General features: G+C 38.6%; 1 protein-coding gene across 1 annotated transcript; it reads right to left on the reverse strand.

Annotated features, from left to right (window-relative positions):
• Window positions 1–4,317: 4,317 nt before the first annotated feature.
• On the reverse strand, window positions 4,318–26,046 carry LOC148118761 (uncharacterized). Its single transcript, XM_087899419.1, has 4 exons — window positions 25,943–26,046; window positions 10,420–10,546; window positions 10,164–10,224; window positions 4,318–9,031 (listed from the first exon to the last, which is right to left on the reverse strand). The coding sequence occupies exons 1-4, from the start codon at window positions 25,943–25,945 to the stop codon at window positions 7,969–7,971; spliced, it is 1,254 nt and encodes a 417-aa protein (XP_087755545.1). The 5' UTR covers window positions 25,946–26,046; the 3' UTR covers window positions 4,318–7,968.
• Between the last annotated feature and the right edge of the window lie 46,043 nt (window positions 26,047–72,089).

Below are 72,089 nucleotides of genomic sequence, written 5' to 3' on the forward strand. Positions count from 1 at the left end.
CCGGCCTGGCTCTAATAAGGCATTCGCCTCGGAGTATCTTTCAGCATAAATGTGGCTGAATTCAATGTATGACTAGTGAAGCAATGACAGGTTTATTGCATGGGGGGGGGCAGTCTCGCCTAAGACAAGGGGTGCTTTTGGACCTGAACACATTCCCGTAGATGGGTTTAGAGATCTCACCCAACGACCGACATGCCTAAGACAGCTGCTAGTCATCATATTTTATATATATTTAAAGGGAGACTTGTAGGTACACAGGTCTTTTTCCCTTGGCGATATGCAGGGCTATTTGACCTCTGGTTCCTTGGCTTCTCTCCTCTGCACCGGCCTAAGGGTGTAGCATACAGAGAACTCTCCCTCTTCTGTTATGGTAATTCCACCTGCAAGCAAGGTTCTCGCAACAGGCAAGGTTCCCAGGTCAGCTTCTCTCTGACCCTGAGCATGCCCACCTGGCTTCATCTTTTCTCTGTTCAGCTGCTCTCCAACCTTGGGTGCAGCCCCCTGATTTTTCTCTTTCTTTGTTCCTGATGGGGGGCCGGTGCCCTTTTGCCCCACAGTATATATACCCGACTTTTGCTTAATAAAGCTGCCATTTGCCACTTGCTCTTTGGTAAATGAGCCTAGTCTCTTGTGTGTGTGTCTGTTTCGAGGTTCGGGTGTTCACAGAAAAGTGAGGGGGCTACACCTACTCAATGTTGCACAAGAGGAACATTGGGTAAATCAAGAACATTATAAACAAAGTCCACAGTGGTGTTGGAACTTGTAACCAGTTTTCACCCTTCTGTGTAAAGTCTTGGGTTCTGAGAATCTGAAACAACCCTTTTCCAAAGGCCCTGGCCCCACATCTTTACCAGCTCTCCCAAGCATATTCCTGAGATTAAAGACAGAGCTCTGTTGTTGCTTTATACATCTGGGCCTTAGAGAAACCTCCCAAAGCCTAGGCAGGTTGACAAAGTCAGAGAGGCCTAATTTCCAGTATTTTCTAAAAGTTCTGCACTTAGGATTTGACATTTAGGTGAAAGGTCCATTTGGAGTTAATTTGTGAAAGTTGAAAATGGGGTCTCACGTACTGTGTAATAAATACACTATTAAGTCGCAATGTAGAAAAGTAGAATTGGTGATATAAAGGATTGACCAATGCTTAGAAGAGAGTAAGCCACACAAAATAGAATTTAGCTGAGGGAGGGCTTCCTTTGAAATACCCCCAAAGACAAGTACTATGTTAATTAGGACTGTTAGAAATTTGGATGCTAAAATGTAAATGTTTATTTACCTTTTGTGTATATATGGGTTTAATGAAAAGAGAAATTGAGATGCTCACCCATAGAAAGAACAGAGAGTCTCCCTGTGTACCACTCTAGAGTAAGCTGGAGCATGATAGTTTTAAGAGGGGTTTCTGAGTTGTGTTGGACTGTATGCTGGAAGCATCATTTCCATGAAATTTTGTTATGTATTTGCTGTTTCTTGGTATCAACTACATACTCACATTAAAATACAAAACCATGGTTAAAGTAGCGATGCCATGCATCATATGAATAATGTCTTGTTTTTTATCTAAGGTTTAGTGAACAGTTTGTACCTAAAAATACTAATTTATTACATTATCATATACATTTTCTTTTCAGCTTTCTTTTATTTGTTGTTGCTCAGCACTATCTTAGGACAAGCAATTGGTACCTTCCTATGATCAACTGTTCCTGCTTACAAAGAATGACCTCCACCAGGTTTGCTGACTGTTAGTATTCCATCATGAAAGAAAGTATCCCCTCCATCTGAGTACACAGCCTCTTTTCCAGGCAACTATATGCAATTCATCCCTCATGATATGTGACCTTGTAGTTTTAGGAATGAATTAGAGAACATAGCCTGGGAAAGACTTGGGAAGGTGTACATTCTGTGTATGCACCTATGAGAAAGCCATCTTTAAAAGTGGGAATTTACCTTGAGTGCTATTAGGCTTACTTCCTACGTTCACTGAGAAATGTATTGTAATGGAGAGTATATGGGCAGGGGAAGTGTAGAGAGAAGGTAAGCTCCACATATGCAGCTATGGGAGAGCCATTGTACATACTGGATGGAGACAAGCCTGTGTGTCTGATTTTGGGTATCTTAGAGCTCCTTTTGCTGTGAAGAGACACCATGACCACAGTAACACTTACAAAGGAAAACATTTGATTGAGGCTGACTTACACTTTCAGAGGATTTAGACCATTATCGTCATGGCAGAAAGCATAATGGATGCAAGCAGAAATGGTGCTGGAGAAAGAGCTGAGAGTTCTACATCCAGATCAGCAGGCAGCAGAAAGTGACTATGACATACATCAGCAAGGCCACACCTCCTAATAATGCCACTCTCCATGGGACTTTGGGGGCCATTTTCATTCAAACAACCACAGAATCAAAACCCTTGTAAATACCTTTTCAACCATCCTCAATAAGTAAGCTCAATAAACTCACTGGTTCCAGGATGGACTTTGGTGAAATTGTACTTTGTATCTTCAGTGGAACTTATGGTTATAGGATAGAAATTGCTTCCTCCCCCTTCACAGGAAAGAAAATTCTTACAACAGATCATAAACATATTTATTAATGATCCTAATTCTCATGGTATTAGAAAAAGGAAGCAGTACATACATAAGGATGAGATTTAGGGATTATATATTTATTAAAATTTGCAAGGTCAGATTCCAACTATTTCAAGGATTGCCTAAAAGGTATGGCAAACAAACTTTACTGTTGTATCTGACTATTGAAGTATTATAAAGTAGGAAAAGTACAATACTAGTATAAAACTGATCTTCTAGGAGCTTAATAATCATTCTTAGAGGCTATTCTAGTGTCGTTAGAGGGACCAAAAGGCAGAATATTTCTCTCATTTCTATACAAGGTCAGTGAGGTCCCTAGGAACAAAGGTTATTTATTGATCATTTATTGTGCTGTTCATGGAGGCCATGGATAACCCAATCAATGCATTGGAATCATTATCAAGTCTACAAAAGGAGGCACAATGAGGGAAAGATTTCTTCAAGGCTTCAAAGGAAGCTATAGAACATAAAGCAAAGCTTTTGACTTATCCTCACATTGATGGACAACTGATAATAGAGAGGCTTGAAGAATCTGAGATTCCTTCCAAGTATAAGTGACTCTAAAGACTAGATACTCAACTGGCCTTGACAACACAAAAAGAAAGATTAATTCTGGCAACCTACATTGTTCAGAACTCAAGAAGAAATTTTAATCAAAGGATAATAGGATTTGTAACAACACAAGGGTTCACACTCTATAGGCATTAGATGTAAGTCTACATGAGATGTTATTTAGATAACAAATTTCACTAATATTTCTTCTTGATAAAAAGATTCTGTACAGATGTGAGATAACAGACCTTGGAACACCTTCCCACAGCAAAGAAGGATAGGCCATTTATTATTTTAACATTCAAATTAAATGATGCTAAATACCTTATATCTCTCTATTCAGAAGCTACATGGGATCGGCATCATGCTGACTTTTGCCTGATAAAACAGCTATAAAATGGTATGAATGTTGGTTGTGGGTTCATCATTCTGAAGACCAACCGTAGAATTAAAGAGAAACATCTAATAGATGGGGACTATTTTGAGCTAATCAAGAATGCATTATGGACTTTTAATATTTTAGTTCTTCTCAGACAACAGTAAAGGAATTGCTTTTCTGTTTACATCTGAGAATTTTGTCTTTATAATAATCCCTCTGTAAGGGTATCACAATACTGCCACCTGATAACCCAAATTCAGGTAGGAAAACCAGATCAGTCACTGCTCCAATCCCACAGTGGTAGTTAGTGTTACCTGTTCAGAGAAAGGTGGGATAAGTACTGGAGGTAGAAATAAACTAGACAATTTAGGATAAAAAAATTAAAAACCCTCATGACTCCCTATTGGCTCCATCATGGCTCACAATCTACTTCCCACTGGTGTTCCTGATTGCTAGACTTGCCCAGAGTCCCTCAATAACTAGTATTACCCAGATGAGCTGCAAGACTGTAGCAGCTCCCCTACAGGACTAAGCCAGCACAGCCCTTCCCAGCTTTGCCATTCCACCCTAGGGGAAGACAGGGCCCAAGGCTGGTAAATTTGTGCTTTAGTAGAAAGTCTTCCAGTCTCTCAGAATACTTCCTGTTCCTCTTCCAAGATACAGGGTCCCTTGTTTATGTATGCCATTAGAGATTCACTGACCAGTGCAACCAACCAGTTCACTCAGAGCTGAGAATTCCTGAAACCAAGCAAAGGTCACATTAAAACAATAACTCTTGTTAAGTCAAAATGAGGCCATGAATTAAAAAACAATGAAGTGTTTATGGAAGGGCTTAGAGGCAAGAAAGAGATGATGGAAATAATGTAACTACAATTCACAAATTTATTCTAGAAAAATTATAGATAAACAGGCTTTATGATCACGTGCTGTAGAGACGGGATTGGTATTAGAGGCGACAAAATATTAGTCACACATTTTATCTCAGGCTGTGCATCTTAAATATGTAAAATAACAGTTCTTTTAGGCAGGGCCACACCATTTTATTCAATTCTATTTTGGTCAAACTAGTTTAACTATTCTAAATTGGTTTCATGATAAGTTATGTTCTTTATCTAGATTCTTGATTCCTTGCTCTCTGGATTCAAGAAATGGCCAGTCAGAACATTTAATAATAATCTAAAATGGATTGCCTCACTACTTATTTCTAATGTAAGCTATGGTCTAAGGGGAGAAACTTGCATGCTCCTTCGTGGACATCCCTTTCTGTGCTGGGACAACACCTGCTTTACAGTTTGTCAATCGGAAGACACTCATTTACTCATCTATTTTCCTTCTCACTGAACAGTTAAGGCCCAGTGTTAAAGCAGTTGCAGGAATTGCTTTCTGGGCAGCAGAAGCAGGATTAGGTGTTCAAAGCAATTTTCAACTCTATAGTGTGAGATAAGCCTAAGCTACTGAAGACAGAAATGATCAACAGCATTTGAGAAAAAGGGAAAGAAATTCTTCATGACAGGAAACAATAGGGAATAGAAACAGATTAGAGCAGTGATGCATATAAAGTAAATAAAACTTAAAAAGTAAAAACAGGAATTATCTTTTTTAAAAAATCATAAAAATAATTTTTAAAAACACACAGTTATACTGACTTTGAAAAAGAGAAAAACATTCCCTACTAGAGAGACTGACATTAAAAAGATATTACTTCACGATGCCCCTATGTGCAATGTCAGCTGCTGAGACCTGTGACCTGAAACACACAGCTACAGTTAATGGATATGACAGGCAGGATTGAACATATAAGCATAGGAGAGTTCCCTTGTTAGAAATTCAATATTTATTGATTCAAGCTAACCTTCCCGAATTGTACACCTAAAATCTATCCTGCCTTCATTCATATGACATAGATTAACATATGCTGGGAAATTACAAAATAACTGATCCTGTCACATTTAGATGCTATTTCATAATGGTGACACCAGCAGCTGTTTGCTTACTGACAGTGTATGCAGTAAACTATTCCTCTTCTTTTGGTCTGAAGGTGGAAGCCATGCTCCACATACAAATTCTTTTCCTATTAATAAAATGGACAGTTGACTACATGATTCGAATTTTTAATTTTAGAGCTCAGTGGTGGTTGAGTTCTTTAATCTAATAATTTAGTTTAATCACAAGGGTAATAAGGTCATTGCTCTGGGGAGCAATGGTGTGGGATCAAGGCTACCTTATCCAACATACAAAAGTTTGTCTCAGAAACATTTTTCCACAATGCTGGAGGTACTGCTATTCTAGAATTAATATACCTTCCCAGGAATAAATCATTCACACACTTAAAGTTTAATAGACATGAATTCCTTTAACAACAGTATGCATTCAATGGTGGTTAATGCTAAAAGAAGAGACAACCTGGCCCAGATTTTGCATTCCATATATGCTGTCATCCTAAAGTCTTTTTTTTTTTAAGGTTCAGGCCTGAGGTTAAACATTGAACAGTTTAAATAGGGACAGGAGGATGCAAGTCTATCTACTTAGTCAGATGGAGATTTACAGATCAAAACTAACTTTTATCTTGTGCATTAGAATTGAAATAAAAAATATATCAGTACCTTATTGGAAATAAACTCATTCTTGTGGCCATAGTTAAATAGTCAACCATCTTTAGAAGACTTTTATTCTCAGTTCTCTCCTGATCATTCATTATACTTTCCCCTCATTTTGTGGAGATTTTGGCTTGGAAAATTCTTTAAGCCCCAAGTCTAAGTTAGTTTCTGATGCTATCAATCTTCTGAGTCATCAAGACTGAGGTAAAGATGAACTTAGAACAACCAATCACACCTTACTGCTATTAATGACATTTTCATGAGGCTATGATAAAAAATAAATAATAAATGAAATATTTTTTTCTTGAAGCTAAAGACAATTATGATGTCTAAAGTCTTTACAAAATCATTTTCAGATATAGAGTTTTCATCTGTGTGAGTTTATCCCTAGTTCCTGACTTTGAATTGAAACACATAGGCTTTAAAATATTTAGAGCACTAGAAACATGGCTGGACAGTTAAGAAATGTACAATCCCAGGACCAAGGTCTAATTTTTGACAACTTCCTGTAGCTTCTGGAGAAAATACTAGGGTCTAACATCAGAAACTAGTATGCACATTCACATACCCACAGAAAAACACACTGATATCACATAATCACAATTAAAACAACTCTTTAAACATATTTTCACTCATGAATGTTTTTCTCTTGTAAGAATTCATTCCTATAATACAGCTGTTAAGGTACCCAATGGCTTACAGAGTTTTTCATGAAGAAATCATGTTTTTCCATGAAGAAATCAGGTAGGGTTGAAGTCTGAGAAATCAACCCTTCTAAGTTGATGGAATGAATCATTTGGGAAGACTTATGATATGAGTCTGGTTTCAGGGTCAGGTCTTTCTCTCATTGACTCTGGATTCAGGAACAAAGTGTGTTTCTTTGTCTCAGTTTTAGAGCCAGAATGTATTACTTTGGTTCCAGTTTCACGGTCAAAATCATATATTTCACTGTCCCTGGTTTCAGGGTCTGGATGTGTTTTTTTGAGTGGCCCATTTACCCTACACATAGAGCTTCAAAAATTCACAAATTCATTTTACCATGAGTTTCTAAGTACAAACAGAATAAAAAGGACATAATGCTTGAAAAGTTTAACACTGTCAAATTTATTTCTACAGAAGAAATAGTCTTGTGTTGTAGGCAGAGGATTCTTGTTCATTCCTAGCTACCCAGACAAGAAATAATCACAAAGAAACTATATTAATTAATTAAAACACTGCTTGGCCTAGTATGATTTTTTCCTCATGATTTAGATTATTCATACATGCAAATGCTTTACCACACTGATTACAGTCATAGAGTTTATCTCCAGTGTGTGATTTTTATGCATTTGAAGAGTACTGTGAGGTGCAAAGCCTTTACCACACTTATTACATTCATAGGGCTTCTCTCCAGCATGTGTTAGCTCATCTTTGAACATGCCTATGATAAACAAAGACTACTACACTAATTACATGCATAACGTTTCTCTCCAATATGGGTTCTTTCATGCCTTTGTAGATGACTGTGATGTGCAAAGGCTTTACCACACTGATTAAATTCGTAGAGTTTCTCTCCAGTATGGGTTCTTTTATGTTTTTGAAGACTACTGTGACATGCAAAAGCTTTACTACACTCACTACACTCATAGGGTTTCTCTCCAGTATGGGTTCTTCTATGTGTTTAGAGAGTGCCCTGAAGTGCAAAGGCCTTACCACACTGATTACATTCATAGGGTTTCTCTCCAGTATGGGTTCTTTCATAACTTTGAAGATGACTGTGCTGTGTGAAGGCTTTACCACGTTGATTACATTCATAGGGTTTCTCTCCAGTATGGGTTCTTTCATGCCTTTGTAGATAACTGCGACATGCAAAGGCTTAACCACACTGATTACATTCATAGGGTTTCTCTCCAGTATGGATTCTTTCATGATTTTGTAGATTCCTGTGACATGCAAAGGCTTTACCACACTGATTACATTCATAGGGTTTCTCTCCAGTATGGGTTCTTTTATGTCTTCGAAGACTACTGGGACATGCAAAGGCTTTACCACACTGATTACATTCATAGGGTTTTTCTCCAGTATGGGTTCTTTTATGTGTTTGGAGAGTGAACTGAAGTGCAAATGCTTTACCACACTGATTACATCCATAGGGTTTCTCTCCAGTATGGATTCTTTTATGTATTCGAAGACTACTGTGACATGCAAAGGCTTTAGCACACTGATTACATTCATACGGTTTCTCTCCAGTATGGGTTCTTTCATGATTTTGAAGATTACTGTGACGTGCAAAGGCTTTACCACAGTGATTACATTTATAGCGTTTCTCTCCAGTATGGGTTCTTTCATGACTTTGTAGACTACTGTGACATGCAAAGGCTTTACCACACTGATTACATTCATAGGGTTTCTCTCCAGTATGCGTTCTTTCATGTTTTTGAAGATTACTGTGCTGTGCGAAGGCTTTACCACAGTGATTACATTCATAGGGTTTCTCTCCAGTATGGGTTCTTTCATGCCTTTGAAGATGACTGTGATATGCAAAAGCTTTACCACACTGATTACATTCATTGGGTTTCTCTCCAGTATGCGTTCTTTTATGTTTGCGAAGACTACTGTGACATGCAAAGGCTTTACCACATTGATTGCATTCATAAGGTTTCTGTCCATTATGGATTCTTTCATGCCTTTTAAGATCACTGCCATGTGCAAAGATTTTACCCCATTGATTACATTCATAGGATTTCTCTTCAGTGCATGTTCGTTTATGCATTTGAAGATGACTATGATGTGAAAAGGCATTACCAAACTCATTTCTTTCATAGGGTTTTAATGTAGTATGTGTTTTTCCATGACTGTGAAAATGACTGTCACGTGCAAAGGTTTTAACACATTGAGTATATGCAGAACATTTCTTTCTAGTTTGACTTTTTTCATGCCTACAAATATAATGGTACATGTGAAAGCATTACTACATTTAATACATTATTGAATATTTTTATCTGAATAAATTAATTTTACAATTAGTCCTATTTTAAAGAGGAATTATATGTTAAGGTTTTATCACCATGTTTACAATCTTGTTTTTCCCCTTCATTAAGGCTTGCTTTTCATCATTGAAGATAACTGAAAACAGCCTTTAAAACATGGTTCACATTTACAGAATCTTTTTTTTTGTATGAGAATTTTCATGTATTTGAAGAGAACTGAAAATCTCAGATCTTTACCACTCTTATTGTATTCATAACGTTTCCTATACTGAGCGTGATGCTACATTTGCTAAGTGAACTAGGACAAACAGAAGTATTTACACAGTCCTAGTACTCATGGTGCTTTTCTGAAATGTGAATTTGTTGATATATTAACAATGGGACTAGAAAACCAATTACTTGTATACGGAATATCAAATTCAACAAGTATACTCAACATGGGGAGTGCTACATATTTTCTATTTGTTCTGAGAGAGAGGTATGTTCTATCTTTTCACATCCCTATGCTCATGTGGCTTGTATCCAGAGTAATATATAATGTACCTAGTAAAGGAAGAATAACAAATATAAGGTTTCCACATTGAGTTCACCCAGTTTGACTTTCTGTCCTCATAGACTTGTGGTATATGGATTAAGGCCACACCAAAACAGCTGCCCCTTGATTCATAACCCTAAATGCCCCCTCACTAAACTTAACACAGCCACAAGTATATGGGTTAAACTACCTTTTCTATGGACTATTAGTGTAATAGATAGTTTTAGAGATCTACTTATCACCTATTCAACATGTATATCTTTCATAATATGAATAATATGAGATAAATGGATTGACAACTTTACAGTATAGCTCTCCTTGTATTATGATTCAAATGGCAATATAGGTTAAGACATTGTTTTCCTTCTTTAAAAAAAGGCTTGCTAATGTAGTTCACCTATCTGAAATTAATGTATATGATTTTGTGAGAATTTAATAAAAATCATTGCACTTTAATATGTACATTGTTGCTTTTGTTTAAAACAGATAGAATTAATTACAAATTCTTCAGAGGTACACTTGTACCAACTTATATGTGAAAATTACCTTTCATGTCTTCTAGAATTTTGACAATGTTCTTCAATATTATGGTCTTCCCAACTGTATCCTAAAATATAATGCCAGAAATTGAATGTTTTATATTAAAAATTGTAAAAAATTTAGTTATCATTTGAAGCAAACCTTACAACAATGCCTGATTTATTTACCCTATTTTTCTATCTCAATCATATTACAAAAGAGCATCATTAACCAATGAATAGGTGTTCCCTTATATGAAAGATGAAAGATAATACAGTCTTACCTATATTAGTGAGGTTTCTGTAGGTTTCTACCATTACATCTTTGTAGAGATTCTTCTGAGAAGGACTCAGCAAAGTCCATTCTTCCCAAGTGAAGTCGACATGTACGTCATCATAGGTCACTGAATTCTAAAATATCCCATAGAGGTGTACAACAGAAAGTATGATTTTGACAACACTGTAAATGTATACTTCTTTGACAGTATATTCATATAATTCTGGTGCTCCCCATACTTATTCCATGACAAAGACCTCATAATTTAATTACCAAGTCACTTCAGAAGCAAACTGAATAGGAGGTTCACCCCTGTCATTTCTGAACCCTTTGAATGGGATATCACCTTGCAAGAGAAATGCCTACTAACCAACAATGAAAGATACATAAACAGGTCACCAGTATAGAGTATAGATAAGAAAAATTGTATGAATGATTAATTCCTAACTACAAAAATAAAATAAAATGAAAAAGATGGATGCATTGAATCATGCCTCTAATCTTTGCACTCAGAAGGCAGAGGCATGTATATCTATCTGACTCTGAGTTGAATATCACCCTAGTCCATGCAATCACTTCTAGCGCAATGAGAAATACATGTTAAATACCTGTTTCACATGGAAAAAAATCAATCAAACAAACATAAAAGCTAGAAATAACTCATAGGTTTTGGCTAAGTTTCTACAAAGAGTTACACATTCACTTCAACTCTTTATTCATCTACCAGAAACCTGAAGTTGCCCAATTTAAACTGCAACAAAAATGAGATTTTACTAAAAGGCACTGTGTGTTTAAAAAATTACAAATGGACAAATGAAAACAATAGAAATTAATATGCTGATTATAAATAACACAGAGCAGGAAAGATGGCTCAACAGCAAAGAGTCCTCCTAGTCTTGCATACAGTTGGGCTCAAGGACTTACATGGGGAAATCATAATTATCCATTATTCCAAGTTCAAGGTTTCTAAGACCATCTCTTCATCAATGTAAGGACCATGTACTCACATGGTGCATACATATCAATGCATTCAGGTATAATACTCTTTTTAAAATAAAAATTCAAAACAAACAAAACAGGCAGGAAGAAGGTTATGCACCTACAATCCAATAACACTGAAGGCACAGGCAGTATTAATTTCATGAGTACATGCCATCCTGGGAAACATAATGATACCCTCTGTCAAATTTTAAAATTCAAGATATGCGTGAAGCTCAGCACAACAGCATATGCTTGATAGGAACAAAACCACCATACAACAATATAATAACAAAACAGCCCACCATTGGCACCGCCAGGATGGGGCGGTGAGTGCAAACGGGCAGGAGGGAGTGCCTTTGTTTTAATAGCCCGCCTGCAGCAAGGTAAGACTGCAGGCAGGGAGATTACTGACCAGCAACTGGCACTGATACTGTAGCAGGAGATACAAGGGAGGGGCAAGTGTGCTCCTGACCCGCCACACAAGCCTGGTAAGGGAACACACAATTTTCCCGCCATCCTTATCTCCCTGGGTATTCCGAAGGGACAGCTTCCCCCAGCTAAAATCTCTCCCCATGCCCACTTTCAGCCAGGAACCCCTTCCCTTCCTCTCTCCCTTTTTCAGGGCATAAAATCTTCGAACTCAGCCTGTGTGGGCACTGCTGGGATGGTACAGTGAGTGCAAACAGGCAGGAGGGAGTTCCTTTGTTTTAATAGCCTGCCTGCAGCTAGGTAGGACTGCAGGCAAAGTGATTCCTGGCCATCAAGGGCCACTTATCCTGTAGCAGAAGACCCAGCTGAGGGAAGAGTCATTGGAGAGCATGTGAAGGAAGAGATGGGCAGGTGCCAAGGCAAGTATTCCTCCAACTATCTGAAAAAAAACATGAAAACACCAGATCCCAGCGATCTTACGACAAAAGGACTTGAACACCCTATTCTGGAATAAGTGGAAAACAGTGTCATTATGAAAGCAATAGGGTCTCTTAAACAGGGTATGAATAACTCACTTAAAGAAATAGAAGAGAAATATAACAAAAAGATTGAAGAAATGAGTAAAGCAATGGAAGAGAAATATAACAAAATGTTTGAAGAAATGAGTAAATTTGTAAATGATACCCTGGGAAACCAAGAAAAAAACAATCAAACAGGTTATGGAATCAGTTCAAGAAATGAAAACTGAAATGGAGTCAACGAAGAAAACACAAACAGAGGGTCGGCTGGATATGGAAAATCTAGGTAAACAAACAGAGACTTCAGGAACAAGCATATCAAATAGAATACAAAAGACAGAAGAATGAATCTCAGATTATGAAGACACCATAGAGAAAATAAATGCTCTGATCAAAGAAAACAGCAAATCCAACAAATTCTCATCACAAAACATTCAGGAAATCTGGGACATAATAAAAAACCAAATCTAATAATAATAGGGGAAGTAGAAAGAGAAGAATGGCAGATCAAAGGTCCAGAAAATGTATTCAACAAAATTATAGAAGAAAACTTTCCCAACCTAAAGAACGATATTCTTATGAAGGTTCAAAAAGCATACAGAACACCGAATAGACAGGATCAGAAAAAAACTTCCCCTCACCATATAATAATCAAAACACAAAGCATTCAGATTAAAAAAGGATATTAAGAGCTGCAAAAGAAAAAGGTCAAGTAACTTATAAAGGTAAACCTATCAGACTTACAACAGACTTCTCTATGGAAACCATGAAAGCCAGAAGGTCCTGGATAGAGGTACTACAGAAACTAAGAGACCATGGATGCAAGCCCAGACTACTACACCCAAGCAAGCTATCGTTCACTATCAATGGAGAAAACAATATTCCAGGATAAAAACAAATTTAAACAATACGTAGCTACAATCCAGCCCTACAGAAAATATTAGAAGGAAAATCACAATCCAAGGAATCCATCATTCCCAACACTGCCTACAATAACTGAGACATCTAGCGACCCTTCACAAGCACAACTCAAAGAAGGAAAGCACATACACTCTACTACCCAAAAAAAAAAAAAAGAAAAATGACCAGAGTCAACAACCACTGGTCATTAATATCACTTAATATCAATGGACTCAATACACCTATAAAAAGGCACAGACTTAGAGATTGGATACAAAACCAGGATCCAACATTCTGCTGTTTACAAGAAACACACCTCAACCAGAAAGACAGACACCTGCTCAGAGTAAAGGGTTGGGAAAAGGTTTTCCAAGCAAATGGACCTAAGAAACAAGCGGGTATGTCCATTCTAATATCGAACAAAATCGACTTCAAACTAAAATCAATTAGAAGAGATGGAGATGGACATTTCATACTCTTAAAAGGAACAATTCATCACGAAGAAGTCTCAATCCTGAATATCTATGCCCCTAATATAAAGGGACCCACATATGCAAAAGAAACACGTCTAGAACTCAAGGCAGTCATCAAACCACACACACTAATAGGAGACTTCAACACACCTCTCTCACCAATGGACAGATTAATCAGACAAAAACCTAACAGAGAAATAAGAGAATTAATAGAGGTAATGAATCAAGTGGACTTAACAAATATCTATAGAACATTCCACCCATATAGGAAAGAATATACCTTCTTCTCTGCAGCTCATGGAACCTTCTTGAAAATTGACCACATACTCGGTAACAAAGCAAACTTCCACAGATACAAAAAAAATATTAGTAACCACCTGTGTCTTGTCGGATCACATGGATTAAAGTTAGAATTCAACAACAATGCTACCCCCAGGAAGCCAACAAACTCATGGATGTTGAACAGTCAACTACTGAATCACCCCTGGGTCAAGGAAGAAATAAAGAAAAATTTTAAAGTCTTCCTTGAATTTAATGAAAATAAAGACACAACATACTCAAACCTATGGGACACTATGAAAGCAGTGCTAAGAGGAAAGTTCATAGCACTACGTGCCCAATTAAAGAAAGCAGAGAAAGCACACATTGAAGACTTAAGAGCACACATGAAAGCTCTAGAAAAAAAGAAGTAGATTCACCCAGGAGGAGTAGAAGACTGGAAATAATCAAACTGAGGGCTGAAATCAACAAAAGAGAAACACAGAAAACAGTCCAAAGAATCAATGAAACTAAAAGCTGGTTCTTGGAGAAAATCAACAACATCGACCAACCCCTATCCAAACTAATCAAATGGCAGAGAGAGAACATGCAAATTAATAAGATCAGAAATGAAAAGGGGGACATAACCACAGACACAGAGGAAATTCAGAGAATCATTAGATCTTACTACAAAAGCCTGTATGCCACAAAACTAGAAAATGTAAAAGAAATGGACATTTTTTTAGATAAGTACCATATACCAAAGTTGAACCAAGACCAGGTGAATAATCTAAATAGACCTGTTAGGTGTGAAGAATTAGAAGCTGTTATCAAAAATCTCCCTACCAAAAGAAAGCCTAGGACCAGATGGTTTCAATGCAGAATTCTACCAGAACTTTTAGGAAGAGCTAATACCTATACTCCTTAATGTATTCCACAATATAGAAACAGAAGAGTCATTGCCAAACTCCTTTTATGAAGCTACAGTTACCCTGATACCAAAACCACACAAAGACACAACCAAGAAAGAGAATTACAGGCCAATCTCACTCATGAACATCGCCACGAAAATTCTCAATAAAATACTGGCAAACCAAATCCAAGAACACATTAGAAAAATTATCCATCATGATCAAGTAGGCTTCATCCCAGAAATGCAGGGCTAGTTCAGCATACGCAAATCTTTCAATGTAACCCATCATATAAATAAACTTAAAGAAAAAAAACCATCTGGTCATTTCATTGGATGCTGAAAAAGCATTTCAAAAAATTCAACACCCCTTTATGATAAAGGTATTGGAGAGACTGGGGATACAAGGATCATACCTAAATATAATAAAAGCAATATACAGCAAGCCGACAGCTCACATCAAATTGAATGGAGAGAAACTCCAAGCCTTTCCACTAAAATCAGGAAAACGACAAGGCTGTCCACTCTCTTCATACCTCTTCAATATAGTGCTTGAAGTTCTAGCAATAGCATTAAGACAACATAATAGGATCAAGGGGATTCGAATTGGAAAGTATGAAGTTAAACTTTCGTTATTTGCAGATGATATAATAGTGTACATAAGCGACCCCGAGAAACCCCAAAACTCTACCAAAGAACTTCTACAGCTGATAAACACCTGTAGTAATGTGGCAGGATACAAGATCAACTGCAAAAACATCGGTTGACCTCCTATACACAAAAAATAAGGAAGCAGAGAGGGAAATCAAAGAAACATCACCTTTCACGATAGCCACAAATAACATAAAATATCATGGGTTAATTCTAGCCATAGAAGTGAAAGACCTATTTGACAAGAACTTTAAGTCTTTGAAGAAAGAAATTGAGGAGGATACCAGAAAATGGAAAGACTTCCCCTGCTCTTGGATTGGGAGAATCAACATAGTAAAAATAGCAGTTCTACCAAAAGCAATCTATAGATTCAATGCAATCCCCATCAAAATCCCATCAAAATTCTTCACAGACCTTGAGAAAACAATAATCAAATTTATATGGAAAAACAAAAAACCCAGGATAGCCAAAACAATCTTATACAATAAAGGAATTTCTGGAGGCATAACCATCCCTGACTTCAAACTCTATTACAGAGCTACAGTATTGAAAACAGCTTGGTATTGGCATAAGAACAGAGAAGTCAACCTATGGAATCGAATAGAAGACCCGGATATTAACCCACAAACCTATGAACACCTAATTTTCGACAAGGGAGCTAAAGGTATACAATGGAAGAAGGAAAGCATCTTTAATAAATGGTGCTGGCATAACTGGATGTCAACCTGTAGAAGAATGAAAGTAGATCCATATCTATCACCATGCACAAAACTCAGCCCAAATGGAAAAAAGATATCAACATTAATCTGTCCACTTTGAACCAAAAGAAGACAAAGTGAGAAATAGTCCACAAGATATAGGCACAAGAGACCACTTCCTAAGTAGAACACCAGTAGCACAGACATTAAGAGAATCAATGAATAAATGGGACCTACTGATACTGATAAGCTTCTGTAAAGCAAAGGACACTGTCTGTAAGACAAAAAGGCTACCTTCTGACTGGGAGAAGATCTTCAGCAACCCCTCATCAGACAAAGGTCTGATCTCCAAAATATACAAAGAACTAAGAAACTAGACACCAAAACTCTAATTAACCCAATTAAAAAATGGGGTACTGAACTGAACAGAGAATGCACAACAAATGAACTTCAAATGGCAAAAAGACACTTAAGGTCATGCTCAACCTCCTTAGCGATCAGGGAAATGCAAATCAAAACAACTTTGAGATACCATCTTACACCTGTCAGAATACCTAAACTCAAAAACACCAATGATAGCCTATGCTGGAGAGGATGTGGAGTGAGGGGAACACTCATCCATTGTTGGTGGGAATGCAAACTTGTGCAGCCACTGTGGAAATCAGTGTGGCGGTTTCTCAGGAAACTGGAAGTCAACCTCCCTCAGGACCCAGCAATTCCACTCTTGGGAATATACCCAAGAGATGCCCTAATATACTACAAAAGTATTTGTTCAACTATGTTCATAGCAGCACTATTTTTAATAGCCAGAACATGGAAACAACCTAGGTGCCCCTCAACAGAAGAATGATTAAAAAAGGTGTGGAACATATACACATTACAGTTTTACTCAGCAGTAAAAGACAATGACACCTTGACTATTGCATGCAAATAGAAAATGCTTTACTGAGTGAGGTAAACCAGACCCAAAAAGAGGAATATGGTATGTACTCACTCATAAGTGGATTCTAGCCATAGTTAAAGGTCTTTGAGTCTATAATTCGTGATCCTAGAGAAGCAAAATAAGAAGGTGAACCTGAAGAAAATCATATGGTTATCCTCCTGGATATTAGAAGTAGACAAGATTGCCAGGCAAATTTTGGTGCACGGGGGTTAGGGTGGTGGAAGGAAGGGGAGGTTAGGGAGAGGGGAGAGGTAGAGGATTGTGGATGGCTTGGCAGAATGGGAGGGGGGAGGGAGGAAGGATGGTTGTGGGAGCAGGGAAGTTTATATCTCAACTAAGGGAGCCATTTTAGGGTTTGCAAGAGACTTGATTCTGGAGGGGTTCCCAAGCCCAAGGAGAGGTCCCCAAATTGTTCCATGGGCAGCAGAGGAGAGGGTGCCTGAACTGGCCTTGGCCCATAACCATACTGATGAATATTTTGCATATCACCACAGAGCCTTTTTCTGGCGAAGGATGGAGATAGAGACAGAGACACATATTGGAACACTGGACTTAACTCCCTAGGTCCAAATGAGAATCAGAGGGAGGGAGAAGGTGAGCAAGGAAGGCAGAACCAGAGGGAACCTTCATCCGATGATGGATGGAGATAGAGACGGAGACCCACATTGGAGCACTGGACTGAGCCCCCAAGGTCCAAATGAAGAGTAGAATGAGGGAGAACATGAAAAAGGAAGTCAGGCCCTCGAAGGGTGCGTTCACCCACTGATACAAGGGGACTGATCGAATGAGAGCTCACCAAGGCCAGCTGGACTGGGACTAAAAGAGCATGTGATCAAACCAGATTCTCTGAATGAGGCTGACATGGGGGCTGACTGAGAAGCCATTGGCAATGGCACTGGGTCTTATTTCGTCTGCATGGACTGGTTTTTTGGGATCCTGGTCTGTTTGGATGCTCACCTTCCTGGATCTGGAGGAAGGGGGGAGGAACTTGAACTTCCCACGGGACAGGAAATCCTGACTGCTCTTGGGAAGGGTGAGGGAGGAGGAGAGGGAGTCGGGGGAGCGAGAGGGTAGAAACAAAAATTAAAAAAAAATAGCATTACAGGACTAGGTGGATAAACAGTGATTTTCTGACATTGCCGAAGGTTGGGTAGCCCTAATTAGTTGTGAAAAAAATGTTAAACTCAAGCATCAGGTTGAACAATCATACCAAATGTGATAGCCGCTCTTGCTTTGGCTAATAAAGAACTTTGTTTTATTTTTAAAAAAGCCCACCTTTAACCCCAGCACTTGGGAGTCAGAGTCAGAAGTTCTCTGAGTTTGAAGCCAGCCTGATATATAGAGCTACTTTTAGGACAGCTAGGGCTACACAGGCAAACCTTGTCTTCAAAATATCACAAACAAAAATGAAAACAGTAGGCTACCAAATCACCTTAGCACTAAATAGCAGTTAATTATATTTAATCTTGTGTGATTGAGTCATAGCGTTTATGATGGTGGAAAGTTATGACAGAAAAAGAAGAAAGCTGACTGATTAGTTTCAACCACAACACAGCAGGCACAAAGAACAGGAAATGCGTTGAGGCTATAGAAACTCAAATTGTGGAATTCCTTTCTGTATGCTGTGATTGTCATTAGTTAATAAAGATACTGCTTTGGGCCTATAACAGAGCTATATGACAGAACTTAGGTAGGTGGGGAAAACTAAACTGAATGGTAGAAGGAAGAAAGTGGAGTTGGAGAGAAGTCATGTAGACACCAACAGAGACAGATGCTGAGCAATTTATCTGGTAAGCCACAGCCACATGGCAATACACAGATTAATAGAAATTGATTAAATTAATATGTAAGAGTTACCCTCTGTATGCTGTGAATATGTTTTATTCCCATTGGTTAATAAGGAAACTGCTTTGGACCTATGGCAGCACAGAATAGAACAAGATAAGAATGCCAAATGGAGATAGAGGAGAAAAGAAGGCAGAGTCAGGGAGATGCCATGTAGCCACTGAAGGAGACAGATGCTGGATGGAACCTTACCAGTAGGTCACAGCCATGTGGTGATACACAGATTAATTAAAAAATGGGTTAATTTAAGATGTAAAAGTTACTTAATAAGAAGCCTAAGCTATTGGGTATGCAGTCTTATAATTAATAAAATTTCTGTATAATTATTATGAGTCTGGGCAGTGGGGAAATGACCAAGCACCTTATGTCTATAAAAGGATATAATGAAGTTTGCAAGCTATACAGCACACACGAGATTAATATCTAAGTTCAATTGTCCTGTTAAGCATTCATGATTCCTTGACTACTAAGGGATCATACAAAGAAGCCCAAATCAGCCTCAATGCCTCACTGCCTGAGGGAACGCAACAGTCTGTCAGGAACTGGGAGGTATATAGTGACCCAGGAACCATGGACTTTAACCTGGTCTCTCAAGGGAGTAAGGCTGAGCCAGCTCCATGATTCCCTGAAGAGCCTACTGCCCAGTAAAATCCTATGACCTTGACCTCCACTCTCTGCCATTACTCACAACATTCCCATCTTCTAGGTCCTACAAGAACAGATGATTAAGCTCTTTGTCCAGTTTTCTAATATCTTAAGCATTCTTATAAGAGTCAACATTCCCAGGTCCTTTGCAGCAACAAAATCCTCTTTGAGTCCCATTTTTGTTCCAACTTTCTTCTCTGTTGCTGTTATTAAATTATGCAATCAAAAGCAACTCAGGTAATGAACATGTTTATTTGGTTGTTAACCCTATTTCACAATTCCTCCTTATGACAGTGTAGGATAGATTCTCAAGCTAATAACTAAAGGCAAAGCATGTGAACCATTGTTTTCTGGCATTCCCTCTTGCTTTGTCACTGTCTTGTGCTCAACTAGCTCTCCTATCTATCCCAGGGCTGCTTGCTCAGAGATATTGTCAACTCAGCAGAAGAGCCTTCCTATATCAATAAAAATCAACAAATCTCTCTCAGATACCTTAATATGGTATTCTGATCTAGGCATATTCTCAATTGGTATTTTCTCAGATCAGTAAAAGCTATGTCATGCTGATAGCTAAGGCTATCTAGAAAGAGACAATAATATACAAGAAGGTTTTAAAGATCTAAAGGTAATGTATTAATCATATCAATCACTTAAGCAGCAAAAACACAAAGAAAGTTAGATATGCCAGGAAATGGAAAGAGGCAAACATCTAAGACAAAGAAGAGAAAATTAAAACTGTCTCTCCACAGAAATTTCCCAAACCAACAAAAACTCAAGGAACTCATAACATGAGAAATCTTCTGAATACAAAATTGGTGAGACCATTATTTTCCAGAAAATAAACAATATACTTAGATAATAATGAATAAAATCAATAATATAGATGGGTAGCACTGACAAAGACATATTATGCTCCTTTAAATAAAAACAAGGTTCTAACCAAAATAAAACTCTAAGAAATTACTAACCAGCACTCATCTTATACACTTCAGTTCTTTATCCTTTACCAATAATAGAAAATGGCTTGGGTGCAGAAGGCTCTTTTACCAGAATTGGAGAGATTCACTTGAAACCTTTTTGTGCCTTAACTTCATAGAAGAAAATTTTGACTACATAAAAAATTTCATTATCTTATAGTAAAGAAAAGTATGTCTGTTAGGATCACTTAGACACCATTTTGCTCCCCCTGATTCATGATTGCCTGTAAGTCTGCAATCACAGTGAGGAAAAGAAAACATTTTAAAACAAAATGCAAGATAACAGATTTTTAAAGAATCAGTGGACACCTAAAGCAACTTGTTTTACTCTATTGCTTTATAAGTCACAAGCACTTTTGCAAAAAAGATTATTGCCATTTTGTGCATGTGTTTGTGCAAGAGTGAGACTTTCTTCCACATGTATACAAGTAACAAAGAAAAGAGGGATTCAGATGCCCTCAATCTGAAATGGTAGATTTATGAGCCTCACAACTTGATGGTAGGTATCTGAACTTAGGTCACCTCCAAAACTAATATGTGCTGAGCCACCTGCCAACATTCATAATACCTTTTATCAAATAAACCAAAAGTCTCTCACAGATTAACAAGAGCAACAAAACCTAAATAAATAAATGAGTAAATAAATGATCCTTGGAAACGGGATGCATCAAAATTAAGATGATGTGTATGTTAAATTTGCACCTAAAGGACTACAGTAAAATGATAATTCCCAACAATTTATAACAGGAAAGCTGATTACAAAGCTACATTCGTATTGGAAGCACACAGAGTAATCAACGGGATTATGAAAAATAGTACACAGACTGACATAATATGACTTCTTTCTGGGTGGTGGTGGTACACACCTTTAATCCCAACATTCAGGAGGCAGAGACAGGAGGATCTCTGTGAGTTTGAAGCCAGCCTGGTCTACAGAGAGAGTTCCAGAACAGGCTCCAAAGCCACAGAGAACCCCTTTCTTGGGGGGGAAAAATTACCACAAAGCTGATCAATCAAGAATGTGTATGATATTTGGGAAAGAATAAAGAGAATGGTGAGAAAAACTCAAGACCAAAGGTAGAAAAATATAGTCAGCTATTAATCAAAAGACCAAAGTAAACTTAGTCAGGAAATGTGTGATCTTGACCAATGTTATCCAGATACCTATGATTCTATGTGTATAGAAATTGAATAAAGACTTCACAATTTTCACAAAATTAACTCAAAGTGACCCTTAAACTGTTGTTTACTGATGCTCCAGCTACTGGTATTTCTTCCTGAAAGGCCCCATGTTCTAGAGCCTTTTCTTCAAAAAGAGATGATCTACTGCTACGGTCCTGCAAGTCCTTATACCTCCTTCTGTTTTCAGGTAAGCCCAACCATACTGATGCCCAATCACAAAACAATATAGAATAATTTATGCTTCCTGTCATATGGATTATAGCACAAGATATAAATTCTGTTCTATCTACCTGCCCAACACCATCCACACCTAAGAAACCTCTGCAGCTCTGAAACTCCCTTTGTGCCCTGGAACTAAACATCACTGAATCACACTATTGCAGCTGGTAGTAGCAGAAAGTTAGAAACATTTTAATCTTGCATTGCTAAACCAACATCATTAAAGTTCTACCAGCTTTTAAACTATTTGAAACATTTATAAGACAAACTTGAAAGTAGGCTTCAATATTCAGAACTTCTAGAAACCAGATTATCAGTTCTCAAATCTGTCTTCCCACTGCATACCAAAAGCATGACTCTGTTTCTACACTGGACAGTGATATTTCAAGCATAATATGTTACCATGCCAGGGCTGCAGAGTCTCCCTCTCCCCAGGAAATCCATACACAGGGAGGCTCAGAGGACAAGGACCACTGCCCAGGTCATTACATAGAGCAATAGAACCACAGCCTGGCTCATGGTTCGTCCAAATTCCAGCAGAAATGACAGCTTAACAGACCTTCTCTGAACAGCCTACACTCACTCTGGCACAGCTTGTGGTCTTCCTTACAACTCATTACAACAGAAGCAAAGATGAATCCTAGAAAGAACCACCTGTAAGCTACCTCCCACTATTATTCCTGCTTGCGAAGCCTTCCCAGAGTCTGTCAGTGGCTAATGCCACCCAGCAGGGCCTCAGAATATTATCAGCTCCCCTACTGGGTGTGATTAGAGATCAAATTACTCAGATATCACAGAACTTTCTGCTTGGCCCTTCCAGTCCAGTAGACAAGGCCCTAGTTCAAAAAGTTTGTATTTTAGTAGACATTCATCCAATTTCCTAGAGCATACAGTTTTCCTCATTCAAATCACAGGGTTCTTTGTTTGTACATTTCATTATATACTCAATGAGCAGTGCAGGAAACCTATTGCCTCATACCGGGGAAATCCTGCAGCCAAATACAAGTCACAATTACAATTGTTGTTAAAAAAAATGGACCATGAATTAGAAGATAATAAAGGGTCATGGTAAGGCTTGGGGACAGGAAAGAGAATGTGGATACAATATAGTTATAATCTCAAAAAATTATTTTGAAAAGTAGAAAGAGGATTTATGGCCATGGCTCATGGTTCATCCCTGTCCATGAAGCTCTGACAGCTCAGCCAACATGTTCTTCCTGGACTGAGGACAGTTGCTTCTACATTCACCAAGGCATGGCTTGTGGTCCTCCTTACAGCTCTGTACAGTAGAATAAGAGAATCCTGGAAAGAACCTGTAAACTATCTCTTGTGCTCCTAATTGCCAACCAGAGTCCCACTAGGACCACCCAGCTGGGCTTCAAGACATTAGCAGTTACCCTACTGCATGAGCAGAGATCAAATATCTCAGAAAGCAAACATCCTCCAGTTTTGTCCTTACACGCTATAGTCAGACAAAACCCTAATCTGGGAAATTTATAGTTTAATAAAATCTCCCATTCTCCCAGAGCACGTCCTGTTCCTCCTCCAAGACACTAGGTCTTCTGTGTGGTCTGTGGACCCATGAAGTGGCCAGATGGGACATTTATGGAACATCTAAAATTGATCACCTCACTACTCACAGCTAATGTCAACTACAGTCACAGCAGGAAAGATTTTACCCTCCTTCTTGTCCATCCTTTGTCTGTGGTGACTACACTGGCTTTACAGTTGGTCAGTGAACTCATTTCTTACACAGGTCCCATTTCACTCTTAAATTCACAATAAAATCTACAGAAATTGGAAGATGCTCACTCACTGATCTTTCTCCATGACACAGACCAGCCAAGGTCTAGCCTGGTAGGATTTGCAGGACTGTCTTTCCAGCACTAGGTAGCAGAGGCAGGATTAGGTGTGCACAGCAATTCTCAGTTACATAGTATGATACAAGCCTGAGCTACAGGAGACATTCATCTAAACCAGTTGTTCTCAATCTTCCTAGTGCTATGACCCTTTAATACAGTTACTCATGATGTAGTGACACCCCACCTATAAAATTATTTATACTACTACTTCATAACTATGTTTTTGCTATTGTTATAAATTATAAATATCTCTACTTTCTGATGGTCTTAAGGCAATGGTATGATAGGTTCATTTAATCCCCCAAAAGGAATCATGGTCCACAAGGTTGAGAATTATTGCTCTAAACTGATATAAATAAATAGAGAAATAAACAGCACTTTAAAAATGGAATGAAATGCAAAAACTGGGAAACATTGGAAAATAGAAACAAAGAGATTATAGCACTTATGCCATTGGAGAAAATGAAATCTAAAAAACGATAACCAATAATTGACTTCTTAAAATTATAAAAAATAAGACAACACTCAGTTATACTGACTTTGAAACAGAGTAGGCACTTCCCTGGTAGGGAGAATGCCATTAATAATTTGTCCTATGTAAAATGTTAGCTGCTGAGTGCTGTAAGCTGACACATGGAGTTACAGTCAATGGCCTATGTCTCAAACGTCTGAGCTGACTTCACTGTGTCAACCAGGATTGAACATATCTGCATGGGAGAGTTCACTAATTGGAAACTAAATACTTAGGAGTTCAAGCTCTCCTCCCTAAACCGTACACCCACCAGTGTCTGTCTTCATTCACAAGGAAGGAATTAATGTATGATGGGAAATTACACAGAAATTCAATCACTGTACCCCATTAGGTCCTTCTTTGTAATGGAGACCCCTGCAACCTGTGGCCTTAAACTTCAGACTAAGATCTAGCTATTCTCCAGTGTGTTTACCCCCTCCAATGTACACAGTACACGGTTCCTACTTCTCAGGTCTTACGGGAGAAGCCATGTTCCACATGCAAATCCTTTTATTGTTACTGCAATGAACAGTCCCACTGTGTGACTCAAACTGATACTTTTAGAGCTCGGTGGGGCAGGATACATGTAATCCAAGAATTTATGGTGTTCAGCCAGGAGAATAGTTAAGGGCAATGCCCTGTGTGGCTACAGACAGGATTCAAGTCCACCTCAATCAGCACAGGGGACACTGAGTCACATCTCCTTTCCTAAGAGCTGAAAAAACCAGCTGTTCTAGAATTATTATACTCTCCTGGCACACAAGGTTGTGACACCTTAACGAGCCCTGAGCAGCAGGTCAGAGGCCTTTGATGGGGAAGTGGGTCTTCTGGCTGCTTGTAAATCATGGTTGTCTCATTAGGAATGTACCTTAATGGCTGATTAATCCTGTTGAACAAACATTTGCATCTCATCATACTAATTTCTAACAGGCATGGTGTGCATGCTACTCATCTTTGGATATTTGGGATGCAGCCCTCCCTCACTTTAATTCTACTTTGTGTGACCTAATGTCTCCTAAGCACCGGTAAATCCTTATACCATTAATTCTATGATCACTATAATCTTCTACATCACAGTTTAGTAGCGGAGCACTACTCTACACAGTAGAAACCATATACAAGCCACACGAAATTAACTACAGACGGATCCCAAAGCTAAATGTTAAAAGTGCAGAACTTCTGAAGACCCAGGAGAGACCAAGAGTCTCCGCGTTTGGCGAATGTGCTGATATCTCTCCACACGCAACGATATATGCACGACAGACACCACCATCTGCGGCTCCCCATGCTCTGCTCTGTGCATACGCAGCCCAGGCAGTCAAGGGATTCAGCGGCTGCCAACAGAGAGATGCAAGTTTAGGACTACTCAAGCAGAAAACGCTAAACTCTGTGTCTGTCCGCTGGCTCCCACCCGGCCACCACATGGGCTGCGAGTCTCAGCGCCTCTCCACATACTTTGGGGACAGCAGCCCCTCGCTCGCCAAGCCCGGCCACTCCTCCCATCTGTGTAGAGCAATCCCTTACTCACCATGGTGCAGCTGCCAAGCTCACACTGCTATGTGCCCCCACAAGAGAACCGAAGCCCGGGAAATGGATCGGAAGTCTGGCTACCGTTAGGACCCTCCCATCTGAGTGGCAGGTCTGCTGGAGGTTCTGATTGGCTGGTGCGGTCTGAGTGACGGGGCGGGTGAGCAGAAGAAACTCAGCACCGTGGTCCAAAACTGGCTTCTAATCTAAAGACAGACCTGTGAGATTGGCTGGAAATTTATGCCAAAATCAACAGCAAGTCTCTTGCTAATGTACATCAATGGGTTCGGTTTTAAAAGGAAGCATACAATTTCAGAATATTAACTAAAATTAAACTAAATAACCTGGCATTAAAAAAAAAAAGAAATGAACTGGTGGAGGCACAGGGATATAACCCCAAAACTCCACAAAGAAGGTAGGCAGGTCTCTGCGTGTTCATGGCCAGACAGCTAGGAATGCTACACAAAGAAACACTGTCTCGAGAAAAAAAAAATCAAAAAAAATTTTAGAAAGTGCTTTCAAGCTTCTGCTGGTGAGTATTTATGTATCTGACATATGTGGCTGGTGGGGAAGGGATTTCTAAAAGAAATGATCTGTGTCCTGAAGGGGCTGCAGTATCTGAGAATGAATTCCAATGGCTGCCAGCAGAAGTGAACCTGGGTGTGTCTTCAGGTCCCTGGAGGAGGAGTGTAGCTAGCATTGACCTTGCCAATAGGCCCCAGTCAGATGTTAATGTCAGAGCCTGAGGTTCCTCAAAAGGGACTGAATGGAGACCCTTTCTTATCTAAATGCCTGACTTTGTGAAAAGGACTTGTGGGAAGAGGGCAGCACTTGAAACTAGGGTTTTTTTTTTCTTAGTCTTGCTGTCAGGATCTGTTCTCCTCAGAATGCTCCCTCCCAAAAGGGAAGGTCATGACATCTTACTCTCTTCCCAGGATACCTTTGTACCTTCCATCTTGATGGATCGTTATGTACTGGTGATTCATAACCCTAGCTGAACTCTTCCATTGTAAATAAATAAAGTAAGCAAATATGTCAACAGATGAATGAACGAATGGACGAACAAACCAACAAACAAACAAAGAAAGAAAAAGTTCACAGTTGTTTATTGACTTTTGTTTTTATAATGAAAACTTTTGACATGTGACTGAAAGACCCTCGATTTGGGGAGACTCTCACTCGAGCCTCGGGAAGACGCGAACCCCCCAGTAACTCACGAGAAACCGTCCTTGCTGCAATCACACGAGGTTTAATGACAAGACGACAAGACAGGGACCAGTGAACTGGGGCCGAGACTCATAACCCATGCAGGGGAAGAGTTCGACCCCTAGTGACCCGGAGAAGTAGTTTTTATAGGAAGAAACCACATAGCCCAGTAATCCGAAAGGGGGGGCAGGGAGGATCTCACAAAAGATTCTGAAAATTCCAGTGATGATTACAAGGGGGCAATTCGCTGCCTCTCAAGATCATTCTCAAAGGTCATAATCAGCTAGTTCCTATTCCGGTGATAATTATTAGGGGGTGACAATTACTAGGGGGAATCTCTTTGTCTCTCAAGATTGCTCTCAAGATTACAATCTACCTTTATCTTCAGCTTGTTCCTGGAACCCTAGAACTGGTTAACCTTAGATTTCTAATTCTTCTCTTCCTGCTAAATTTTTGGCTCTATTTTCCTGTTAGGGGGATCTGGATTTATCCAGGTCTTTCATGACCTAGAAAGTGTCTGGAGAATAACTTTATACTCAACACCCTCTCTACTTACTCTCTCTGTCTCTGTCTATCTCTCTCTGTGTCCCTCTGTCTCAGTCTCTCTCTCCCTCCCTCTCTCTCTCTCCCTCCCTCCCTCTCTCTCTCTCTCTCTCTCTCTCTCTCTCACACACACACACACACACACACACACACACACATATGTTGGTCCCAGTGGGGTTACGCAAAGATGAGAACACCACCAAGTCTAATAAACCAGAAGCAAACTTTATTCCAGAAACCAGATAGTAGGAAAACTAGAAGCAAACTTAAAAATAAAAAAAATAAAAATAAAACACTGTGAGGCACAGAAGTTTATCAGCTAGCTGAGACCACAGGCAGAGATGGTGTTTGTTAGGCTGTGGCAAAAGGCCGGTTTCTGAACCCACTTTTTATAGTAGGAACACCAAGCATTAACTCTGAACAAGAGAATTTTTACAACTTTGACCTGACCCTTGGTTTGGTCAGCAGAGAGCCTAAAGAGGGGAGTGAGTGTTAATGTCAATGGGTAACTAGGCAGCCATCATGAAATACATTTTAGAGGAGATTACAGCAAAGGTCACTTATTGCGAGAAAAGAGATGTCTTTAATAATTAGTCAGAAAGGGACTGCTAGTAATACTAGAAGTTTAATAAATTAGGATTAACTGATTCTTCGGCTGAGAATTTAGGAGATAGCAGAAAGCTTTTCACACTATCTCAAGGTAAAACTAAGATACTGACTGCCATACTTTACAACCTCCATTATCAGAGCTCATTAAATAAACCATTGTATTAGTTCACTATCTCCTGGTACCTGTGGAGGGCTGCAACCACATTCTCCATTGCTTCAAGGGACAAAGGTAGAGATTGACCTCTGTGACCTCAAGGTGTGGTGGTACACGCCTTTAGTCCTGATGCCTGGGAGGCAGAGGCAGATTGACCTCTGTGACCTCAAGGTGTGGTAGTACATGCCTTTGGTCCCAATGCCTGGGAGGCAGAGACAGGCAGATCTCTGTGAGTTCAAGATGTTGTAGTACACGCCTTTAATCCCAGCGCATGTTCTTGGTAACTTACTACTCCTGAGTCCCTGCCTACTTCCGAGGCATCATCTGGGATAATGGGCAGTGGACCAATCCAAGAGTGACACGTCAGAAGCGAGGACTGTTTCCTTTATAAGGGCTGGGTTCCCCTCATTCCAGGTCTCCGCTTTGGAAGCTGATGCTCTCCCTCTCAAGACGCATTAAAGCTTTACTGCAGAAGAATCCTAAGTGCCCCGCGTCGTTCTTGCGGACGAGAAGGTAGTGCGGGACAGGTACCTCTAGGTGTAAACTGGAGTCTTTTGTCTCTCCTCTGGTGGCACCAGTTTTCCACAATGCAGACAGTGTCTAACCCAGAGGTCACATATCTCTGTCTCCTAAAGGTTATCTCAGTTTATCAGGGATGGCCAGGACACTACTCTCAGTTTGTAGGGTGAAACTCTGGCCTTGTAAATAAAACAGCCAATTGTAAAATGACCTAGGCTTCCCAAGCAACTGAGAAAATAGCTCACTGTGAATGAATGATCCTTGATCTGCTGAGAAAGCTGACGATAGTCTGTTCTCATTCTCCTAGACTTATATCTGTTATTCCTTTGGAACACTTTAAGAACTAACCACGCCCACCCCAGCCACTTTTGACCTCCCCCTCATCGCCATCTTCTCTCTCTCTCTCTCTCTCTCTCTCTCTCTCTCTCTCTCTCGTGTGTGTTTGTCTCATGTCATGTGTACGTGTGTCTTTGTTCTCTCTATGTTTTTTCTATGTCTCTCTGCTTTCCTCTTCTTTAAGCAATAAATGTCTCCCTCTTTAAAAAATACTATGTTCTGTGAGCCTTTTATCTGCCCTAACAACCCGCCTGACTCCCCCGGCCGCATGGCGCTACCATCCTGGAGATCTTGCAGGGACCCACAGCCACAAGCAGCTGCTCTGCGAGCCGCTCGGGACATCCCATCATCATATTATTTTTAAAAAGAACAATAATATCTTTATATTTCTTTATTTCTACATTCTTATTTGTGGAACCTACATTTTTATTTTCTTATTCCTGAACTCTTCAACACACAGAGAAACACTTGAATAAAATTTAAAATTAAACTAAGTGTACAATAAATAGAAGCAAAACACCTTTAATATCATCCCATCACTCAGGAGGCAGAGTGAACTCTGTGAACTCTGAAAGTTATGTTTTCAGGGCTATGTAAAGAGATGCCCCCACGTCAATATATGAACAAAGAAATATGGAAAGACAGTGCTGGCTAGTGGGGGGAGGTGTACATGACTTTACAGGAGGGGTTTTATGGGATTAAAATAGACAATCTTGTCCTTCACAGGCTGCAGAGGAAACCTTCTTTGGTCTTACCAAGGTTCAGAGAGCCATCAGGCACTGTGAGGTAGAAAATTAGGCTCCTCCTAGAGATTCTCAATGGAGGTCTAGCCCCATGTTCTAAAGCAGAGACAGGGAGGGAGGGCCTAAGTGGTAGGCACAGAGGAGCTAGGATGCCCACAGTGGTATTTGTGCATTTGTTCCTGTCTTGGGTAGTGCCATCACTACCATCAGTCAAACTGATGTCCACCTGCAGAGAAGAGGAGAGATCCAGCTGGGTGGTGTAGTGGTGGCACTTGGGAGTTCCAGAACTGGTTCCAAGGCTACAGCTTAGAGTCTGGTTTCCTGTGCTCACTGCCCAGCAGAGATTTGGGGTTGTGTTCTCCTGAGACCTACCCCAATTTAATAGTGCCATTGCCCTTTCATAAAGGATAATAGGGCATGTACATGCATGCTCTATATCACACACATACACTGGCTGTATGTCTGCCTGCCTGCCAGCCTCTGTGAACCCTGTGAGTGTGCCTGGTACCTTCAGAAGACAGAAGATGGGGGGGTGGTTTCTGCTGAAATTAGAGTTCTGGATGGCTGCCAGCTGTTTCTTGACTGCTGTGAGGAGGGTGGGACAGGAACTCACCAAAGGCAAAGACAGGCTAGACAGGAGTTTTCGGTAGAAAACCAAACTGAGTAGAAACTGTTTTAGTGTTTTCAGAGTTATGTCTGAGGAACCTTCTACTTAAATGAAACAAAACCAAATCCTTTATAACATCCAGCTGTCCTCTTTGGGGAATGAATGGATGATGGAAAAGAGAAAAAGATAAGAGGCTTCTAGTTGTTCCAAAATCCTCAAGGGCAAAATTTCCCCTCATATGGTGTACTGGAGAATAGCAAGAGTTCACTGGGCATCTGTGTGTCCGTCTCCTGCTGTATTGTTTCAAGTTTTTCTCTTGAGGTTGATTGGTGTCAACCATAAGATTTTCATCTTTTGACTCTTAGGACAGAGAGGGCTGGAGCAAACAAGCTCTACTGGGAGCAGAAGCCAAGAGCAAATCCAGCCCTGGGAGCCAACCCAGTCCTGGGACACTGGCAGACCAGGATTGAGCCAATAACCTAACTCAGAGTCTGCAATCTCCACCAGAACCAGAGTGGGACTGAATGAGTTACCTAAGACACAGAGAGAACAAGCTCCACCAGGAGCAGAAGCCAGGAGTAACCCCAGTCCCAGGACATAGACGGATTATGACTGATTCATCTACCAGAACCAGAGTCAGTGATCACCACCACAACAGGTCCAACTCCAACCCAGGGACTTTTGCAGGAGGAGATCCAGACCAAGATTTACAGAAACACATCAAAGCCAGCAGCCTAGGCCAAAGTAGGCCAGAGACAGCAAACTCCAAGAGAGCAGACCAAAGCACAAGAGCACTGAGGTACCTCCTGGGACAGGAATAACCAATGAGGTAACTAGAACAGTGACACTAACTGTACCATGAGGAAACCATCTTAGCTTTGAATTCACTGGCACCTAGATTAATCAAGAGAATCTCAGACAGCTCCAACCACACCTATTATAGGAAAAGATGAGTAAAAAAGGTAAGGTCATGTGCAACACCACAAAGAGCAACACAATACCAGTAAAACCTAAAGACCCTACAAAAGCAAGACCTGAACAACCAAATATGGATGAACCAGATGAAAATGAACAAAAAAATAACCTGAAGAGAATGTTTGAAATTCTTAAAAATGAAATGAGAAATCACCATAAAAGAAAGGAGAAAAAAACAAATAAAAAATTGGGAGATATCAGCAAATACCTTAAAGAAAACAACAACAACAACAAAAAAAACTCAAACATATAACAGAAATTATTCAGAACTTTAAAACTGAGATAGGAAAAATAAAGAAAACACAAGCTGAAGGAATTATAGAAACAGAAATCATGAAGAAAAGAACAGGAACCACAACTTCAAGTATGAACAATAGAATACAGGAAATAGAAGAGAAAATCTCAAGGGCTGAAGATAAAATAGAGGAAAAAGACTCGTCAGTTAAAGAAAACATTAAATCTAATAAAATGTTAACCCAAAATATCCATGAAATATTGGACAACATTAAAGGCCAAATATTAGAATGATAGGTATAGAAGAACAAGAAGTTCAACTCAAAGGTACAGAAAACTTATTTAACAAAACCATAGAAGAAAACTTTCCCTACCTAAAGAAAGATATGACTATCATGATACAAGAAGTTTACAGAACAACAAATAGACTTGAGGCTTGTATTGTTACCGAGTATGTGGTCAGTTTTTGAGAAGGTTCCATGAGATGCTGAGAAGAAGGCATATTCTTTTCTGTTTGTATGGAATATTCTCAAGATGTCTTTTAAGTCCATTTGAGTCATAACATCTGTTAGTTCTGTTATTTCTCTTTTCATTTTCTGTCAGATTAACCTGTCCAGTGGTGAGAGGGTAGTGTTGAAGTCTCCTACTATTAGTGTGTGGGGCTTAATATATGATTTAAGCTTTAGAAGTTTTTCTTTGACATAGGAAGGTACCCTTTTATTTAGGACATAGATGCTCAGTATTAAAATTTCCTCTTGAAGTATTTTCCTGTGACTAATAGGAAATGTCCTTCTTTGTCCCTTTTGATTGATTTTAGCTTGAAGTGTATTTTGTTAGATATTAGGATTGCTACACCTTCTTGTTCCTTAGGTCCATTTGATTGATATATTTTTTCCAACCTTTTATGATGTAGAAGAGTCTTCTCTCAATCTGTTGCTTTCAATGGTTAATTAATAAAGAAAACTGCCTGGCCTGATAGGTCAGAACATAGGTAGGTGGGGAAGACAGAATAGAATTGTGGGAGAAAGTTGAGGCAGGCAGTCTCCATGACTCTCCTCTCCAAGACAGATGCAGGTTAGCATCCTTCCCGGTAAGCCACCATCTCATGGTGCTACACAGATTACTAAATATAGGTTAAAGCAAGATGTGAGAATTAGCCAATAAGAAGCTGAAACTAATGAGCCAGGCAGTGTTTAAAAGAATACAGTTTCTGTGTAATTATTTCGGGTAAAGCTAGCTGGGCGGGCAGCTGGAAGCAGCCTGCTGTTCCTTTACTACAGAGTGGTGCCCAACATGGTAACTAAATCCACTTAAAAACCTGACAGAGCTTAAAAATAAGGGAAAGAGAGATTAACACAGCTTTTTGCTGTTTGGTAGGGCATGCTGTAGAGAGATTTCCTGATTCAGCCATAGTGGCAGAAAAAAAAAGCCGTGCCAGCCATTTTAAAACGTGGCTTCCTGGGCCCTGGAAACTCCGGCTATAGAGCATTTCTGAGCCCACTCAGGGTCAGGAACAAAGTAGCTGAGACCATGCCTGTGGCTTAGCTCTTTTGCCGGAGTAGGCAGCAGGATCAGGTCTACTAGAAATTGGCAGTTTTGAAATACCAGTTTCTTGCCTGTGCCGCCATTGCAATCTCTGTCTGGCTCCTGCGGGAGACAGAATTATATGTTAAGGTTTTATTACCATGTTTACAATCTTGTATTTCCCTTTCATTAAGGCATGTTTTTCATCTTTGAGGATAACTGAAAACAACCTTTATTACATGGTTCACATTTACAGAATCCTTTTTTTTCTCTTTGAGAATTTTCATATATTTGAAGAGAACTGAAAAAACTCAGAGCTTTACCACTCTTATTGCATTCATAACGTTTCCTACACTGTGAGTGATGCTACATTTGTTAAGTGAACTAGGACAAACAGAAGTTTTTACACAGTCCTAGTACTCATGGTGCTTTTCTGAAATGTGAACTTGTTGATATATTAACAATGAGACTAGAAAACCCATTATTTGTATACTTTTACATCAAATTAAACAAGTATATTCATTATGGGAACTGCTATATATCTTCTACTTGTTCTGAGAGGGAAGTATGTTATATTTCTTCACATTCCTATGCTTGTGTGGCTTGTCTCCAGGTGAACATATGATATAGTTAGTAAAGGAAAAATAACAAATATAAAGCTTCCACACTGAGTTCACAGTTTGACACTCTGTCCTTGTAGATTTGTGGTATGGATTAAGGCCTCTCCACAACAGCTGCCCCTTGATTTGTGACTCTAACTGCCCCCTCACTGAACTTAACACAGTCACAAGTATATGGGTTAAACTACCTTTTCCATGGAATATTAATGTAATGGAGATTTTCAGAGACATACTTATCACCTTTTAAAAATGTATATCTTTTATAATATGAATAATGTCAAATAAATGCATTGACAATTTTACAGTATAGCTCTCATTGTATTATGATTCAAATGGAAATATAGGTTAAGGCATTGTTTCCTTGACTTCTTTCTTAAAAGAATGACTTTCAAATGTAATTCATCTATCTGAAATGTAGGTATATAATTTTGTGAAAATTTAATAAGTGCAAATGCACTTTATCATGTACATTGTTGTTTTGCTTTCAAACATATAGAATGCATTACAAATTCTTCTGGGGTACAACTGTATCAGCTAATACATGAAAATTACCTTTTATGTCTTCTAGAATTTTGACAATGTTTTTCAATATTATGATCTTCCCAATTATATCCTAAAAAACAGTGCCAGAAAAAAAATGTATGTTATATATTAAAAATTGTAAAAACTTTAGTTACCATTTGAAGAAAAACTTAAAACCATGTCTAATTTCTTTACCCATTCTTCTTTCTCAATCATATTACAAAAGAGCATCATTAACAATGAACAGTTGTCCCCTTATTTGAAACATAAAAGATAATTCAGTCTTACCTATAGCAGTGAGGTTTCTGTAGGTCTCCACCATCACATCTTTGTAGAGACTGTTCTGGGAAGGATTCAGCAAAGTCCATTCGTCCCAAGTGAAGTCGACATGCATGTCATCATAGGTCACTGCATTCTAAAATCCCATACATGTGTACAACAGAAAGCATGATTTTGACAATACTGTAAAAGTGTACTTCTTTGACAGTATAGTCATATAATTCTGGTGCTCCCCATACTTATTTCATGACATAGACGTCATAATTTAATACCAAGTCACTTTAGAAACAAACTGAAAACTGAATAGGAGGTTCACTTCTGTCATTTCTGAACCACTTGAATGGGATATCACCTTGCAAGAGAAATGCCTACTAACCAACAATGAAAAATACGTAAACAGATCAACAGTACAGAGTACAGACAAGAGAAATTGTATGAATAATTAATTTCTGACTACAAAAAAGAATAAGATGAAAAAGCTGGATGAATCATGCTTAGAATCATGATTAGAATCATGCCTCTAATCCTTGTACTCAGAAGGCAGAGGCATGTATATCTATCTGCCTCTGAGTTGAATACCAGCCTAGTCCATACAATCACTTCTAGGGCAGTCAGAAGGACATGTTAATTACATGTTTCATACGGAAAAAATCAATGCATGTATATCTATCAGCCTCTGAGTTAAATATCAGCCTAGTCCATACAACTAGGCCAGCCACTTCTAGGGCAGCCAGATATATATGTTAATTACCTGTTTCATATGAAAAAAAATCAATCAAAAATGAAAGATAGAAATAACTCATAGATTTTTGCTGAAATTTTCCACAAACAGTTATGCATTCACTTCACCTTTTTATTCATCTACCTAAAACCTGACATGCCATAATTTAAACTGCAACATAAATAGGATTTTATTAAAAGTCACTGGGTATTTAAAGTTACAAATGGACAAATGAAAACAATAGCAATTAATGTGCTGATTGCAAATAATGAACACAGAGCAGGATAGATGGTTCAACAGTAAAGACTCTTTCTGGTGTTGCATACAGGTTGGCTCAAGGACTTACATGGAGGATCATAGCTATGCATTACTCAAAGGTCAAGATTCATAGTACCATCTTTTGATCAATGTAAGGACCAGGTATTCACATAGTGCATATTCATGCATACAGGTAAGATACGCTTTTTAAAATAAAAATTCAAAACAAACCAAACAGGCAGGAAGAAGGTTATGTACCTGCAATCCAATGACTCAGAAGGCACAGGCAGGATTAATGTCATGAATACATGCCATCCTGGGAAACATAATGATTGATACCCTCTGTCAAATTTTAAAATTCAAGAAATGGATGAAGCTCAGTACAACAGCATATGCTTGATAGGAATGAAACCATCATACAATATAAAAACAAAAAAGCCAGGAATGCTGGCCCACCTGTAATCCCAGCACTTGGGAATCAGAGTCAGAGGTTCTCTGAGTTTGAAGCCAACCTGGTATATAGCACTACTTTCAGGACAGCTAGGGCTACACTGAAAAACTTTGTCTTCAAAAATAAACAAATAAAAATATAAACAGTAGGCGACCAAACCACCTTAGCACCAAATAGCAGCTAACTCTACTGAATCTTCTGTAATTTAGTGATATAGTTTATGATGGTGGGGAAGTTATAACAGCAAAAGAAGAAAGCTGACTGATTAGTTTCAACCACAACACAGTAGGCACAAAGAAGAGGAAATGAGTTGAGGCTATAGAAACTCATATTGTGGGATTCCCTTCTGGATGCTGTTTTATCATTGTTTAATAAAGAAACCGCTTTGGGCCTATTACAGAGCTTTAGGACAACTCTAAGGTGGGTTGGGAAAACTAACCTAAATGCTGGGAGGATGAAGGTGGAGTCAGAGAGAAGTCATGTACCCCCGTGGGAGACAGATGCTGAGAACTTTACCTCATAAGCCACAGTCACATGGCAATAAATAAATTAACAGAAATTGATTAAATTAATATGTAAGTGTTAACAAATAAGAAGCTAGAGCTAATGGGCTAAGCAGTGATTTATTAATACAGTTTCTGTGTGGTTATTTTCAGGATAAGAAGCTGGGAACTAATGAGTGGCTTCCCATAACAAACTGGTGCCCACGTGGCCAATTAAAATCCACTTAAAATCTTAGAGAGCTTGGAAAGTAATTCTAGACAGTAAAAAATGAAGTTTAGCCACATTTACTTTCCCAAATGGGCTTTGCTTATTGGTGACATGCTGCAGCACCATTATGAGAGGTTTTTCTGATTTATAGGTAGCATAAAAAAAGCTCCACCATTTTGAAATGCTGGTTTTCTAAGCTGTGCTTTCAGTGCCAACTCCGACTCTTTCTGGAGGACTGGCTATGGGATCTGTGAGAAGATTGCTAATGGCAACTTAGACCCCGTGCATGCCTGAAAATGGGGTAATATACATGGCTCTCAAAGGCAGCAAATGTGTCTCTGCCATGTTGGACTGTGTTGAGCAAGCAGGCACAGCTGAAGTTCATAAGAAGGGCTTAGCATTTTAAGAAGCGCTCCAGAACAGGAAAGAAATACAGATACACAATAGTACAGATTCATACATAAAAGACCTCTAAATGAGGCACAGTCTGTTTAAAAAATGTACATAGGCCTAGGAGAAAAAAGAAAAATAATACAGAGAGTTATAGAAAGAAATAAAGTTTATAAAAAATCAAATGAAGACTTTAAAAAGACAGAGTACAGACAGTCATAAATTAAAGGAGTAAAGATAATAAAATAAAGAGTAAAAAGAAATAAAATAAAAGCAAATAAGCCACGTAAAGATGAACTATATACAGAGTATTTGGATTATGTATTTTGTTGTGTTTTCTTTGAAGTTTTTGACAGTAAAGGAGCTAAATAACCAACACATATACTTTAAAGGTATCATGTCTTCAGAATTTGGGTCTAAGGATTTGTTGTTTAGTGGATTTGTGGATTTGTTTCCACAGAAGATGAGAACTTGTGAAATTCTTCTACACTAATGTGGCTTGATGAATCAAGACCACACAAAAGGTTGCAGTAAATGCCCCCAAAAATTTCTTCACAAAATAAAAAGCAGGAAGCAGTTGGGAGAGAACTATACCCATATTCCCAAATACAATTCATAAATGTTTCTTTACATTTAAAGGGGGATATGCTATAGAAATTTTGCAATGGTATGGATCTTGGTTTATTGATAGAAATTTAAGGTCAATTGTATTATATGTATTTCTGCTCTTGATTAAGGTATTGTATTTGTGCAGCTCATTTAAACATTTAATATATAATTAAAATAGAGTAGAGAGTCATCTATGATAGTAATACTTGAGTTTGTACTAGTGTTAGGTTTTCTAGATGTACAGACATGTATTTCAAATAGGGATTCTTCAAATCTTTCAGAGACTTTCAGAATATGACATCTGGAATATTTTAAGACATTAAGACTTTTCATGACAATGAAACACATCTGCTCCTCGTGGCACCAGTCTATTTGAGAGGATGATGGACTTCAAAGAGGCTCCTTATGGAGTTTGTGAGACATTTGAGCAAGAAACTGCTCTTGCCTGGAAGGCTTGATGAACTGGACATGCATGACCCACAGAGAAATGACTGATGAGCTTTCCTAAAGGTGACATGATTCTTCGGGGTTCCTGCTTCATGAAAGAGTCTGCCAGACATTCTACAGGACACAGAAGACAGCAACTGATGGACTTTTCCACTGCAAGGCAGAACAAGTCTTCAAATTTCTAGCTTCATGAAAAAGTCTGCCAGATATTATGGGTCTGTGGGCTGAAGACTGGATGCCCCAACAACACAGAAGAACTTTGGGTGATGGTCTGGGCAGTGAGATGTCTCTGTCATTTCTAGAGTTTTGGAAGGTGCTTACAATAAACTTCCTGTTTACTTAGGTCATATTATATCCTTCTGGGATCTTTGATGAATTTGAAGAATTTATACTTATAGTTTTTTTTAGTTATGATAAAAGATAAAGAAGATATAAATATTGTAACTGTAATTTTTACATGATACCTGTTTTGTAATTTGTAATTTTACTATGTTAAAACTAAAACCTTCCTTTCTATTTAAACAGAAAAGGGAAAGTGATGTGGGATTCCCCTCTGTATGCTGTGATTATCATTGTTTAATAAAAAAAAACTGCTTTGGGCCAATAGCAGAGGTATAGGGCGGAACTTAGGTAGGTGGGGAAAAAACTAAACTGAATGCTGGGAGGAAGAAGGTGGAGTCAGAGAGAAGTTACGTAGACCCACCAGAAACAGATGCTGGGAACTTTCCCCAGTAAGCCACAGCCACATAGTGATACGCAGATTAATAGAATCAGGTTAAGTTAAAATGTAGAATTAGCCTATAAGAAGCTAGACCTAATGGGACAAGCTGTAATTTAATTAATACAGTTTCTGTGTGATTATTTTGGGGCTGAGCAACTTGGAACAAACAAGCATCCCTATTTACTACATCATTTCACATCCCAATGAGAAATTTCATCCAGGAAGGCTCTTCCTACTAATGGTTTCAGAAGCAATCTAACGAAAGTTACCGAGAAGACGCACATGTTAAAATACAGCTTCCTATCTGGGAGGTTTTTTTATTTAATCAATTACATTCTAACCTGGCTCACTATAGGCTCATAGCTTTCTTCATCCATGAAGAAAATTAATTTACTCACTTCAATGATACTCATAGTCTGCAATAGGCCCTAGGCTGTTCAAATGTTCAAGGTCTCTTTTGATGCTCAAGACTATCACTTGACAGTGATTCGCTGACAGAGTTTTCGGTCCTGCCTGGTCCCATAGTCATTTGGTCCCAAAAAAATACACAGAGGTCTACATTAATTATAAACTGGTTGGCCTGTTAACTCGGGCTTCTTATTAAGTAGTTCTTACATCTTAGATTAGTACATAATTCTTGTCTGTGTTATCCACATGGCTTGGGACTTTTATCAGTGAGATATTCTCCTCTTGTTTCCTCTGTGTCTAGGTAACAACTGTAGACTGAACCTTTCTTCTTCCCAGAATTTTCCTGTTCTGGTCACCCCACCTATCCTTCCTGCCTGGTTACTAGTCAATGAGCATTTTATTAATCCAATACAAGTGACAAATTCTTACAAGGTACAAGACCATTGTCCCACAACAAGTAACATCTTCTAAATATCAGAAAACAAGTTATTTCTTTCCAACATACAATGGTACAAAATACCATTCACACTCCAAAATAGATAAATGGAGACATAGCGAGGGAAGATTGAACCAAGGCAAGACTGAAGCATAACAAGACAAACATCAAATCCTGTAGCTCTGTTTCAGATGCATAGGGCTTCAGTTTCAAAGGACATAGATGGCCCTATCCCTGCATCTTCTCATACATCTCTCTCTTTGGTTACTTCCATTTTCTATATTCAGTGAGTTTTCCATAGCAGATGTCTTATAATTTAGGGATCTCAATATCTTGTGGTATCAAAATGCAACTTTGGCTGTATCAAAATAGAACCCTTGCTGTTGTGGAATTTCATTGTAAAATGTGTTATATTTATTTATGTTGTGAAACAATTGCTTTAATGATGCAAATATGTGGTGCATTGTTTTATGTTGCATTTGTTTAATTCTGAGAAACTGTGATGCTGGGTTGGTCTAAAATACCTGTTTGGCCTAATGAAAAATCAATAGCTTGGTAGGAAAGAATAAGATGGGCTGGCAGGTAGAGAGAATAAATGGGAGGAGAAATCTTAGAGGGAAAAAGGAAGGATGATCAAGAAAAGGAGAGAAAGGCTTGGGCCAGCCACTCAGCTACACAGCATGCCATAGAAGAAGAAGTTAAAAAAGGTATACAGAATAGATAAAAGCCCAGAGGCAAAAGTTAGACAGGACAATTAGTTAAGAAAGGCTGGCTAGAAACAAGACAAACTCAGACAAGGAATTTATAAGAAATAATAAGCCTCAGTGTATGTCACTTTTTTAGGAGTTAGGTGGAGGTAAAAACAATAACAGGTTTCATCCTCACAGCTTCATGAAGTGAACTCTCATAGTCTCTTCACTGGGTTTCTGCCTCTGCCAAACATGGATGCCAGTAACAATGCTGAACTGTAACCACAAACTAAGAATCCATTACCTTAAATTGTGATTCTTTCTTGTTTCCAGGACCAGCACATGGTGAGTAGTCCTAAAAAGTTTAAATTCTTAATTGATAGACAGTAACACACTTGGACCACAGGTGTAGCAGGTTTTGTAAGAAGTTGCTTGCTAGGACTAGGAATCACTTTGCTTACTTCTTACATAAATTGAAGGTTTATGTGGATTGAGTCTTACTCTTGGAGCATCTTGCTAGACTTCTATTCCATTGCAAGGGCCTTCTATATAATAGAAAGAAACTCCTTAAAAATTCCTGCTTGTTTCAGTAATTGGCTGCCACCTGAAACTATCTTTTCATTTTAATTCCAAATGTTTCTTTTTACTGTAGACCTAAATGAATCATCAGGAATTACCTTCCAACTGATCCAATATTTCATTTAAGGAATTAGCCCATTATTTTTTAATTGTGCTTTACTAAATTTCAAGGTCATAGGAAGAAAAAGAAATATTTTGGAGTCAAAAGTATCATACAAATGACATCTAAGTTAATCTGTTATGGTGTCTATTATTTCCAATGGAAATCCTATAATCTCAATCTCTACTTTTTGGCATTCCTCTGAACATTACCATCTTTCCAGTTCTACAAGAACAGCAAATTTACTTCTATGTACTACTTTCTATATTTCTTGCCACCTAAAGTCTAGATAATACTCTTTCAAGAGACATCATTCCAGGTTCTGCCTAGCAACAATGTTACTTTTGGTTTTCCAATTTTTGTTCTAAGTTATATTTATATTGCTCTGATAAAATCCTCTAACCAAAGGCAGCTCAGACAATGGAGTAGGATAATTTGATGTCATCATTTTCAGAGTTTATGAGAGAAAAATCAATGTAATAGTTGAAGGCAAAAATCAACTGACAAAGATGGTTTCCTGGCTTTCTCTCATGCCTAGTCACTGTCTCATTCATGCTAAGATAGCTCCCTTTTGTAGCCCAAGTCCACTTTCTTAGGGATATTTCTACCCTCAGTGTAGGAGCCTTTCCATAGCAATCATCAATCAACACAATCTCTCCCAGATACAGCAGTCTATGGTTCTTATGAACAAAGCCACTCTAAATACAGATAAGCAAATGTCCTTGTCATAGGGTCTTTTGGGTGTGTTTCTTAGGGATATTGCCACCCTCAGTGGGGGAGCCTTCCCACATCAATCATCAATCAACACGATTTCTTCCAGATACAGCAGTCTATGACTTTTATGAACAAACCCACTATGAATAGAGTTGAACAAATATCCTTGTGGTAGGATCTTTTGAATATATGTCCAACAGTGGTATAGCTGGGTCTTGAGGTAGATTGACTCCCAATTTCCTGAGGACTGGAAATTGATTTCCACATTGGCTGGGCAAGTTTGCATTTGTAACAGCAATGGATCCCCTTGCTGCATGTCCTTGCTAGCATCAGCTGTCACTTGTATTATGAATCTAAACAATTCAAACTGGTGTAAGATGAATTTTTAATATTAATTTCCCTGATGGCTAAAGATGTTGAACATGTCTTCATGTGTTTCTCAGTCACTTTAGATTCTTTTATTGAGAATTCTGTTTAGAGGCGTTCCCCATTAATTGGATTATCTGGTTTACTTTTCTCTAGTTTCTTGAATTCTTTAATATCCTAGGTGAGGAAACCCAGAATCACACAGAAAAATATGGTATTTACTCAGTAATAGGGAGATATTAGCAGTTAAGTAAAGTATAATCACAGTTAATCACAGTACAATCCAGAGACACAGAGGCTAAGTAACAAGAACAGCTCTAGGGGAGATGCATGGATCTCCCTGGTAAGCAGAAATAGATTTTGTGGGTGTACTGGAGGCAGAGGGGGATAAGAAGAAGGATTAGGTGAACAAGGAAGGGACAGATGCAGAGAAGACAGGAAGAAATGACTGGAATCGGGGAGCTTTTAACAGGGATGTGGAAACAGTGTAGTGAAAACTTTCTGGAACCTATAAAGGTGACCCTAGTGAGTACTCCTAGTAATCAAGAGTATGGAGGCTGAACTAGCCATCTTCTGTAACCACATAAAGCTCCTAGTGGGACTGGGACACCAAGCCAACTGCAAAACATTCAACCCACACTTGTACTACCTGCAAGATATGCTGGGGCACTGGTGACTCAGAGTTTTCTTAGTGGCCAATAAATGACTGGTTTATCTTGAAGCCCATGCTGTGAGAGGAAGCCCAAAACTGACACTGCCTAGATGGTAAGGAACTAGAACTCAAATTGTTCAGAGAAGAAGGGTAGAACCAAATACAGCTGACCAGAAAAAATATCAATAAAATGATTCTTAACTATTTCCTGCTATAATCATAGGTTGGTACTTGGCCTACTTGTTATTAAAGAGGCTTCTTCCAGGGACTGATGGAAGCCCATGCAGAGATTCCCTAACCAAACATTGGCTTGAGCTCTAAGAATTTTGTTGAAGGAGGGTGTGAGAATTGTAGCATTCAGTGGTTGAGGAAATAAGGAGAGCATAGCCCACACAATCAAGTAGGACACATAGTGGCTCAAAGAAGCTGATGTAGCAATTACAGAGTCTGCATGACTGCAAACATGCTACAGTTGTTTACTTTGGGATGATAACAAATCTCCTAACTGTAGGAGTCATGGTGTCTCTGACTTTTTTGTCTGTTCTTAGGACCCTTTTACTTCTATTGCATTATGTTGTCTAGCCATGAAAGAAGAGTTTGTGCCTAGTCCTATTGCACCTTGGTATGATTTATTTAGTTGATATCCCTGGGAGGTCTGCACTTCTGCATTTTTTTCAAGGGAAAAGGAAGCAGTGGAACTGGAAGAACAGGGATTTGGTGGGGGAAGAACTGGAATGAATAGAGGAAAAGGAGAATTCAATCAGGTTATATAGTATGAAGGAAGAATAAATACAAACAAAATAAAACTGCATTTAGTCTAAGTTCCTTATAATCTGTGGCAGCCCAAACAACACAAATGTCCAAAGTCTCTTCTGACACTTAAGACAATCTCTTGACTGTCACATGTTGTAAATAAAAAATAAATAAATATTTACAACATATAATGGCACAGGACATATTCCCATTCATAAAAACAGGAATATGACTGTGTTACTCCTCCCAACTTAGGCAGACTCATGTGTATGTCACACCAGTCAGAAGAACATATAGGCAGACCGCAAGCCCATGAAAGTTCCATACTCCCTGCATTCCCACAGACACAATCCTCCAGCAACCCTACAGCTGTACCCCAAACCATGTACACACACCTACATCAGATGCATAGCCTCTGTTCAAGTGCATGCCTCATCAGCCAAAAAACAGGTTGGAAAACTGAGGTAAAGACTCTGCTGGATCAGAACCTATGCCAGTTACCAGAAATTCACTGAGGTTTGTCTGTGTACCTCCTCCATTCTTTTAATAATCCCAACACTATCCCCAATCCCACTTCCCTCCTCTTCTCTGTGCTGTAACCTTCAACCTGGGTGGAGACCCACACACTATCTGCAAGAAGTCTATTTGGCCACCTTCCAACTGACCTTTCTCATTCTGTCAGTCCCCCTCAACACTATCTCCAATTTGCCTACCCTCTCCTCCCCTTTCAGGCCCAAACATGGGCAAACACTCCCTGCTGCAGCAAAGGCCACACCATCTTTCAGATTTACAGCCATAACTTGGGATGAGAGCCCCTGTTCAACCATAGGCCACATAAAGCAGAAAACTAGAGAGTAAATAGAAACCAAGGAGCAAAATACCCATGCAACAAAGACAAACTGAGAAATTGGTACCTAGACCCACAAATACTTCAAACCCTGATACATGGACACCAGCATAAACACACAATCAACAACAGCCAAAGCAATAAGTCACTACCAGATTCCAGCTATCCTATTATTGCAAGCCCTGAATATTCCAACCAGTTGAAGCACAATTAAGACCAACTTTATAAAGATAACAGAAGTCCTTAAAGACGAAATAAAAGAATTCCTTAAAGAAAGCAGAGAAAAGATCAATGAAGTATTGAAGAAAATTAATAAACCCCTTAAAGAAAGCCAAAACATAAACAAAGAAAAAGTTGACAGAAATGAATGAATCTGATCAAGACCTAAAATAGAAATAGGAGCTATTAAAATATATGAACTGAAGAAATTGTGAAAACGAAAACCTAAGTAATCAAATAAGACCTACAGAGGCATGTTTCACCAAAAGAAAATAAGACATTCAACAGAGAATTTCAGACTTTAAAAGCATGATCAAAGAAATACATATACTTGTCAAAGAAAATGTTAAACCTAAAATTTCCTGAAAGATAACATTCAGGAAATCTGAAACACTAGGAAAAGACCAATACTAAGAATAATAGGAAATGGAGGAGAAGAATCTTACCCCAAAGGCACAGAAAAAATTTCAAACAATTTCATAGTCAAAATCTTTCCTAACTAAAATGACACAGGAGAACGCAGGCCACAGAATCAACTAAGTAGGGCTCATAGGAGCTCATAGAGCCTGAAATAGCAATCATGAAGCCCATGGGAGTTTGCACAGGTCCTCTGCATATGTGATCATTGTGTAGCTTGGTGTTTTTGTGCAACTCCTAACAGTGGGAGTGGGGGATATCTCTCATTCTTCTGCCTGCTCTTGGAACCCTTTTCCTTCTACTGGGTTGACTCATCCAGTCTTTGATATGTGCCTATCATATCAATTTGCTATGTATGGATTTATTGATATCTCTGGGATATCTACTCTATTCTGAAGGGAAATGAAGATTGAGTGGATCTAGAGAAGAAGGGTGTAGTGGAGAGGACTGAAAGGAATGGAGGGAGGGGAAACTGCAGTTGGGATAGATTATAAGAAAAGTGATGCGTGATATCCTTCTGTATAAGTGTTACTTTTATTGGTTAATGAATAAAGCTGCTTTGGCCTATGGCAAGGCAAAATATAGCTAGGCTGGAAGAGATATAGAGAGACAGTGGGCAGAGTCTAAGAAATGCCATGTAGCTGCCTAAGCAGAAAGACAACCCAGAAGCTTATCAGTAGGCTACAGTCTCATGGTGATACAGAGATTAATAGACATGGATTAAGATGAAAGAGCTAGTTAATAAGAAGCCTGAGCTAATAGGTCTAACAGTGCTGTAATTAATGTAATCATTGTGATTATTCAGGTCTGTGTGCCCGGGAAAAGAATAAGCAGTCTCTGTTGACAAGAAGAATAAATTTTGAAGAGAGAGAACTGTGAACACAGTGAGGGAAGATTGGTTCACAGTAACAATAAAACTCAATAGGGCAACCAGCAAACACTTTAGCTCTGCCTCAGACAGGTGGGCATTCATTTTCAAAGAGCTTAGACAGCACTATCCATGAAAAATTATATATATATATTGTAGGTATGGCCCGACTTCTAGCAGTCAGGGTACCTTTCTCTTCAGAGCTATAACATTCAGGATGCCTTTTCTCCACAATTTCGGGTATAGCCTGATTTAATAACAGTCAGGGAAGCTCTTCTATCAGCTCTAGATATCCAGGATTGTAGTTGGGAACTGCTCAGGCAGTTTCTGTAACCATCTAGACCCAAATAGTCACACAGAAAATATATTAATTATAACACTGTTTGGCCTGTTAAGTCAAGCTTCTTTTTAACTAATTCTTACGTCTTAAATTAACCCATTTCTGTTAAGCTGACCACAACGTTGGTGGGTTATCAGTAAGTTTCTGTTCTGACATCTTTCTGCTTCAACAACTGCTTTGCATTTCTTTTACTCCACCTAATCTGTCGCTATATCTCTTCCAGCCTGACTATATTCTGCCCTGCTGTAGGCCAAAGCAACTTCTCTACTAACCAATGGCAATAAATCATGTTCAGAGCATACAGAGGGGAATCCCACATCACAGGATTCCTTTCCTTTACAACTGTAGGTATAGCCTGACTTCTGACAAGCAGTGTTGTAGGGAGGTTGTTTGTTTGGTCTGCAGCCATCCAGCTAGCTTTGATCTGAAATACCAACACAAATACTGTATTAATCAAATCACCACCCATTAGTTCTGGCTTCTTATTGGCTTACTCTTACATATTAATTTTACCCATTTCTGTTAATCTGTGTATGGCCATGTGGCTGTCACTTACTGGGTCAAAATTCATTAATGGTAATCACAGCACACTGAGAGGAATCCCACATCAAATCAGGGTATCTTTTTCCAAACAGCAGTAGATATCCAGACAGCCTCATTTCATAGTTATAGGTATAGCCTGAATTGTGACAGTCAGGATAACTTCCCCTTCAGAGCTGTAACACTTGCACTATGAATTGGAACAATAATGTAACCATTTTAGATTTTATATTTCTCTTCAATTAAATGGAATCACTGATTCAGGTATACAAGTTTATTGATTTATATTGGTTCTTTTTCTGTTGTCATGATATAATGTCTAGGTCAACTTATAAAAATTAATTTTGTCTTTGGTTCCAGAGGGATACAGGATCACCACGAACGTGAGTGACACCACAGCTGGGTAATTGTGGTGCATACTTTTAATCCCACCCTCAGGAGGCAGAGGCAGGTGGGTCTCTGTGAGTTTGAGGCCAGCCTGGTCTATGAGAGCTAGTCCTAGGACAGACCTCAATGCTTCAGAGAAACACTTTCTCAAAAAGAAAAGAGTCATGGCTACAAGTGTCTAACAGGACAGCTAAAACAGGAAGCTAAGAACTCAAATCCTTAACCTACAGCATGAAACAGAGAGTGTAAACTAGAAAAGCCTACCCCTAGTGATTTATTTCCTCCAGCTGGACAGCATTTTATAAGTCTTCACAAATGATTCTATCAACTTAGAAGTCTTGATTGCTCAGACTTCAAGCCTACCTGATTGCTTCATGGTGAAGGAAAACTCTGTAAGCCATTAGGTGACTTAACACCTATAGTATGGAAATGAATTCTTACAAGAGAAAAACTTTCATGAGTGAAAATGTTTAAAGAGTTGTTTTGATTGTGATTATGTGATATCAGTGTGTTTTTGTGTGGGTATGTGAATGTGCATGCTTGTTTCTGATAATATTAGATCCTAAGATTTTATAGCAGAAATTACAGGAAGTTGTCAAAAATGAGACCTTGGTCCTGGAAGTGAACATTTCTTTACTGCCCAACCATTTTTCTGGCACTCTAAATATTTTAAAGCCTATTTATTTCAATTCAAAATCATAAAATTGGGATAAATTCACACTGAAGAAAACTCTGTTCCTGAAAATGATTTTGTAAAGACTTTAGACATCACAGCTGTCTTCAGCTTCAAGAAAAACAATAATGTTTTATTTATGTTTCATCATAGCCTTGATGGCAGTAAATTATTTACCATGTTCAATGAAGACTAATGATTCAGATCACTGCATTTTAGTTTCTATTTTGAAACATTTGAGGTAGATACAAAAGTGTGCTCCATGTGTGACACATCCATTTAATGAAGTTTACTTTGTGTTTCTTATATTTCTTCTGTGATTTTAGTTAATATATTGTGTTTTTACTTATTGACAGGTATTTTTCTACTATAATGTATAGAATGGTATTCCCATCATCTTAGTGGTCCATTGTTTCTTTAAACATCAGGCAGTGTGTGATCATACTTTTCAAGTAAGTGTGTCTATGAAATGGTGGTGGGCTGTTGCTCCTGGTTTTGTTTTTATATTTCCACAAACTCTCAGGTTTCCTTGAGATTTTCTTGTGTCTTATTCAGTTTGCCTTAGATGTTAGTTATGATTCAGGAATACATTTGAACTCATGATCCTCATGTGCCTGCTTCCTGAGTACAAGTCTAAGTGTAGATTATGTACTCCCAATATTTGCTGTTTTGTCAACACAATTTCACAATGTTAATGTTAAAATGCTTAATAGAAGAGAATATAAGAAACATTAATGATCTCATGTGTATTCAAAGACAGTGTTTTTGTTAATCTGGTAGAGATTTAAAAAGTAGGATAATCATCATCCAACTGTGTATCTCATACCACTGCTGTTGTTTTGTGTGTGTGTGTGTGTGTGTGTGTGTGTAGAGGCTCCATGCTTTCCTCATCCCCATTAGTTACACATTTGGCATTTTATCTTGAAGAATTGCCTTCTAAGGAAATTATCCAAAGATGGCAGGTAATGTAAAGGCACTAAGATTTATTTTGTAACAAAGATTTATGGTGTGTGTGTGTGTGTACAATGTGATTATGGGTTTGTAGGCCCAATGCAGATATGTGTAGACCAGAGGACAACTTTGCAGTTTCTAATTTTGGTCCTCTTAATATGATGATCAAGGTTAATTTCCCATCCTTGCACACCACAGACATTTCCCATATAGCTATTTCACTAATCCTCAAATAAGATTATTAGGAATATTGTAGTAGTTAACTCTTGTCTTCTTTTCAGATTTTAAACTTCATTTCACATGACAATAGAGGAACACAGAATAATTTGAATAATAAATCATCTTTTCATAGGAAGATTTTTCTATGATTATACATCTTTTTAATTTGTTTATCCTGGAGTCTAAACAGTTGTTTATAACACTTTCTCTAAAACCATGATTGAATGCCAAAGAATTGTCTCATTAATTAAAATTGGTTGTTGATACACCTGATGACTTGGGTTCTATTTCTGGGTGATCCATATTGCTCCTACAAGTTTTTTCTTTTATTTCTAAATTTAGGAAGTGGCATATGCACACTCCTACATATACAAATAATTTTTTATCCTGAATAAGTTCAATTGAGGTCAATTCTAGTCAAATGAATTTTTAAGTTTTATTATTAAACTCACATAGGGGAAGAAAACAATAGACGCCTGTGAGTTGTCCTCTCAGTGCTACATACACATGGCTCAGGTGTATACACACAAACACAGTTCAAACATTTTTACATGCATAAAGTTAATAAAGCAAAGAAAATAACCCAATCATTGAGCACATATTAAATGGTTACATGTTTAAATTATAAAATTTCAAGAAATATTACTGTTCATCAGAACAATGATGGTCCCTTTTAAGTAATACTTGATCCTTTTATTCTCTGATTCAATGATAGGTTATTTAAAAACAGATACCTTACCTGGACTTAGAGGTGCATGGCTAAAATCCCAGCACTTGCAGGATTGTGTTGGACCAATCTCTGAGTCTGTGGCCATCTTGGTGCCCATAGTGAATTCCATTGCAGCTATGTTTTTGTGGACATCCCCTGTGTCAGAAATTCTAAAAAATATAATATTTTCTCAAATTTTGGACTTTTCATAACATAATCTGGCTGGACTCTGACTGGTTTCAACCAAAGCTTTTGTTATGTTAAATCAAGAGAACTGTTTTGGATTGGAGAGATGATTCAGCGGTTAAGAGCATTGCCTGCTCTTCCAAATGTCCTGAGTTCAATTCCCAGCAACCACATGGTGGCTCACAACCATCTGTAATGAGGTCTTGTGCTCTCTTCTGGCCTGGAGGCATACACATAGAAAAATTATTGTACACATACTAAACAAATAAATACATATTTAAAAAGTGAGAGAGAACTGTACTAACAATGAAACTGAGAAGTAATGTGGAGAGGTTTAGAAATCCATTGAATTATTTGACAACTATCCAGTGGGGACTTTTCTCACCTTCAAGTGATAAGAGATAAAAGGAATAGTAGCTCATCTTCATCTTCAGCATTATTATGACCTGCAGAATTAGCTCAGTAGTGCTGCTCCTCTTGGATACCAAAGGTTAATTTCTGGCATCAATACCGGATTCTTCAGAACAACTCCTTTGTCTTTTCATCCTGGAGATCCAGTGCATTCTTCTGTCCTCCTGGGGAACCGGATATGCAAATGGTGGAAAGATAGATATGTATATGATTATTTATTGTTAAAAAAGGGTTTTCTTTATGAGGCTATTATCTTAGAAAAGATTACAATTTAAGTGTATAAATTTTGCCAGTGAGTATACCAAAGGCATGCCAGGAACCAGTAGTAACCAGAAGATGCTGTCTAATATCCAGTTACTGGAGGGACAGGCAGTTGTGAGCTGTCTTGTGGGTGCTGGGAATCAAAAGACAGGCCCTGTGGGTGAACAGCCAGTGTTTTAAGTGCTGAGCCTTCTATTCAGCTCTATGAACATGTCATTAATAGCAGTAAGGTGTGATTGGCTGATCAAAGTTCATCTTTACCTAGGCCTTGATGACCAAGATGATCACTAGCATCAGAAACTAACTTAGATAGACTTGGTGCTTAAAGAATTTTCCAAGCCAAAATCTCCACAAAATGAGGGGAAAGTACAGTGACTGATCAAAAGAGAAACTGACAATAAAAGTCTTTAAAAGATGGTTGACTATTTAACATCCAGAGCCACATGAGTAAGTATATCTCCAATAAGGTAAATAACCTCCAAGTGGAGCCCACAGTCTCACATGTCAGGTGTACCCCTGATTAAATTTATACCTCTTGTAAGGAAAGAAAAGTAACTTGCAGGCATGAAGTCTGACTTGTTTGAATGGTTTCACATTCTGTTTCCCTGATGCCTGCAATGCCTCCAGTTAGGTACCTTGAATGGTGATCATTCTACATGACATCCAGGTTAAGAGAAGAGCCTGAGACTTGAACATAAGTCACTCTAACTCTAAGGCAATCAGACATTTAGGAAAGCTGTGGAGTTTGAAAAATTGTTAGGTTTGGGTGTGAAAGCCCGAAGTTCAAATGCCCATGACTAGTGCTTACGGTGTACATTGAGAACCAGTTGCTATGAACTGTATTCTATCCACTCAACTGGTGGATCAGCTCCCTCTAGTTCTTGTATTGTTTTGTCAATCATGTAGCCTGTCAGTGACAGTATGATGTGGGAGAATTGTCTGTAACATGAGGGGCCGGCTTGTTGGGGTTACTGTCCCTCCCAGTACCCCAACAAGCCGGCCCCTCATGTTACAAATGGCGCCAACGTGTGGACAACTGTATCCACATAAAGCCTGAGACAGCTTGGGAAGTAATTCTAGAACAAAATAACAGCATTATGCATGGTTTCTTGGTAGCAGCAATTTCTCGGGTCTGCTCTGCTTGCTAGAGGCAAGCAAGTGCCCTCATCTAAGAGAGGCTTCCTGACTCAGCTTTAGCTGCAAAACCTTGCAGCTCTTTTAAGAGGTCCTGCTGCGAAGCACTTAAATAGTGTTGATGAAAAGCTGAACACATGCTTTTCGGGTTTTCAGCAGTAGCAGGAAAAAAGCTGCGCTGTTTTAAAATGCCGGCTTTCTGGGCTGTCCTGTCAGGACAATCTATGACTCTTTCAGGCAGGCAGTTCGACTAAGTGTGGTCTGTGAGCAGAATGCTGCAACTTGCTTGCTAGCAAGGACCTTGAAACGCCATAGAGTTGTGGCAGTGAACACAGCTCTGACTGGTATCTCAGCCACAAGGCTGGAAAGCTAAGGAATGGACTGGATCTAGCCATCAAAGCCACGGCTTTAAAGGAGAGGATTGATCTCCTTAAAGACTCATGTAGTCAAAAAAGAAAGAGAGATACAGTAAAGAGAGGTTCAAAGATGAAGAAAACCTCTAAAGAGTTTACAATGTATTAAAAATATATGCAGGCTAAAGGTTAAAGTTATTAAAAAGAAAAAAAAGGAAGTAGTTAGGTGTGGTGGTACACACCTTTAATCCCAATGCATGGGAGGCAGAGGTACGTTGACCTCTGAGACTTTAAGGGACAGAGGTAGTTGACCTCTGTGACTTCAAGGTGTGGTAGCACACACCTTTAATCCCAATGCCTGGGAGGCAGAGACAGACAGATCTCTGAGTTCAAGGTGTGGTAGCACACACCTTTAATCCTAGCACTGGGGAAGCAGAGACACGTAGATCTCTGTGAGTTCAAGGTGTGGTAGCAAACACCTTTGAGCCCAGTACTGGGGAGGCAGAGACAGAAAGATCTCTGTGAGTTCAAGGACAGCCTGGTCTACAGAGTTATTCCAGGACAAAGATATATACAGAGAACCTGTCTCAAAAAGCCAAAAGTTAACAGTAAAATTAAAAGAAATAGAGGTTGAAATAAAGCCGCATAAAGATGGAAAATACACAGAGAATCTTGATACTGTGTGTTATTATGCTCTCTTTGAATTGTTTGAATGCTGAGGAGGGAGCAACAGCTGCTAAAAGACTTTTGTTTTTAAATGCTGCTGAACTAACCCAAGCTAGGTATTTTGAAAGTACCTTGGCTTCAAAATTGAAGGCAAAAGGTATGTTACTTTGGAGAAGAGATTCTGCTTTTGTTTCCACAGAAAACGAGAGGCTCTGGATTTATTCAGAGTTAAGAAAAATCACCTTTGACCAAGGGAGGCCACCTGAAAAATCTCTGACAGGAATAGATGGCCCAGATGTCTGTTTTACATCCAGAACAGATTCAAGACTACTGCCTGAGATGATCAAGACTCACAGGATACTCCAGTCAGGACTTGATTATAACTCTAAATTTTCTTTAGGTCCCCATAAGATCATCAGCGCCCCCAACCAGCAGGAAGTAGCCTGAAATACTACGCCCACATTCCCAACAAATGGACTATGGGTATTTTTCTTTGTTTAAAAAAAAAGAAGAGGGAAATGGTGCGGGAGAATTGTATTCTGTCAATCATATTTTAATAAAATGCTGATTGGCCAGGCAGGCAGTATAGGCGGGAAAGCCAGACAGGAAGTAGGGGTGGAGCAATGAGAACAGGAGAATTCTGGGAAGCAGGGAAGTTCCTCTGCCACTCCTGCTCAGATCACCGAAGAGGCAGCATGTAACATGTCCAGCTGAGAAAGGTACGGAGCCATTATGGCTAACATAGATGAGAATAATGGGTTAATATAAGTTATAAGAGTTAACAAGAAGCCTGACCTAATGAGCCAATCAGTTTATAACCTTATGGAGTCCTGTGTGTAATTTCTCTTTGGGATTTGTCGGCTGTTGGGGTACCGGGTGGGACGGAAACCCCAACAAGCCGGCCCTCATGTTACAATTGTCTGTATTCTGTCAATCATATTTTACTAAAACGCTGATTGGCCAGGCAGGCAGTATAGGCGGGAAAACCAGACAGGAAGTAGAGGTGATGCAATGAGAACAGAGAATTCTGGGAAGCAGAGAGGTTCCTCCGCCACTCCTGTGCAGACCACCGAAGAGGCAACATGTAAGCTGTCACACTGAGAAAGGTACTGAGCCCATGTGGCTAACATAGATAAGGATAATGGGGTAATATATGTTATAAGAGTTAACAAGAAGCCTGACCTAATGGGCCAATCAGTTTATAACCTTATGGAGTCCTGTGTGTGATTTTTCTTTGGGACTTGCTGGCTTGTTAGGGTACTGGGTGGGACAGAAACCCCAACAAGCTGGCCCACATACTACAACAGTACCCTACATCCCCCACTTTGTGACCCCCACTGGAACCTTAAAGATCCTCTGTCTCCATATCATCAATCCCTGGTACCTGCCTCCTGGCATGAATAAGGATATTCTGCAACACATTTATATCTCTCCCTTTGGATAACAGCTCATGAAATGGTAAAATGAAATTCTTATTTCCTTGATAATTTTCATTCTGGGAAAGGACTGACTGTTGATGAGACTACCTGTACTGAAAAAACCTCCTTGGAGGAAAGACAGGAGCTGAGGTTGGGGGAGGGTTGTAGAGATGGCAAAACCTTAATTATAGGACTTGGTTATATTACTTTGTTGTGCATACGTCTTGGTTTTTATCTAAACCTGTTAGGACCCCAAGGATGAATTAATTGCCTTTTATTTTCATCACTGTTCTAAATTAGTCACAATGAAAAAAATGATGTTTACATTTTTTTATTAATGATGTGCTCCTGTTTTCTATTTTTTTCTTTTTATTCTAAAGAATACTCTCACTGTGAAACTCTAGGTGGCCTGGAACTCACTATATAGACTAGGCTCTTGTAGACATCAGAGAGATTTGCCCACCTTGTCTCCAGTGTGCCTGAATTATACATGGGTACATCACAGATAACTAACTTTGGGGGGGGGGACTTTACAAGAAAGGGCTTCTTTATGTAGCCTTGGCTGTCCTGGAACTAGCCCTGTAGTCCACGCTGGCCTTAAATTTACAGAGATCCATATGCCTCTGCTTCCCAAATGGTAATATACTAATGTAATTTAGTTCTTTTCATTGGAGAATTCATACTGGAGAGAAAGCATATGAATGTTGTCAGTCTGGTAAGGCATTTATCCTGAAGAATGACCTCATTAAGCTCCAGTTATTTCACACTGGACAAGAGACTTGTAAGTGTAGCCAGAGTGACATTATCTTTTTCTGGCATTCTCTATTTATGATCCATCAGATAGCTCAAGCTGAAGGCAGTTCTTCACATGCTACCAGTGTGGGACAGGGTTGCTAACCAGGCAAATTGTGACATAGAAAGCACCTGCTGATGCAATACAGACCATCTTTCACCATGAGTAGAATGTCTGAAGAGAAACTGTACAAGTTGGGTCTTGTACATATGCTTACAATCGTATTAGTACTCTGTTGCCTCTCATAGACTGGGTCCTGGATGGGGGCAAGACAAATTTCATTCCAGTATACAAATCAGGTTTTGTTCCTTGTAAAATTCCTACTTAATGCATTAACCTGGGAGCATTCTTGACCAAGCCTTAAATCTAAGAAAGCTTAAAGATGTTGAGATATAATACGGCTTCATTATTCCCTTCAGAAGCAAATAAAGGAGTATGTCACTGTGGAGAGTTGTTCCTAATAATAAAATACAAGTTAATAGTTATTGCTCCAAGTGATGGGAAACAAGATTCCATCAAGTTTGTATGTCACTGTTGACTTTATTTACCTGTCTTATGTAGCACTTAATAGAGTTTAGCACATTTTATACATCTTACATGAACATTTTGGCTAATAGCAAGTAGAATGCATATAAAGTATGATGTAGGAAGATCTTCTGTCTATGTGTTACTTTCACTGGTTAATAAAGAAACTGTCTTGGCTTTTTGATAGGGCAGAATTTAGATAGGTGGAGTAGACAGAACAGAATGCTGGGAAGAAGGCAATGAGGTAGATGCCATGATTCCCCTTCCCGAGATGGAGGCTGGCTAGAATCATGCTGGTAAGCTACAACCTCATGGTGGCATACAGATTATTAGATATGAGTTAGTCAAGATGTGAGAGTTAGCCAAGAAGAGGTTAGAAATAATGGGCCAGGCAGTGTTTAAGTGAATACAGTTTTCGTGTAATTATTTTGGGTATAAACTAGCTGGGGAGCCTGGATCTGGGCAGGCGTGAATGCAGGGCTGTGGGAACGCAGACCACCGCTCCCTTGCAACAAAAGTAAAACAAAGAAACGTATTTTATACTTCAAGTAATCCATTTAAATACACTTGCATAGGTCAAACATTGACTGGAAAGAATATAAAGTGTGTACATAAATGAACAAAAATTTATGTTAGATGATAGTATTTTGAGTGTGGGTTTTATTTTGTGTGATGCTAGAGATTGGACCCAAAGCTTTGAAATGCTAGACAAACTATCACTGGGCTGTATCCCTCGCATGAAAGAGTTTTACTGAGATAACTTAAGACATAAAAATTTGAAATGTTATTTTAATCTCTATTCTGAAGCATGAGGAGTACTTTCTTGCAAATCTTACTGTCAATTCTAAATTATTTGAGGCATTGATTAGGATTCCACTTTAGATGTGGTAGTAACAACTACTGAAAATTTAGACATAAAACCTCTCTGGATAAAGAGACCTGAGAGAATGTTAGTCATCAGATACAGCAGAGAGTCAGCCTTCCCTCATTATTAGGAACAGAAACCTAGGCAGTGTTGAGATCAAGTGTGACCTGAGGTAAATATAGCTACTTCCAGTATTTTGTCTTCTCAAATTAAGTCCTATATGAAGAAACTCTAGTGATCTAGTGTAGTGACTTGTCTGTTTTCTCAGTGCCTAGCAAAAGGACCGTCTCCTCTGTACATTAGAACTGGTGGTATTGTTGAACTTGAGTGGTCATGATTAATCAAAAATGAGTAAATTCATTGCTTAGAATACATAAGCTATTGCTTAGAATACATAAAAATACATAATATTGTTAGAATACATATAACAAATAGGTGGAGCTAAAGGTTTTGTTTCAGTCTACCTGGCCCAGAAGCTGTGCTGGGATCACATGTGTTTGGTATCATGCCTGGATTTAAAATCCTTCATAATTATTAACTGTAATAACACTATTACTTCACTTTAATGTCTCATTTAATTTAAACCTGCTGTGGTTTACTCAGCCTGCTTTCCTTTTACATAAACTAGGACCTAACCTGGAAATATCACTGATAAATACCATGTTTTGATTTCTGAGACCAGTTAACAACTTTTAATTTTGTATCCAAAATTACTTTATTTGTACAAAGATCTTCCTTTCTAGGAAGGTGACTCCAGTATTCAGATACTTTGGAAAGTCCATGACCCCCAAAATATTCAAGATCTGTTTTAATTTTCTGTTTTATTCATTCTGTTTCCTTATGTTTTCTCGAGAGTCACTGTAAATGCTCTGGTTGGCAGAGGAATGGTATTTGAGAGGCAAGAAGGAAATCTGGTCAACATAACTTAGCTGATACTGGTTCAAATTTTTGAAGTCAGACCCTCAGCAGTTTACTGTAAGCATATTCAAGCAATTTGGGGGAAAATTTCCCTGTGTAATACAATCCTTTTGCACAAGGAGGCATAATTATATCCAAACTTAACTCAAAGTACATGTCACTTCTTTCGAGAAGATTAGTTCTATAGACAGCTACATTTATTACCTTTTTGCTTTGTTTTGTTGAGACAGGGTTTCTTTGTGTTGACATGGCTGTCCTGGAACTTGCTCTGTAGATCAGGCTGGGCTCAAACTCAGAGATCCACCTCTGTTTTCCACGTGCTTGGATTAAAGGCATGTGCCACCACTGCCAAACTTACTTGCATTATCTTTAGGGCCTAGGGAGGGATCTGGTATGGTGTGAAAACTTTGGGAAGCTCTTGGTCATAGACATAATGCAAAGGTCATGTAGACTGTTAACCACCTCTGGTCCTACTTGTGAAAGCTTTGTATGGTCTGGATCTACAGATAATGCAGATCACCAGACCATTAGTCACTTCCATGCCCATTCTGGGTGTAAACTCAGGTTATATATTCTTTGCTCTTGAAAAGAGCCCTCTGTGTTTATCATTCCTGGTTTTTGTGAATGTACTCCCAACATGCGTATCCTGTGTGTGTACTGTAAAAGTTGTCAAAAACTCAAAATTAAGTTGTTTAGATCAATCCAAGCACAATAATTAAGTTGTGAGCTTATAAAGGAAGAGTCCTGATGCATATTTACCTGGTAGAAACTGTCACAAAACACTGCCAGGTCCACAAGCTTGCAGAATGGTTGCTGCATAGTTGTAGAAACAGTCCATCTGTCTAGCAATTGTCTGGTCAACTCTGGCTGATTTCGTGGTCAAGAATTAATCTGTCAAAAGATTTTATGTAATTCTTATTTTGTATTTGTAAATATCCTCTGCGGGAAATATAACTCTGTGTAAAACCATTGTCTGGCTTGTGGGGTTGCAAGCTGACTTCCAGCACTGTTATTAAAAATGTCCCCTGCCTCCCCCTCACTGAATGTTCCCATAGTTTCTCTAGTACATGTGTTCCAATTGCAATGATCTGCTCTTACCACTACAATACAGTTCCTGCCAGAAGTTGATTTATTTTTTCAGTTTTGATCAGTTTATTTCAGTCAACACCAGGTACTCACTGGCATTTGCCATTTTATACTCTAGGTAATGTTCGGTATTTGATTGTCGACTGACATCTGAGTTTTAGAAGATGGAGTTCTCGGTATTTGGGGGGAAATTTAGGAATGATGAATAGAATCAAACTTGAGAACCACAGAGAACAGGGCATCGTTCTGATAACACATAGCTCATTTAACTCAATCATACAGTTGAAACTCTACCAGAAGGTTATTGTGTGGACTGATGGTAATGCATGGAATACTTAAACAGTGCCTGGCCCTTAGCAGGGATCTTTATCTGAGCAGTGAACAATACTAGCTTTGCCCTCAAGACCTGGAAGTGCAGTAAATGATGAGGGGGCAAGTGGGTAGGGTCACTTTCTGCTAATCCTGATGATCTGAGTTTCATAACCAGAGTCTAAATGGTAGCAGGAAAGAAACAACATGGCATATATTCCTTCACCCTCAGGAAAGTAAAAATATCAAAAAGAAGTAAATATTTGATGATCATTCAGCTGGTGCTTATAGTAGTTGATAATTTATGAAATAAAAACATTCAACAACATTTTGATTATTATATGTCTATGTAATAGAATATTATGCAGACATTAAAATTATATACACAACAAGTCTAATAATGGAAAGGTTGATACTGCCTTGTATAGTGAGGAAAAAACATGATAGGTGTTGTTATGACATTAACATATTTATAAATAAATGCATAATAAATAGATGTCCATTGCCCCAAACTTAAGAAAATATGTGAAGGATTAATAGCAATTGACCTACATATTGTTTGTTTTTAAAACTATGCTTGGGCTAGTGAAATAGCTCAGAGATTAAGATTGCTTGTGGCTCTTATAGAAGACTCAGGTTTCATTCCCAGTATCTACACGGTAGTTCACAACCACCTATAATTACAGTTCTGGCACATAAATACAGGCACTTTCTCCTCACCACCCAACACAATCCCTTAAAACCGTTTTATTTGTTACTAGGGATGATGGTGCAAACCTTTAATATCAGCACTCAGGAAGCTGAGGCAAGTGGATTTCTTTAGCTAGTATGGTCTACACAGTGAATTCCAGGACAGCTAGGACAACATGATGAGACCCTGTTTCAACCAAACAAAACACACTGTCTCCCTCTTTCTAAATTCACCTCAAAGACTATTTCAAATCTTATCATCAAGAAAACTGTGTTTGGTAACAAAATTATCTCTCCCAAAGTTCCTCTCTAGTCAAAACCTCCAGAAGTCTTAAGGTCACAGAACATCTAGAAAGTGAAATCAGAACTGTGTGCTTCCATTTATAATGATATAAATGTATTTAGTTTTTTATTAATGAAATATATACATACTAGGGTGAAAACTAAAGAATGTTAAAGGAAATTATAGAGGAAAGGGCCAGTGAGGTAGTTTAGTGGGTAAAGGAGCTTACTTGAGAATTCAGTACCTGGACACACATCATGGAAGGAACGACCCAATTACTGCAATTCCACATAGAATACTATGACACTCTCCCTCCCCCAAATAAGACAAAAAAATTTAAAAAAATTATAAAACCCATCATAATACGGAAAGATGTCATGATCAGAATCGAAAACTCAGTATTGTTAACTTAGCATGTATTTCACAAATTAACTTTTAGATTCAGAGGCATTTTGTGTTTAAATGAACAGGCTAATCTAAAATTTGTGTGGAAATACAAAGGTCTGAGAATAACCAAAACATGTTTTTAAAAATAAATGGAAAAATCTTATACTAAATAATTTTAAAGCTTACTATAGAACTGCATTAGTTACACTAATAAGCAGTTCAGTGTTTCCCCACATGCCACATTCCAAGCACTCACGTGGCACAGGCTGGAAGATTGAGTCCAGGTCAGTCTAGAGGATGTAGTGTAGCTCTGTCTCAAAAGAACCAAACAAGTATACTAATAAGAAATATTATTGACATGAACAAAAGATTAGTAAAACATAATCTTGAATTCATATTCATAAACATTGTTGTATGTAGGTGGAGACTGCTCGTGTGTTTCCTGGGCACCCAGACCTGAATATGACACAGAAACTATATTATTTACAGCACTGTTTGGCCAATAGCTTAGGCATTCTCTTAGCTAACTCTTACATCTTAAATTAACCCATTTCTATTAATCTGTGTACCACCATGTGGCTATGGCCTATTTGTAAGGTTCTGGCTGGTGGCTGATGTTTTTCTCCTTAGGCAGCTACAAGGTGTCTCTCTGATTCCACCTTTCTTTCTCCTCTATTCTGCTTCGAATTCCCACCTTGCTCTATTCTGCCCTGCTATAGGCCCAAGCAGCTTCTTTATTCATTAACCAATAAAAGCATCACATAGACAGGACTTCCCACACCAGCTGCTTTTTGAAAGAAGTTCCTGAATCAATGTGGGGAAAATGTTTTTAGTGGATATTGCTGTAACAACTGAGTATTTGAGGATGGTTAGGATCGGGGTTTTAGCTTGTTGGCAGGTTTGCACCTCTCACTCTGGGACACTGATGGAGTGACAGGGAGAGTCTTCACTGAAGACAAGGCCTCAGCAGCTAGTGAGGAGATGAGCTAGTGCCTGCCATCTCTCTCTCTCTTTTTTTTAAAAGTTTATTAAATTATAAAAGTTTCCATTTCCGCCCCTCCTCCCGCTGAGGTCCTCCACTCAGTCCCAGGGAGCTCTTGTTCCTCAGAGATTCAGCAGTACATCTTTTTGTAAGTTTGTAGCATTAAGTCGATATAAAATATGAAGTTGGCTCTGCCAGGTAACTTCTAACTAGCTGACTGGCATTCTCCTTGCCATCTGCCTGTCTCCTTCTCCTCTCTTGTGCCCTTTCCTTCCCAGCCCTCGGCTCAGGTGCATTTGGTCACGGAGCATGGAGCACGGAGCTGCATGTGTGCTGTCTTCTTCAGACACGTGCATGCTAGTGGAACAACAGCAACTGCACAACTTGTAAAGTCAGTCACAACTTCCAAGAAGCGCTCACGCTGCTGCCTGTGCATTTTGTTTTTGTTTTTGTTCAGTTTCATTATTTCATTTTATTTTTGTTCATAAAACACTTTCTGAGGTAGTGAGGGAGGAAATCATCTAACTTGTGAGTGTGTAAGTGGAAGACCAAGCCAGCAGTGGATGGATGCTGGACAAGCACAATGCCCTGAACCCTTTATCCATAGAGACCTCTTTGAAGAGGGCTTAAAGGGGAGAAACGATGTCAAGTAGGTGAGGCAACACACATGGAATTTGGATGTTGAGAATCATAAGCCAAAGGGAAGCAGGCACAAGTGGTAGGAAGTAGAAGGGGTTTAAGGCAGTGCCTTAGTCCCAGAGGGTATGGTTTAGAGATATGCTTAAAATGGTTAGGATAGGGTCTGGGACCAAGGCAGCAGTAGTGGGGATCTGATTTATGAGGGGAGGGGGAAGTTCTGGGTTCCACCCTCTCTGTACTGCACAACTGGGTGTGCTGCCCCATTCCTGTAATCCCAGCACTCAGCAGCTGGAAAGAGGAGGATCAGCCCCACTCCCACCCCTGTGGATTGGAATTTTTCTTAATATTTTTCAGCAGCGTTTGGGCTAATAAAATGTTCTTGCAAACTGTGGTCAAATATGATTCTCTGTTTATTAGATGTGTCCTCAGTGTCTTTCATGATCATGATCTTTAAACTCAGTTTAGGAATGCATACTCCTGTATCCAGACATACATACATACAGATACACACACACACACACACACACACACACACACACACAGAAAGAGAGAAAAAGAGAGGCAGACAGACAGAAAGGAGTAACAATACCTCTTTTAGAAAATGATTGCTTTATTCAACCTCCAATAATCGTGATTCTTCAAGCTACAGACTCTGGCAAATTGTGGTTCAATCGAACTCCCCACTCCTTACACAAGGAGCCCGCCGGGTCCTGTCTCTGTCTTCATATTCACTGAACTCTCTTAGGACTTGGTGAGTTGCAGAAAATGCCCAAATTTTTGTGGAAATTACATGTCACTGCCTCCTCATTTGTTTGATTCTTTCTTTCTTTTTCTTAAAAATTTCCAGCTCCTACCTTTTCCCTCCCTCTCCTCCTCCTTCTCCCCCTCCCTCTCCTGTCTTAAGAGCAGTCAGGGTTACCTACCCTGTGGGAAGTCCAAGGACTTCCTCCCTCCATCCAGGTCTATGAAGGTAAGCATCCAAACAAACCAGGCTCTCACAAAGCCCATCCATGCAGTAGAATCATAACCCAGTGCCTTTGTCGTTGGCTTCTCAGTCAGCCTCCACCGACAGCCATATTTAGAGAGTACGGTTTAATCACGTGCTCCATCAGTCCCAGTCCAGCTGGCCTTGGTGAGCTCCCATTAGATCAGCCCCACCATCACAAAACTTCATGTCCTGACTTCCTTGCTCATGTTCTTCCTCATGCCCCTCATTTGGACCTTGGGAGCTAAGTCCACTGCTACAATGTGGGTCTCTGTCTCCATCTCCATCCATCGCCAGATGAAGGTTCTATGGTGATATGCAACATATTCATCGGTGAGGCTATTGTTTGATTCTTTAATTTTAAAAATGATTTATGTCAGCTGAGTGTGGTGATGCATTCCTTTAATCCCAGCATTCAGTAAGCAGAGGCAGGTGGATATCTGTGATTTGGAGGCCAGCCTGGTCTACAGAATGAGTTCCAAAACAGCCAGAGCTGCTACACAGGAAAACCCTGTCTTGAAAACCACAACAACAAAAGAGATTTAAGATTTTATGTACAAGAGTGCTCTAGTTGTATGTTTCTCCCTTTACCAGAAGAGGGCACCAGATACCACCATGTGGTTTCTGGAAACTAAAGCAAGAGCAATCAGTCCATCTCTCCAGGCATGATTCTTTGTTTTTCCTGCGTGCCTGCATTACTGGAAGAGTGGGCATCTGTATATTTGTGTATAATACTGCAGGCATGTGGTGGGTGCAGGTGGCATCCAAACCCTGTGTGAGTGTGGGTCCAGCAACAAAAGCCCTGTGCCATTCAGGCCTCCCACTTTAAAAAAAAAATTAAAATTTTTTTTTACGTTTTATTTTTTAATTGCATTTAATGTAGTGGCATTTCAATCAAATTTTAATAAATTAAACTTGCCTGAAGATCCCAAAGTATAGTGACATTTGATGATATTTTAATAAAATTTTACTCATTGAAAAAGAGAAGAAGAGAAAGACTTACTTTGCATTGAACATTCAGGCTTCTTCTCATGCCACCCCAAGTCCCAAGGACCACCAGAACTTGCTTTGTTCTGTGTACTGTAGTGTACCCAGTGTCCATACACACTGCTGAGATCAGAGCCCTAAACTTGCTCAGCTTTCCAATCCAACACCTGAAGCTTCATCCCATCCCCAGCCCAGTTTTCCTTTGTTTTTTATTCATTTCTTTTTTCTTTATTCATACCAAATTAATTATCTTTATTTTAATTGTTTATAATTGTGTAGGGAGGCCAGAGGCTTTGGATTCTCTGGAATTGTCAGACATAATAGAAAAGAAAAAAAGAAAGAAAGAAAAGACAGAAAGAGAAAGATAGAAAGAAAGAGTAAAATTAACTAGGCAGTGGTGATGTACACTTTAATCTTTAATCCCAGCATTGGGGAGGCTGCTGGGGACCAACCTCAGCAGAGAATGTGTCTCGAATCTGGAATCTGGAAGGTGAAGTGAGTATACAAACACAGGGTTCTGATGCAAGCTGACAGGCTATCAGCTGCAGGGCAGGTTTTTTTTTTTTTTCTATCCCAAGCTTCAAACCTCAACCTTTTATTGTAAATTTTACAGAAAGAAGTTGATTCTTTTTTCTTGTCACAGGTTATTCATTACAAAGCAGTTCACAAGAAACAAAAAGATTCTTGGAAAACAGAAAATCATCATCCATCATCACACTTTTCCAGTTCCCAAGCCCATACCAGCCACTAGATTCTAAGCTGAGTTAGTCACAAAACAACTTCTGAGGCTTTCACCTCAGAGGCTAGCTACTTGTGGTTTGAAGAAGCATAGTTCAGTGGGTTTTACTCCATTATTGTACCTTTCCCATTGTCCTTCCTCACAATTGCAATACATATCATTTTGACTTATAAGGCCATAGGCATTTAGCCCCCAAACCCTAGGTTCTTCAACAATGTTATTCATCATAGCCAATTTCCTTTTTCTTTCAGCACAATTCTTTTGCCAAATTTCATAATCAGGCAAAGAACAATTTCTGCATTTTCCCCAAATTTCCTCAATTCTTTCATTAGTCATCTTTTCCCCCATGACCTGCGTTACAGTTTTCAGTGCCTGCCTGATCTATCAAATCAGAAAGATTCATATTATTGTACAGCACATCCATATTTTCAGAAGTCACTGGTGTGGCAGCAAAAAGAACACCAGTAGAATTGCTATAATCAGAATCATTTATAACATTGCCAAATGCTTATGCAGACACTGTAGAAGCAGTCCTCAGGGAACATAGATGTTTTCTCCTTTGTCCTGAAGCAACATTCTTATTGAACTGCCACTGGGTTGCCTGGAGGGAATTGCTTCCTGCATCTCAGGAACTGTGAGCGGAAGGGGGTATGCTTTGCCATCTCTGGCAGGAACCAGAGGCAGAGGCAGGCTGATCTCTGTGAATTGAATATCTAAACATCTAGTTCCAGGACAGCCAAGATAACACAGAGAGATCCTGTCTTGAAAAACTAAGAACCAAACAAACAACTAACTAACCAACAAACCAACCAACCAACTAACTAACTTACTAATAAAACAAAGGAAAGCAGGTCTGGGGATGTTATGAGGCTTCCAGACTGGCTTCTCTTCTCAGCAATGCAAAAACATACATCCAATGTGAGGGTCATGTTCCAACTCACAAGGGTGGGGACTTTTCCTCTACTTTCCAGATCCTGAGTGTTGGGATGACAGGCACAGACCAGCATGCCCAATTTATGCAGTACTGAGGACAGAGCCCAGGGTTCCATGCACCTGAGTCCATAAGTCAGATCCACAGCACTGCTATCCCTTGTTTTTTTTTGTTTGTTTTATTCCAAATTCCAAGTCAATTATATTCATTTTTTATTTTTTATATTTATTTACTTTTATGTGCATAATTGTTTTGTCTGCATGTCTATCTATCTGTGTGAGGGTGTCAGGTCCCCTGGAACTGGAGTTATACATAGGTGTGAGCTACCATGTGGGTAATTGGAATTAAATATCAGTCCTCTGGAGAGCAGTCAGTCCTCTTAACCTCTGAGTCATGTCTACAGCCTCTATACGCATGCCTATATTATTTGTTTCTTTATTTTTTTATTTATATCACATTTATGATTTGTTTTAATCATTTAGTTCTTTGTTCAGGATCTCTCTATATAGTACTGGAAATAACTGCCTAGACCAGTATGGCCTCCAATTTACATAAATCTGTCTGTCTCTGCTAATATTAAAAGAGTGCACCTGGACAACTGACTTCCATTTGTTTGTTTGATTAGTCATTTACTTGTTTATAATTTATTTTTCTACTTGCTAAGTTTTTTGAGATTGCTGTAGATAGTGAATGGTCTTGCCTGGAGCCACAGATATCTGAAACTAGGACTCTTGAATGTTTCTGATAACATTGCCATAGTTAAAGAAATAAAAGACAGCTAGGCATGGTGGTACATGCCTTTAATCTCAGCACTGGAGTCAAGTTTGTCAAACATTTTAATGGTACGGCTGTTGGTAACTTTGTAAGATCAGCAGCTGTTGTATCCTGTTTTTGTAGAACCTAAATGGTTGGTGACTATTCTTTATAATATTTCATAATATTTTTTTCCAGAAACATAATTTACTTATGGTTTGTTACTAAGATTGGAAGAATGGTCATCTGAGTGCTCCATTGCTGTAACAAATTACGTCCCCATAAATTCAATGCTATGTTAGCCACACATGGCTTTTGAAGGCATAACTCACAAACACTCCCACACCAGTTTGGAATTATGATTAATAGAATGGTTATTTATTTAAAAGGAAAATAACTTACAGATCACCGTCCCAGACAACAGCCCTCTGCGTGATCAGGAAAGGAGTCTAGTAGCTGGAAGTGGAGAAAGAAGCAAGAGAGCAAGCACAGGGATACTGGTGCTTTTTAAAGCAACTGAGACCACACCCAAGTGGGCTGGTATCTTAGTCTTTTGGCTGAAGGAGCAGAAGGAGCTCCCGCAGCACTTCCCCATTTTGTTTAAGTAAGAGAGTTCTAAACCTACTACAAAATTATATACAATAAGAATAAATATCCTATTCTAACTAGCTTATGTCTTGTATAATAAATAACTTGGCCAAGTCATGAGAGGAAAGTAACTACATTTATATTGTCTTCAACCCCATCTAAGATCTGAGAAGAGAAATAATGTTACCTGAGTAATTAGGAAGTGCAATCAAACAACTTCCTAAAGATACAACAAATCACAGAGACAACTGGCTACCTGGGCAATCACCAAAGTCACATTTGCAGCGTTGAAGCAACCAACTTTGGCTAAGGCCTAGATTAAATGACAGATTATTTTTAGCAGGCAAGAAATTTTGCAGAACCATCTTACCCTGCCTTGGCAAGATTTGACAGTTCTGCTTATCCATTTCCAGATACTATGTATTTTGTCAGTAGTTGAGGTATGGGCAGTTCCTTGCCCAGAGGCCAGTTTTACCAAGAAGACAAGCTCCAAGTGGAGTGTCTTTGATGCTCAACAATCTTTCAGGAATAGATTGGTACTGCCAGGCGTGATTGTGTCTCACTACACAGAACTCTAAATTAAATTAAATGCCATTTTCTACAGCTCTTTGAAAAGGTTGAAGATTATTTTATACAGAATATAATCTCTATGTATCTAAAGAACCTGATTAGTCTAACTATAAACATGACAAATATAGATGACTATTGGTCTACAATTCTTAATACCTATCTAACTTAAAGACTACGAGAATAAACAGCTGTGCAATAAATAAGGACAATGACCTCCAAATGTAAACAATGTACAAGTATACATTGCAATATGGTAAATATATATTTACATATCAATACATAAATAATATATAAGTATCTTAATCAGAGGTAGAAATGTACACTGCAATATGGTTTATATATATATATATATCAATACATAAAAAATGTTTTTTAACAGAGATAGAAACATGCATACAATAATTTTATATCCATATACCAAAATCTATGCCAATGCAATTGTCTATCAACAATAACTCACAAATGCCAATCTATTATCCCATCATCCAATTCCTCCCCCCTTTTTTTAAAAAAGATCCCTGATCTTATAAAATTCCTCCTTCAACCCTCAATCGTATACTAATTATCATCAACCCCTAAGTGATGTCCCTAAACCCGAGGACAAACTTTACTGGGAGAGGGGACGTCATCCACTAGAATTACTTCCAGCTGTCATGGGAGCAACATTCTTTCTGGGGGATCCTGTAAAAGTAAATTGCTGATTAAATTTCAAGGTTAATGTCTGGTAAGATTGCAAATAGTCTCTGAGTATTTTGTGGAGGTCGGGCCAAAATGTGGTAAAAAGATGTGCACCATTTCAGCTAACCAAGTTGAAACCATCTTGTGCAGCTGGTACCCCAAACAGGTCTTGTAGTAGAGCTATCAGTATCATGACATCATATCAACCAGGTGGAGTTGTTATGGGGCTCCATCTTTTTCCTGGAAACTTGAAAAAATTACTGCAGGAAAATTCATTGTTCATTGTGGAACTTAAACATTATTTATATAGACATATATATTCAATCAAAAGTATGATAAAGACAAAATTAGATATTAAGAAAAACAAAGATGTTTTCTAAATTCCTTTTTCTTTCTGTCCCACATCAAATGGCTCTTGACATGAGATAGAAACTCTAGGTTTTTTCTTTTAACAACATGCTTGGATTTAAAGAAGGACAGAGCCATTGCACAACTCTAAAACCAGCTCTATAAATCCATAAACATATACATACCTATACATATATAATAATATAAAATGTATACATTGTATCATTTGTACTGACGAACTATATTTGATTTTCTTGATGATCCTTATTGGGTAGTTATTTTTCTACCTGTTGTCATTCAAACATCAGGGGTTCCTTGTATTTTTGAAGATGAGTATTTTCCTGCAATGACAAGAACAGGACCCTGCCCCCATCCTAAATGCTTTTCTTATGACCAGTATGGTTATCACCAGTGTGGATGAGCTGTCATTTCTCTGTTTCAATAGGTTTCTCCTTTTCAAAGCGAATCTTTATTAATTTTTATGGTATCCATATTTTTTTCATCTCCTGTGGAAACAAGAGCAAAACCCCTTCTCCAATGTTGTACATCTCCTGGTTTCCATTGCAAATTCAACACATCCTTAAAATATACTGGTTGATTCAATTCACCAGTTTTTTCCATTATCCAATGCCTCTCTGCTGCTGTTGTTTCATTCTGATTAGCATCAAGAAAATTCAAGTTTAATAAAGCATTATGCAATGTATTTCTGGGGGTATTTTCCCTCCCTTTCTGTTTGTTCAGCATTCCCTTTATAGTACGATTTGACCTTTCTATAAATGCCTGACCTGTAGGATTATTTGGTATACCTGTAATGTGCTTTATATTATAATAAGAAAAAATGCATTTCATTTTCTTAGATACATATGCTGCACCATTGTCTGTCTTTATTTTTGCAGATATACCCATGATGGCCATAACTTTCAATAAATGTGAGATTACCGAATCAGCCTTTTCTGAGCTCAGGGCAGTTGTCCACTGAAAGCCTGAATACTTGTCTATGGTGTGGTGTATGTATTTTAATTTACCAAATTCCATAAAGTGGAACACATCCATCTGCCAGATTTCATTCCTTTGAGTACCCTTCGGGTTACACCCTGCAGGCAACAGTGTTTGAGTATAGAAAGAACAAGTAAGACATTTCTTTAAAATGTCCTTAGCTTGTTGCCATGTAATGGAAAACTCTTTCTTTAAACCTTCACTCTTGACATGATGTTCTTTATGAAATTCTGGGTCCAGTTATTGGTGCATAACATATAACTTGAGAAAGAATCCAAGAAGTTCTCTTTATGAGGTTAAGTCTATCACTTTGGGATAGTTGCTATTAATTTCTCCAAAAAAAATTGACACAAGCTCTTTGCCATGGTTTATTGTCTTCCCATAACTTTTTTTATTTCATTAATACTAAAAGGCACTATAATATCTGCTGGGTCTATACCTGCTAGTTGACAAAATCTCAGTTTACATTTTATAATTAATTCCACATACATTTTTAATTTTTTACTTGGTTTATGTGGTATAAATAACCATTCTAAAAATAATATCTTTTCTCTGCATTAGAATCCCTGTAGAAGAAATTCTGGAAGGCAATATGACTAGGATATGACTAAGATTTGGATCCACCATATCCACATGTGCCTCCTGTAATTTTTCCTCAACCGTTGTCAGTTTTATTTTTCTGCTTCAGTCTCTGGGATTCTTCAAATTTTTATCACCATCTACTGTTTTGTTTAAATGGACTATTAGGCCAGGTCTTATCCCAATAGCTGCCCATAGACTGGAAATGTCTCTTAACAATCTTTGAAAGTCATTAAGAGTTCGTAACCCATCTCTCCTAATTTGTACCTTTTGTGTCCTAATTTTCTGTAAACCTATTCTGTAACCTAGGTAATTAAAAGAATCTCCTCTTTGAATCTTTTCAGGAGTAATTTGTAATCCCCATTTAGGCAGGACTTTCTTTACTTCTTCAAACATCCTTTCCAAAGTATTTTACTCTATGTTATTCTGGCCCAATACATTCAAACCAACTCACACTCTGCTTTACCTGAGATAAAGTTTCAATCCCTAAAAACATTTACCTCCTGAAGGGTTCAATCTGGAGGCCAAGATTCTGGTGCAATTATTGTTACATGCACCTCTGTGTCTACCAGACATCCAGTGACAACATAATTTGTTCATATTTTTGATTTTAGTCTTTGTTCTTTAACAGAAGTTTGAAAAAATACTTGTTAATGGTTTTTCTTGAAATTGTTGTTCTTTCTCTTATAGCTGTTCTATCATCCAGAGCAGTACAGTTTCTTTCAATAGACATTAGGTTCTTAAATTGCTCTGGAAAAGAGTTTTCTTCATGATGACAGGAAACAACTAAATCTGATTTGGCACAGGGGCCTGCAAGAGGCTTCTCATAGAGTTTCCAAACAGCAATGGGTTACCTTGACTGTCCCTTTTTGATCTACATTAATTAATCCAATGTCTGCTTTTGCCACACCCTCTGCATAATCCAGAGGGGGAGGCACTCTGACTGGATTATGTTCCTCCTAAGGAGCTGACTTTGCCTTTTTATCCCTTTTCATTGATAATTGGCATTTTCAAAAGCTAGAGATTTAATTATTATTTTTCTAGCTTCTGAATTTGGTATCATTCTATTTACTGCAGATGTCAATCTTTGTAATAAATCAGCAAAAGTTTGGGCTTGTATGACTTTAGTAAATGACTCAATCTTCTTTCCTACTTCTTCAGTTCTATCTCGAGCAATCAAGGCTGCTGCACATCATAAAGTCAGGCTTTGGCCATCTTATAGGGATTTGCTTTTCTATATTAGGAGACAGAATGAATAGTAACTCATCTTCATCTTCATCATTATTATGACCTGGAGAGTTTGCTCAGGAGTTCTGCTCCTCTTGGATACCAAGGTTTAATTCCGGGCACTTATATCGGATTCTTCAGAACTACTTGTATTTCCTGGTCCTGGAGATCTGGTGCATTCTTCTGGCCTTTTATGGAATCAGATATGTAAATGGTGAAAAGACAGATAGACATATGATTATATATTGTTAAAAAGGGTTTCTTCGTGTGTCTATTATCTTAGAAAAGAATAAAATTTAATTTAAGTGTATATGTTTTGCCAGTTAGTATACCAATGGCATGCCAGGAGCTAGTAGTGACCAGAAGATGCTGTCTAATATTCTGTGACTTTAGGTACAGGCAGTTGTGAGCTGTCTTGTGGGTGCTGGGAATCAAAAGACAGGCCCTGTGGGTGAACAGCCAGTGTTTTAAGTGCTGAGCCTTCTATTCAGCTCTATGAACATATCATTAATAGCAGTAAGGTGTGATTGGCTGATCTAAGTTCATCTTTACTTTGGCCTTGATGACCAAGAAGATCAATAGCATCAGAAACTAACTTAGATAGACTTGGTGCTTAAAGAATTTTCCAAGCCAAAATCTCCACAAAATGAGAGAAATGTACAATGACTGATCAGGAGAGAAACTGACAATGAAAGTCTTTTAAAGATGGTTGACTATTTAACCAGAGCCACAAGAGTGAGTTTATCTCCAATAAGGTAAATAACCTCCAAGTGGAGCCCACAGTGTCACATGTCAGGTGTACCCCTGATTAAATT

This window comes from Myodes glareolus, chromosome 20 (assembly GCF_982192425.1).
Source record: "Myodes glareolus chromosome 20, mMyoGla1.1, whole genome shotgun sequence".
NCBI classification, from domain to species: Eukaryota; Metazoa; Chordata; class Mammalia; order Rodentia; family Cricetidae; genus Myodes; species Myodes glareolus.

What these genes read in the sequence shown, in the direction of transcription:
- LOC148118761 (XM_087899419.1), bottom strand. An exon ending in CAGAAACCTCACTAATATAG is followed by an intron (nt 10,225 to 10,419) that starts GTAAGACTGTAT and finishes ATTATATTTTAG; the next exon opens with GATACAGTTGGGAAGACCAT. An exon ending in AATTCTAGAAGACATGAAAG is followed by an intron (nt 9,032 to 10,163) that starts GTAATTTTCACA and finishes TTATATTTGTAG; the next exon opens with GCATGAAAAAAGTCAAACTA.